General features: G+C 36.4%; 2 protein-coding genes across 8 annotated transcripts in view; both read right to left on the bottom strand.

Moving 5' to 3' along the window:
- Positions 1-7,373: 7,373 nt before the first annotated feature.
- On the bottom strand, positions 7,374-35,847 carry LOC144965032 (solute carrier family 23 member 1-like). 2 transcript variants are annotated; one of them, XM_078899902.1, is made up of 15 exons: positions 35,765-35,847; positions 34,488-34,593; positions 31,526-31,683; positions 30,180-30,277; positions 27,328-27,398; positions 18,827-19,008; positions 17,704-17,800; positions 15,215-15,371; positions 13,354-13,503; positions 11,969-12,072; positions 10,602-10,731; positions 9,969-10,106; positions 9,129-9,224; positions 8,632-8,752; positions 7,374-7,996 (listed from the first exon to the last, which is right to left on the bottom strand). In XM_078899902.1, exons 2-15 carry the CDS (start codon positions 34,575-34,577, stop codon positions 7,765-7,767), a joined length of 1,824 nt encoding a protein of 607 aa, XP_078756028.1. In that variant the 5' UTR covers positions 34,578-34,593; positions 35,765-35,847; the 3' UTR covers positions 7,374-7,764. The 2 variants fall into 2 exon arrangements, with proteins under 2 accessions (XP_078756028.1, XP_078756027.1); XM_078899901.1 differs by having other exon boundaries at positions 35,552-35,792.
- Positions 35,848-45,458: 9,611 nt separating this feature from the next.
- LOC144965033 (solute carrier family 23 member 1-like) overlaps positions 45,459-65,000 on the bottom strand; it is a 38,099-nt gene continuing 18,557 nt past the window's right edge. For all 6 annotated transcript variants that reach the window (XM_078899907.1, XM_078899906.1, XM_078899904.1 and 3 more), the window contains 12 exons: positions 64,094-64,191; positions 61,946-62,016; positions 60,475-60,656; positions 58,988-59,084; positions 56,970-57,126; positions 56,304-56,453; positions 55,433-55,536; positions 53,970-54,099; positions 52,679-52,816; positions 51,933-52,028; positions 51,272-51,392; positions 45,459-47,537 (listed from right to left, as the gene is read on the bottom strand). In XM_078899907.1, the coding sequence (XP_078756033.1) occupies positions 47,303-47,537; positions 51,272-51,392; positions 51,933-52,028; positions 52,679-52,816; positions 53,970-54,099; positions 55,433-55,536; positions 56,304-56,453; positions 56,970-57,126; positions 58,988-59,084; positions 60,475-60,656; positions 61,946-62,016; positions 64,094-64,191 (1,579 nt within the window). In that variant the 3' untranslated portion in view covers positions 45,459-47,302. The remainder of the gene's footprint in view (positions 47,538-51,271; positions 51,393-51,932; positions 52,029-52,678; positions 52,817-53,969; positions 54,100-55,432; positions 55,537-56,303; positions 56,454-56,969; positions 57,127-58,987; positions 59,085-60,474; positions 60,657-61,945; positions 62,017-64,093; positions 64,192-65,000) is intronic.

A 65,000-nucleotide genomic window follows, 5' to 3' on the forward strand; every position in this document is an offset into this window, starting at 1 on the left:
TCTCTCTCACACACACACACAGACACACATGGAGAGGGGTTGAGAGGGAAAGGAAGAAAGATGGAGAGGGAGGTAGAATAATTGTGGTTGAGAGGGAGAAATGGGATGAATGGAAGGAGGAAAGAGAGAGATGGAGAGAGAGAGAGAGAGAGAGAGAGAGAGAGAGAGAGAGAGAGAGCGACAGAGAAAGAGAGAGAGACAAAGAGAGAGAGACAGAGAGAGCGATACATATACATATTTATATTCAATCTCTCTCTCTCTCTCTATCTCTCTCTTTTTATCTCCCTCTCCCTATCTCTCTTTCTCTCTCTCTCTCTCTATCTCTCTCTTTTTATCTCCCTCTCCCTATCTCTCTTTCTCTCTCTCTCTATCTCTCTCTTTTTATCTCCCTCTCCCTATCTCTCTCTCTCTCTCTCTCTCTCTCTCTCTCTCTCTCTCTCTCTCTCTCTCTCTCTCTCTTTCTCCTTACATTTGCTTTCTAGAAAATATTGCAAATTGCAATATTCATCCCCACTGCGATCTTTTTAAAATTTTTTAACATGTTTGTAAATGCATTTGTGAAATCTCGCTCAGAAACTGAGATAACAAGGCAATGGCTATCTCACTGACAAACAAACAAATAATCAGAAAATAACAATAAAGTAAAAGCTAATTAAATTTATAATTAGATATAAATAAATAAATAAATAAATTTATTTGGGGGGCATTCAAAATTTGCAACAAATGATTCCATTTGTTGAACTATTGAATACAACTCACGATTTATTTTCTTTTGCGGCCAAAGACTTGTCTTTTGACGTCATATTTTGGTCAGTCTCATGCTAGACACGTCTATAGGTAAACGATGGCTACGGTTCTATGTTAACGATGGCTCCCGATCGGCCCCGGGTGCAGTCGAATTTTTTCCTGAACCCCCAGCAGTGCTTGGTAGCTGTTCTTTCCGATAGACTGGCGTCTTATCCAAAAGATAGCAAACAATTGCTATTGTTCATTTCACGCTTAAGAGATTGGGATAAGCTCCGGCTCCATGGCACTCGTGACTCTAAAGGACCACCTGTTGTCTTGTCTCGAATTCTCTGTGTCATTTTTACACATTCTACATTTATAACAAATATAATCTATTGTGAGGCCATGTAGTCTAGTGGTATGGCACTCGCTTTCGGATAGGAAAGTCCTGGGTTCGAGCCCTGCTCGGCGCATAGTTAAGTCCTTTGAAAAGGCTCTTTACTCACATTATCTCACCGTAATCATGTGTAAAATGAGTACCTGGCCATTACATCATTGTCTCAGTCCGAATAAACAATGCAATGCCGCCTAACAGGCGTCATGTCCCGTCCTAAGTGTTGCTGTTGGCCATGGACACTTTGTGAAAGCTCTTTGAGAATGTTTAGTGGATATTGCGCCATATAAAATCTCATTTAAAAAAATTCATGTTGAATCTCACGTTTAGCCTCGCTCAATTTGAGGTCACAATTTATGTCAGGGTTGGAAATCTAAATTTTTCATCTCGGCAAAAACTCTCCAAACTTGAACTTGAAAGGTTTTGTTTTTTGTGTTTTTAAGGGTTTTACGGCGCTTGCAACACATTTAGGTTATATCAGCGCCAGTAAAAAGGAAGAAAATGGGATAGTCGAAAGTTCTAGAATTACAATTAAAGCACCCAAGAGAGAGTGAGACAAAGGGGAATTGGGAACAAATAGGGATCAGATGTAGATTCCAAGAGCATACCATCAATGTACTTAGCTTGAGATCACCTATGTCTCATCCGGACACAAGCACAAAATCCAACAAGGAGGAATACACTCAGATGCTTACATTATACATTAAAAATAAATATAATAATACATAACAGAGAGATGATTTACAAGGAAAAAAATATCATCTCTCAAAACAATAACTATGCATTTGACTGTTTCCCTCCCAGCCAGGACTCGGGCCAGGGCCAGGACTCGGGCCAGGGCCAGGACAAAACCAAGTAATCTCATTCCAAGACAAAGACAGAAAGCATGTTGGAAAACAGATATAAGGGGATAGAAGACACAGTATGTACCCCCCCCCCCCCCTGCCCACTATGGGAGGTCAGGATCCCCACCCAGGAACTTGAAAGGCATCAGGTTTGAGATTATTTTGTAATGATGAGGTTCCTTTTAATTAACTCCCTCCTTACCAGCCATTTTCAGATTTTTCCCAAAAAATTAGCACCCATCCAACCCTAAAAAATAGATTTTTCTTACACAACCAGAAAAAAACAACACGTACATTCCATATATAATATTGTTCAACAAAACGATCTACAGAAGAAAGTGTCAATTTTTATAGCTATGCATGACAAACAAATTTTCTTTAAATTTTGTGATGTAGAAAAGACACCAGAATGAGAGAGAGAGAGAGAGAGAGAATTATTGTCTGTATGGTAACGAATATGACGATTGTCATAGGTTGGCATGGATAGGGTTAATTGATGTTTGAAGGACGAGATCTAAGGCCAAACTTTAATATATGCATTTTTTCATAGCACGACATAATACTGTCACCATTGAAAGCCTTTCCATTCTTTCCTTGTATTAAACTGATCTCTTCTTTATTAACTATCATTTAAAAATTATAGATATAGTAATATGTATTGATTAAAACGTATTAATTATTGTAATAATCCCATAGCTTAAATTTGATCTTGTGCATAAATATGTAATGTATGTGCACGAATGATTAAGCATCCATTAGCATAGCTTACCTTGCAATCATTGAAGTATAATATCAATTCAATCAGTCTAATGCTATTTTCACTGCCAGCTGTTGAATAACCAATTACAGTCAGAATTTTTATAAGTGGCGCGTGTTTTTCGTCTTTTTCTCAGTTGTCCCTCAATGCACAGCTGCAAAAAAATTGTATGAACCTCTGAATCAATTTGTATTAATAAAAACGTTTTTTAAAATGAATTTTAAAACAATAGAAAAGGATTTCGCTTATTAAACTTATTACATTCATTCATTCATTAACCGTCTCCTTACCACCTCTAGGAATAATCGTCACATTTTTTACAATGCAACCAACGGTTTTCTTATTCTGATTACATTATGTTATTGTTATAGCTATAAAACCTTGACACTGTGTTGCAGATCTCATTGTTCTGAACAAAATATAGAATATACTCGTTACTATTCTGTTTGAAAAATATATTTATTTGTTGGGTGAGTATGACATTTTGGGTAAAATTCTGAAAATAACTGGTAAGGAGAAATTTAATGGTGGCTTGAGTTTTACTGCCAGAGCAAACACTCCCCATTTATCCGGGTTTGTGACGGGCGTCACAAGGTGCTGGGTTGCACCCGGTAAAGGGGTGTATATATACAGTTATATTAAAATCGATAACATATAAGGATCGGAACTCATAGAAGATTTACATTATCAAAATTACGAATTTTAAGATAATTCATTTTGAAGGAATTAAAATGGAATGTTCGGTTACTTTAAACTTAAACTATATAAATACATTGTCTGAATAAGAAGGAACGATGGCAATCCTTAACTATCAGATATCTATATTTTATAACTTTCTATACATATTACTGATGAAATCAAACGAAAGTAAAGATTACACGCTTTCAACATCATTTTGATTGCAAAATTTTGAGAAACAGCTTATGTATATACCAAAGAGGATTGCATAAATTTAATTCAGACTGGTCAAAAGTAGAAATTCATCACTTTATGATACAGTGTTTCCACAAATATGTACATTGTTAAACAAAAACAAAAAACAACAAAAAACAAAACAGAAAAAAACCAAAAAAAAACGCAAACAAACAAACAAACAAAAAACAAAAACAAAACAACAACAGCAACAACCAAGAAATACTTGACATATCAATCATCACATGCTGATGACGATGATGACGAAAATGAGAAATGGGACGGCTACGGAAAGGTTTCGAGCATCACTCTATCCAATGAAATGTAATTTTCCTCCAGTTTGCGAAGGCTGGAGACTTCCCTTGTTCTATCATTTATTGCCCTGTCGGTGAGATTAAATTTGGTGTTCCTTCTCTCAATCTTTCCCTCTTTCCCTCTACTTAGACCCAATGACCTAGATTGGATTGAGCTCACAGTGAAATGGGGGAAGTTGCGCAACCTCGTGTCAAAACTCCCTGATTAGACCGTCTGCTTTGAAAACTGTTTCTGGTATATTTATTTTTGCTTAGGAGTGCCGCCTGATTGAAACCATGAAATTATATCAGCTTTTATATTTGCCAAAGTTGGAGCCTTGAAGTAACCATGGGCCACCGAATGGTAGCGTTGTTCAACACATTGGTGCTTCGAGGAAGGCAGCAAACGGTATTTAACCAGTCTTCAAAAACCTTTGCAATGATCCCAGAAAGATATTCTCTACCTTCCAGATGATTCACAGTATAAAAAATGGTAATGGCATCCTTTTAAATACCCACTATCTTCACCGCCTCCAAGAATAACAATGACCCTGTCCAGAACCCATGGGCCTTTTTCTGCTCGAATTATCAGCCGTCATATATTCGGATGTATGTTTACGCTCACCCAGCTCCATATATCTTTGGATGATATCCATATCAAAGCTGTCTTGGATCCTTTTCCTGCCACGTCATTCCACACTGGTGATCTCTCTGTCGTATTTTGATAACCATCTTCTCATTGTTGATTGTGAAATTCCAATTCCATAGCCATCATCTTTAATGGCTTATCGATAGATACAAGAATACTTCTTATCGTAGCTTTACGAGAGTGGAGACTCGATATATATTTTGTATTGTTTCGTACGTATCGTTTAAGAGCTAAACATGTTTTAAAAATCTTTAAGGGGCGGTTTGGGTCTAATTATCAGGAAAATCCTTCAAAAATTGAATGTTGAGATATTGGCGGAAAACAGGATTTTATGGTACAAGTAGTAAGAATAGTGGGAAAAACGGAAAGCTATTTTGCTATTTTCTCTGTATGTCATTTTTCTAAGGGTATGGGATATTGTGTCAACATTTTTCCGAATCTATTCAATGAAATTGTCTAAAAATTGCAACAATTATCACGGAGATAATGTATTATGTCGTCATAGAGATATAGTTTTGATAAAGTATGTGCATTTTGAATTATACTCTAAATTATACATTTTTAAACATCAATTTTGTCATAACATTTTAATTCGCCACTTTTTTCATGTTCTAATAAACATTCCATAAGCTAAAGTGTAAAATCTATCTTGGTGACACACTATACTACAATGTTGATAAGAGGGAAGAATATGGAGGTTATCCCTTCATTAGTTTTTGTGGAAAGTTTGCCACAATATTGTTATATTTCTTTTATGCCAGACCCCCAAATCAGGTCGCAAAACGGATATCAACTCTTCACGAAGTCCCATGTTTGAGAGCGTGGTTTGCCCAAGACGATTGTCATTTAAATCGAGCGATATTTGAAGGACGAGTTTTCTGGCCAAATTTTAAAATATGGTTTTTTTCCAGAGCACGGCAGGATGATAGGTCACATGACATACAAAGCTGTAGTCTAAATAGAGCACGTGTTTCTAAGTCATATAGGCCGTCGTTTTATGTACTGATCAATTACTTATATTAATCTGTTTAATATAGATAGGCACAGCTGTTTAACAAATGTAACCCACTGCCATAATAGGGTATTACGTTGGGGTAGATCAGAAGGTAAAAAGAGAATTTATAGTAATTATGAATATTTGGACAATATTTTTGGTTTTATTGAAAATATCAAAGTGATGAATTATGAGGCAGGCACTGGTATCTGATACATATCTGAAATGTATGTATGACAGAGTGCCAGACAAAAATTGTTGTGCGGCTATGTGGTCTAGTGGTATGACACTCGTTTTCGGATCTGAAAGTCCTGGGTTCGAACACCGCTCGGCGCATAGTTGAGTCCTTGGAAAAGGCTATTTAGTCACATTCTCTCACAGTACTCAGGTGCAAAATAAGTACATGGCCGTTAACAGCGTTGTCTCTTTAGGAAAATAAATTGTAATATCGCCTAACAGGCGACATGTCTCGTCCTACATGTTAAGTGTTGATGTTGATATTAAGTGTTGATGTTGTAAAGCACTTTGAATACGTTTAGTGGATATGGCGCTATGTAAAAGCTAATTGTTTTAATTGTGTGACAATTCTGATTCTCTTCAATAAAACATGCTTATTTTATCCGATTTTTACATTCTGAATTAGTGACAAATACCAACGTGACAAATTCAGGAGCAGGACGGGTGTAAGATAGAGATACACACTTGTTCAGGATGGAAGGATGGATGGATGGACGGAAGGTTGGATGGATGGATGGATGGATGGAAGGTAGGAAGGAAGGATGGATGGATGGAAAGAAGGATGGATGGATGGATGGATGGATGGATGGTTGGATGGATGGAGGGATGGATGGATGGATGGATGGATGGAGGGATGGATGATGGAAAGAAGGATGGATGGATGAATGGATGGATGGTTGGATGGATGGAGGGATGGATGGATGGATGGAAGGAGGGATGGGAGGACGAAAAGGTGGATAGATAGAGAGATGGATGAATGGCTGGATGGAAGAGTTCTTAGACGGATGGATGGGTGGATGGATGGATGGATGGACGGGTGCGTGGGTGGGTGGGTGGGTAAGGTGGGTGAATGGATGGAAGGGTGGATGGATGGATGAATGGAAGGGTGGATGGATGGATGGATGTATGGAAGGAATGATGGATGGATGGATGGATAGATGGATGGATGGAAGGAGGGATGGGAGGACGAAAGGGTGGATAGATAGAGGGATGGATGGCAAGAGTTCTTGGACGGATGGATGGGTGGATGGATGGATGGATGGGTTGGTGTGTGGGTGGGTAGGTGGGTGGATGGATGGGTAGATGGGTGGATGGATGGAAGGATGGATAGTTGACTGGTTGTTGGATTGATGGAGGGATGGATGAATGGGTGGATGGATTAGTTGTTGAACGGATGGATGGATGGATAGTTGGATGAAGAGATGGTTGAATAGGTGGATGGATGGGCTGTTGAACGGATGGATGGACAGATGGATGGAGGGATGGATGAATGGGTGGATGGATGGATTGTTGAACCGATGGATAGTTAGACGATGGATGGTGCATTAAGTCAATCGACTCTCACCTTACAATGATTAGGATGGATGAATCGATAGATGGATGGTAGATGGGTTGTTGGATGGATATGTGGATGGATGGATGGATGGATAGGTGGATGGATGGATAAATGGATCGATGGATGGAGGGATGGAGGGATGGAGGGATATAGGGATGGACGTACGGATGGAGAGGTGGATGGAGGGATGGATGGATTTTTTGAAGAGAAGAGGAAGATAACAAAATGCATTGTTCTTGAAGGTCTTTATTCTCATTAACTCAACACAAAGGGGGCACCCCCTGTCCCAAAAATCTCTGTCAGTAGGTAAAATTCTACTAGACAGGAAATTGGCCAATATAACTACCACTAATGAAGAAGGATAACAAAAACGAATCTCCAAATTACAGACATATTACTTTACTGTGTATTTTATAAAAGATATGGAATCCATTCAAAAAATGTTTCTTTCAACGTGTTTTGTTGATCAAGGGGTAAGCCGAAACGCTCACATCATCTGTTGAAATGGGATGTAACGGATACAAACATCCTAACACTCTATGCTTATTATTTCGTTCTTTTCTTGAAGATGTTAAATTCATTCTTGTATATTTTACCTCACATAATATACTGTTTACTCTATTAAAATTCTGTAACAATCTTATTCTTATCGTCTGTGTATCCTTTATTCTCTACTCCATTGAGCTTTGATGGATCGACGCCATTTTCTGACGAAGTCACGTGATCAAGATACGAGTCGTTCCTCTTTGTTTTGTCCTGATAACCAGTGGTCGGTTGGTCGGATGGGAGATAATTCTCGTCAGTGGACTTATCCCGGGTGTCGCCCAAGAAACCGGTGCAAAATGGAATAAACCTGAGGTGAACGAAATGAGGACAGACATTAAAAAAAAAAACAAAACAAAAAAAAACAAAACAAAAAAACAAACAAACAAACAAACAAACAAAAAACAAAAAAAATAAAATTGAGAAAAGAAAACAACAGACAAACTTCAGCTTTTATACAGTGCAATATGCATTAAACTTCCTCAACGCCCTTTACAAGTGTACCTAGGCTTGTGGTCGACTGGCATGGCACTCCCCTTCGGATCGGAAAGTCGTGTGTTCGAGTCGCCCTCTGAGCGGCGCATAGTAGGTCCTTGGAAAAGGCTCTTTACTCAATTTCTATCAAAGTACCTGGAAGTCAACAACGTTGTCTCTGTCAGAAAAAAATGTAATATAGCTTAACAGACGGCATGTGTCTTGTCCCACGTGTTAAAGTGTTGTTGTTGGCTAGAGACCACTTGTAAATTTCTTTGAGCACGTTTAGTGAATATTGCTCTTTATAAAAGGCACACCTTCCTGGGGTCATGCCTTGCCTTCCAGTTGTGGTTGGCTTAGGAACCCTAGCAAATCACATTGAGCACAACCAATGGATATCGCACTTTATAAAATATCAAGATTATTTTCAGATTTTTTTCTCTTTCCTTAAGTCAAAGACGGAAAACTCACCTGACAATTTTAGATTTGTTTAGATATTTTTGAATGACTGGAATTTCATACGTGGACCAGTCTCCGTCACTGTCATCAGATCTCTTCCTCCATAAAAGCATTCCTCTCTCTTCCAAGGTACCTGGGAGAATAAAAAAACAAACCAAAAAAAAAAATATAATAAAAAAAAAACAAAAAAAAAAAACAAAAAACACATACATGACCAGTTAAACTTCATGAATAATTTTTTTATTTATTTATAAAAACTCAAACATTTAAATAATAAATGCTCTCAAAAATGTCGCTGATCATCGACATCATGCTTGACGTGCGTTACCGAGATTAAATCATCATCATTATTATTATCATCATCATCATCGTCATCATCATCATCATCATCATCATCATCATCATCATCATCATCATCATCATCATCATCATCATCATCATCATCATCATCATCATCATCATTTTTATCCTATCTGAAATTAATAAAAATCACAAAAGTCAGAGCTTACCTGGTATAGTGTTATCCAAAATAAAGGCCACCAATCCACCCACCATATTGTTAGTACCACACAATACATTTAACACATCATCTGCTGTGTCATCTCCTAAGTAAAGAAATGTTAATGGTTTGACAATCAAAATTAGACAACCGTCAATATTATAATATAGAGGTTATAGATTTTGAGTTATGTCCCTTGACAATCATTCCACTCACCAAAATGTTTAACACATCATTTGCTGTGTCATCTCCTAAGTAAAGAAATTTAATGGTTTAACCACAATATATCAACATTAGACAACCGTCAATATTCTAATATAGGTTATATATTTTGAGTTATGTCCCTAAGTAATAATTTCACTCAGTAACATGTACACATTTTACACACCATTTTCTGTGTAGGTAATCTCTTGGCAATTAAAGATATTTTAATGGTTTGATAATATAAGGTAGGGTGCTCCATATTCGACACAGAACGAAAGTTCGACACTCTTCGATAGGATGCTTTCAAATCTGTTTTTCATTTAAATTTATATTTTTGGACATAAAAACGTTGATACCTTCTTTACCGCCGATAAATTTGCTTTCGGTTTCATCTACTTGGTTAAACCATTAACCGATTAAAAAACTTGATGGAAAATTTTGTCAGACCCATGTCTGATGTAAACAGGAATCATCCATGTTGTCCAAAGTGAGAAAGCTTGTAATTTATATTCTTGTCCGAGGACAAAAACGAAAATGCCTGAAGCCAGGCTTAAACATGAAACCTTCTGAGTCACAATGTAATGCCTTAACCACTAGACCAACCCCCTCCTTGCTTTCCCCCACCTTCCATCTATTATCTACTTACCAACACTAAAAGGATTGGCGGCAACCCATGTAGGAACGCTGAGACCAAAGAAAATGGCAAAACCAAAGATAAAGAGATTTCGTGTAGAGTTGAGGTCCACGTGCTGGAGGTTGGAGATCCCCACGGCTGTCACCATGCCTGGACGGGTGGAATGATAAAAACAAAACAAAACCGGAAGTAGTAATAGGTTTCTAAAGAATAAGTAAGAATGTTGTCCACGGATTTTTAAAACTTGTATCTACTTTTCTTTCGATGAACGTTGGCCAGGTTTTGGCTTATTTTTCATTATTCAATTGATGAATATGTGAAACCTTGGTGCTCGTAACAATGGTAGTCATTTAGTCAGTTAAGAAACGTATTGTTTTATTAACAATTTGGCTAGAAAACCTGTCCTTTATATATCAATAGGTTTAAATGAACCTCATCTAAGCAGAAACTCTCAAACCTGAGACTTAAATAAAGACTTGTCCGTTGTCCCAGGTTTGAGAGTTTTTGACAAGATGAGAACATTTAAATCGATCGATATTTGAAGAACCAGTTTTCTGGCCAATTTTTTTTTAGAAACGTGCCTTTTTCAGAGTACGACAATTAACTGGCTAATTAGTTATACGTATATATTAACTACTGACTCACCAAAAATGATGAGGAAAATTCCGCCCACAATTGAGTCAGGCAACATGACGAAAAGAGCCCCAAATTTGCCCACACATCCCAGGATAATCATGATTAAGCCAGCGACTTGAACCACTCTTCGACTGCCCACCTGGGAGTAAAAATTCACCGAATATATTATAGAGGATATTGAAAAATGCTGTACAATGATAATACAACTAATGATGATGATGATTGTGATGTTGAAGATGATACTACTACTACTACTACTACTACTACTACTACTACTACTACTACTACTACTACTACTACTACTACTACTACTTCTACTACTACTACATTACTACTACTACTACTACTACTACTACTACTACTACTACTACTACTACTACTACTACTACTACTACTCTACTACTACATATACTACTACTACTACTACTACTACTACTACTACTACTACTACTACTACTACTACTACTACTACTACTATACTACTACTACTACTACTACTATACTATCTACTATAATAATAATAATATATTAATAATAATAATAATAATAATAATAATAATAATAATAATAATAATAATAATAATAATAATAATAATAATAATAATAATAATAATAATAATAATAATAATAATGATGATGAATTTTTAAAAATAATAATGATATTATTATTATTATTATTATTATTATTATTATTATTATTATTATTATTATTATTATTATTATTATAGTATTATTATTATTATTATTATTATTATTATTATTATTATTATTATTATTATTATTATTATTATTATTATTATTATTATTATTATTATTATTATTATTATTATTATAACAATAATAGTTCGAGCAAATTATGTGATATTGCGGGTAAAGTCGTTATTTTTAGACCTCTCCCCCCTCCCCACACCCACCCACGTCTACCCAACAGTGATTTGGTGGCTGGTCGAAGGTATTTTGCAATAGACTAGCGTCCTATCCAAAGGGTAACAAGAAATTTCTATCCGCTGTTTCATGCAATTTAAACCGGGATAAACTCCGGCTCCATGAGCCGAATGGTTCTGAAGGACTACTTTTATTTAGATAGTACCCTATATAAAAGCTCAAGGGATTTTAGTAGACCACTATTGAAAGAAAATGTTTTGTGGCTAAAATTTATTGATGCTATGCCGTTTAGGTCAAATGCTCACAACATCCGCAAGCCGGATATAATGTGCCAAGATCAAAACTGTGTAACGTGACCGGTTTTAATCGGATTGATAAACTTTTTTGAAAACTACTCAAAAAAGCCTCCCTAAAATAATAACAAAGAGGCGAGTGACGCGAATTTCTTTCCTTCTATACAATGTGTATATTCAGGGTGTGGTAAATCCTACCTTAGTGATTCCAATGGCTCCGATGTTGCCACTATAAGAAGTATTTCCGCCTCCACATCCCCAAGCACCGGCCAAGAGACACGTGATCCCTTCCATACCTATACCTGGAAATAGAATCGTTACTTATTCTCAAGAAGATCTCCAGTAAAGTTGACAATTTTGTCCTTCCAACAATGATTGGGTAGCTAGAGTGGCTTTCCAAAACTCCCTGTTTTTTTTTTCAGTTTTGAGATATTGAGGATTCTTTCCCTTAAAATTTCTCATTCGCTCTATTATTTTATCATATACTTTAAAATTATACAAATCTAGGGAAATTTTTTGTGCTGATTGATTCTTAAAATAAATATTACATTTCAAATTATTTTATGGATGGAAAATCTCAAAAAGTAGAAAAAACAACTTAACAAGATTAGGAAAACCAGGCTTCACTTGCTATTGTAGATTTTACGTTATAAAACCGAGATTAACTCCGACTCGATCGCCCTAATGGCTCTGAAGGTCTACTTTATCCTCTGCATTCACGTCATGAATCTTAGGCATGTAATATTACCCTTTTCGATACCTGAAAATAGAGTCATTGGTTATTCTCTATCCTATCGCCTTGATTCTCAGACAGTAATGTCCTCATTCCCTTTACGAAAATAGAGTCATTGGTTATTCTCTGTCCTATCGCCTTGATTCTCAGACAGTAATGTCCTCATTCCCTTTACGAAAATAGAGTCATTGTTTATTCTCTGTGCCATCGCCTTGATTCTCAGACAGTAATGTCCTCATTCCCTGGACCTAAATAAATAACAATGTGAAATTGAATGTAAACTTCAATTTAATTACGAAAACAGATAATATGGACTCTTCGGGTTTCCCCTTTATCAACAAACAGAATGAATGAAACACTACAGATGAATGCGATAATTCCCTACACCTGAAAATAGAGTCATTGGTTATTCTAGTTCGATCACGGGTAAATTTGGGATTTATTTTCCGACTACCTCTCCATCTAGCAGTGATTGGGTAGCTGAGTATGTTGGATTTTTTGGAAAGATCTTTGCGATATATTAAAGTCCCATCCAATGAGTAGCAAGTCATTGCTACTGTTCCTTTCATGCTATAAAAACCAGAATATAACCCATCTCAACGGTCTTAATGGCTCGAAAGGAAATGACTTCTTTATTCCTGTACTATCGAGGTCAGGATAAAGGTAAGCAATGTTTTTATATCTTAATAGTAATTAAACTTAGTAATTCCGTGGTACATTACCGTCCATCTGGACCCATTTCAGCTAAGGAATTCTACAGAATACCGAGGTTTGTCTATCACAGCAAATTCACTAAACTGCTTCAGGTCTTATGGGACAGGCTTAAGACCATTTCAAAATAGACACCAACCTCTACTAACTGCACTTCCTGGAGGGGACGAGACGCCTGTCATCCGTGCGCATGCGTAGTAGTCTCCAACAGATTCAATCATGGAAGCCATGATGGCAGCAAATAATCCAACAACGCCCGCAACAGTGACCTTGGGGGTTCCCCATTGACCTGGTGAACAGAAAAGACTATAGTGTTTAGTTTAGCTTTCAACTTTGTTTTATTCCTTCTGGTTCTTGTTATTCTGCTTCTTATAAAATAACTTTTAAAACAAACACAATAAAATAATGCGAAAAGAAAAAAAAACCCATTAAAAACACACGAAATGTTACGGTCGTAACTTCTTTACTGAGGTTTCAAAGTGTACCATCAATCCCAGTGCTTCTAAAAGTTCTGAAGTGCAACTAGATAAACTTAACTTTTTCAGCGCTGAGGCTATATTCGCATTTCCGTCACGAAATGGCTGACACCTGATTAAGGCAAGATGAGAATAACAAGTTATGACAAAGCAACATTCGAATTAGGCGCAGAATCTCAATTAAAATACCCTTCCCCAGGGCCAATTGAATGTTCTGATGAAAGAAATGATACCATTGGTTCAATTGATAGTACTTTTGTAGAAAATAGGACTGGATTACACTATTATTATTGCCTTTCAAAACCGGCCGCACAGTGCGGCCATTGGCCAGTAGAACAGATTCTGCTCTGGCCGCACAGTCGGCCGATGGCGCTAAAGAGTTAAGAACCGTTTAAATATAAATGCCCTGTGTGTTTTTCTTCAAACTCTCTGACTGGTTGTGGCGACGACTCCCTCCACTCCGTCATTTGGTATCTCTGTCCAAAAGATAAATTTTGTGTCGTTCAAGAGTTGAACATGATGTGATTACATATCGAATCAAATCAAATCAAATGCTTATTTTAGACCATTGGGCAATAGTCATAACATCTCTCTGAACTAATTATTCTAACAATCATAATGATAAAGGGAAGAAGAAGAAGAAGAAGAAGAAGAAGAAGAAGAAGAAGAAGAAGAAGAAGAAGAAGAAGAAGAAGAAGAAGAAGAAGAAGAAGAAGAAGAAGAAGAAGAAGAAGAAGAAGATCAAATCTTCCAACAATGGATCATCGGCTTATCACGAAACCAACAGCTTCTTTGGGATCTCCGCAAACACCTCATCTGTGCAAATATCTGAAGGTCATTAAAAGAAACATTACCACAACAGCCTGCGGAAAGCAGACAATCTTCAGCTGCAAAGACGGATGAATCGCATTCAAGTAGCAAGGAAGCGACTACAGGAGGAACTTGAGGCCCATGAAGAAAAGAAAAAAAAAGAGGGGGGGGGGGGGGGGGGGGTTCTACAATTTTGGTGGATTTTAGCTGTTTTCGTGTGGATTTAGCAGTTTTTGCAAAAGTAGGATTCATTTTATTTCTTTTCTCTAACATTAGAAAAGAAAAACACCAGAAAAAAAATTCACAAAAAGCAGCTTTCTTCCACTGGGGCGCAGACTGATATTTTTTGGGATAGTTTTTCTTCTAGTATTTTCCTCACTGCTTTGTCTGGAACTTCGGGATGGGGGAGGGGGGGGGGGTCCCCGATAGCTCAGTTGATAGAGCTGTCGCTTCACTGGCAAAGGGACCAAGAGCGATCACGGATGCAGTTGAGATTTTTTTTTATGACCTCTCTGTATACCCATATGCGGCGGAAAGTACTTTGTGATAGAATAGCATCCTATCCAAAGAATAACAAGAAATTGCTATTGTCCATTCCACACTATAGAAACCGTGATAAAATCCGACTCCATGGTCGTAGTGGATATTTGTCTGGTACTGCTTGATACACACTTATTTAGATCTAGTAGCGGACAATTTTGGGGGATGATTCACCTGGGTATGGAAATCGAAACCAAGCAGTATTTTCAATGACGTCAGATCGGATATCCGTTCTGGCAAGGTATCCCCAGTCGCCTTTTTTATCTGGGAAAACTCCAGTCTCTGTCAGAATCAAGCAGATGATCCACATCAGTATAATACCCATCAATACCTGGAGAAATAGAGTTAATAATCTAATAGCCTTGTATCATTTATAAACGGTTGGGTTAGTTGAAAAAAAAACAAGCAAACAAGACAAAATGACATGATCAAACACGCCCTTTCGCCTGGCATCGTTAGAAGGAATATAGATAACCCATCCAACAAACCTCTGATGGCAACAGGATTCACTCCTGTTGTCCAAAGTGAGCAAAGTGGGGGTCAAAAGGGACAGCGTTGCTCAGCGGCAAGGTCTTCGCTTCGTACCCGAAAGGTACCGAGTTCGACTACCCGCCGAGCTGTGTGGCCTTGAGCAAGTCACCTAGCTTTAGCTCACTTTGCGGCGCTGCAAAGTGGCTGACGCCTTGGTTATTCCAGTCTTCTCTTGGAATAGACCCTGAAGAAAAAAATTCCTTCAGGGATGAATAAAGTGAATTTAAAAAAAAATTGTTGTTGTTGAAAATCTTACCGAAAAGAAAGAAACAAAACAATACAAAAACAAATACGAAATGCCAAAATGACGTGACTCGTCGCCTTTGTTAACTTGTAGCCAGACACTGACCAAAAAAATGACGTCAAGAGACAAGCCTTTGACCACAAAAGAAAACAAATCGTGAGTGGCATTCAATGCTTCAACCAATGGGATCACTTGTTTCCTAGAGCTCTATTAACCCTCTCCTTACCAACTATAGGAAAATCGTCACATTCGTTAGTTACGATACAACCAACCTTTTTCTTATTCAAATTTCTATTTTACATCATAAAATTTAAAGGAAACGAACAGTGTGTTGTATGATATGTTTTGCTACATAAATTGTGTATCGCAAGAATTTTACTGCTATTATGTCTGAGTGATAACAAATCTATTTTGTGTTAGTTGGGTGTGAAGTTTTGGGGAAAATCTTGAGAATGGCTGGTAAGGAGATGGTTAACGACAACTCAATAGGCGCCGCAAAAAACCTAAAAAATGACGTCAAAATGTAAGTCATTGTGTTTTCTAGTGTCAGGCGAATATTTAACGATGGCTACGAAATTAAAGGAGGTGAGATGTTTTTTTAATTAAGACTGAAACAGAAACATAATGAATAAAAGCATAAAACACACACACACACACACACACACACACACACATATATATATATATATATATATATATATATATAATATATATATATATATATATATATATAAATAAATATACAAATACAACTACAATAAAAGGACGCTAATATCAAATTGATAAAATTATCTATATTTTATATTCAGGAATTTGTTCTATTTGTTCTAGCTAGATCATTCACGATTTATCCGCTCAGTCGATAGAGCACTTAATCCACACTAGGATCAAGGACCAACATTGATCCCGAGTCATATGGAGATTTTTTTTTTCTACTCCCCCCTCACTCAGTATTTACCAAGCGATTGTAAACTTATAACCCACCGCCTCAAAACGGCATTATGTGGTGGTGATTTTAATGTTGAAAATGGGGATGATATAATGTTTGAAATTTCCATGTGCACATGGGCATTGTTGGTCACACTGCAAAATTAATGTGCTCAAAGAGGCCTACACAGTGAAAAGTCTTCTCTGTTTTCGAAATATGAAACACCACAATAGGGCATATACAGTTCAGCTCGACTCATGTGTATGTTTACTGGTTTCATAAAGAAAGCAGTGTGTTTGCATTTATCAAGAAATATCCAATGGTTGGACAGCGCCAGATCATGTGATCAACTCAGGTGGACAAAAATAGGAATACAGGTCACTTCCATTGAATTTATAGTTAAATACACGAGAATTTGGTTACATTAATGGTTTGTTGGAGAAAATTCTAATGTATTTTCATAAAACTGTGAAAACTAAAAATTCTCATTCCCGCCTTTTTGAAATTTAAATTCATTTTTCGGCACCTGAGTTCACCTCGACATGTCACTAGATGGAGACAGTACGTCACATTTATATAAAAACAATTTCCTTCAGGGAACAAGGAGAATATGAGTGAAGAGCCTTTTCCAAAGACTAAACTATAGAGACAGTACGTCACATTTATATAAAAAAAAACAATTTCCTTCAGGAAACAAGGAGAATATGAGTAAAGAGCCTTTTCCAAAGACTAAACTATAGAGACAGTGCGTCACATTTATATAAAAAACAGTTTCCTTCAGGGAACAAGGAGAATATGAGTAGAGAGCCTTTTCCAAAGACTAAACTATAGAGACAGTACGTCAGATTTATATAAAAAACAGTTTCCTTCAGGGAACAAGGAGAATATGAGTAGAGAGCCTTTTCCAAAGACTAAACTATAGAGACAGTGCTTTCTATTTATATAAAACAATTTCCTTACAGGGAACAGAGAGAATATCTTCAGGGTGGTTCCTCCAAAGAATGGAATCTCAATGCTACCTAGGTATTGGGAGAACAACGTGATCAACAGCACCGTCCTGAGGAAAAAAAATAAGATTTTTTTTAACGACAAAAAACAAAAAACGAAACGAAAATAAAACAAAAACACTTACAAAAAAAAAAAAAAAGAGAAAGCGAAATCTTAAAAACCCAAACTTTTCACCGGCCTTGAAATTAATATAACCAACGGATATAAATACCTACAAAATACACACGGATTACTACTTTCTAATCAAAACTGCTTGTTGTAATTATATTAATAGTTAATATTAAAATGTTTAGATTTTTTTTAGTGAGTACGTCCCACGTAGGTGATATACAGCTGTTGTTGACGCTTGATTTTCTTCTTCTAATAATACTTAGTACGCGCAGGTTATAATGGGCGCCATGGAGCATACGATTTTCACCCGTGACGGTCTATGTACAAATAATATGTTTATAATGATGATTTACAATATTTGTGCGCCTAGAGCTGTTTTGTTAACGGGATTGGACGCTATACAAATAAACTTTATTATTATTATTATTATTATTATTATTATTATTATTATTATTATTATTATTATTATTATTATTATTATTATTATTATTATTATTATTAACTATTTTTTTAATACCCAACCAAAGGTGTTCCATAGATGACTAGCGCCTTCCTTGACTGCAGCTTCAGCGACAACACAATATAGTGGTCACACACATAAACTCAAGGACCAACCAAGCACACACACACACACACACACACACACATATATATATATATATATATATATATAGTATGCGCTTGGCTAAGAAGCTCATAACATTGCCATCCGGAAGTATAACGGACCAACACACAAAACTCTGTGTATCCATGAACGTTTATAGTCGGGATAATACAGTTCAGTGAGCATTACTCACAAACGCGGATGGCAAAATATAACAACAAAGGCTTGAGTGACGTCATCTTCAAACTATCTATCTATCTATATATATATATATATATATATGTGTGTGTGTGTGTAAATAAACGCAAACACACACACACACACACACACACACACAGAGAAACGGTATGGACTACTCACCCTAAGGCAATCCACCAATGAGTAGCACATTTATAGGATGAAGTTTCAAACAGCGACAAGCCGATCAGACTGATCGTGGGTGCAATGGTCAAAGGTCCGATAAATCTGATCACTAATCCAATCATTCCACTGAATCCAATCACAATTTGTATCAGGGAAGCGACCATAAGACTTCCGTTTATCTGGAAATATATATATATATATATATATATATATATATATATATATATATATATATATATATATATTGAATCGTGTTTGATACAAATATGGTACGAAAAGTGCTCGACATGTAGTAATGGAGCGAATTATTATTTAAAATATTTACCACAATGTTTGGGGCAGTCTACATCAATGTTTCAGGCTTAATTTGCCATCTTCAGGACTGAGTTGTTTTGTTGACTGTTGTTGTTTCTTGAAGTGGTTCCGGTTTGAAGTTAATTAAGAGGAATTTGCGCCGATGGGGACACTTTCCGTAGATCTCACTTTTCATGTTGAGTGTGGCTTCATGAGGTTGTTTGATTATAGTATATTTTTCTTCCAGGCATAAGCTACATTGTTTTGATGTTGGTGTGTATCCTGTTGCTTTAGATAAAATTTTCCATGAAATGTTGTGGTCTATTTTGTTGTCTTTTAATTTCCAAATATGTTCGCTGAGTTTTGTGGATGTTTTTTTGTTAGTGTTTCTAAATGTTGAGGTGTGGAGGTTGTATCTTGTTTTGAAATTATTTTCTGTTAGTCCTACATATTTTTCTTGCTTGTTTGTTTTAGTTTCTGTGACTGTGGCTTGGTAAATTAAACTTGATTCTAAGCATTGTTTGTTTAGCGGGCAATGTTCTTTATTTCTGCAGTTGCATTTTCTAGTGGGTGGGTTTTGCTCTTGTCGGTGGTTTATTAATATTTTTTTGTTGTGGCTTGAAATTATTTGTTCTATGTTGCGCATACACGAGTAACTTATTTTTATGGTATTCCTGTTGATAATTTTATGTAGCTTGTGGTTTTTTGGAAAGTGTGTATCAATTAACTTCAGGAACTGCTGTCCTATGTTTGTGCTGACGTTTATGTCGAAAGGTGGGTTGAACCAAGTTATGTGTCGTTTTCTTGTTTTACGTTCTTCACTTGTGTGTTGGGGTTTACATGAGAGGGAGGCGTCTGTGTATAAAAATGGTGTGTTGTATCCACTTTTTGTGAGTGCTTCTTTGTAGGGGGTGGCTGCGACGTCGAATCGATATAGCACCAAGAAGAGAAGCGTTCATCACATTAAAAGATCACAAGCCTGACTTCAAAAATAATCCAAAATGTAGACTAATAAATCCATACAAATCTGAAATTGGAAAAATCAGCAAAAAGATATTAGAAAAAATAAATAAAAACGTCAAAGAAGCAACTAAATTCAACCAGTGGAAAAACACCGATGAAGTCATTGAATGGTTCAAAAATATCCAAAACAAAGAAAACTGCACCTTCATCTCTTTCGACATTTGCGATTTTTACCCCTCCATCACTCCAGACTTACTAAACAAAGCATTGAAATTCGCAGCAAAATACACCAACACCACAGAAGAGGAAAAACACATCATCAAACACACCAAGCACAGCACACTATACTACGACAACACACCGTGGACAAAGCGACACAATGATTTCGACGTAACAATGGGTTCGTTCGACGGTGCTGAAACATGCGAACTGGTCGGACTCTACATCCTGTCACAACTACAACATACACACACATACATCGGCCTCTATAGAGATGACGGACTCGCTATAACCAACAAACGACCAAGAGCGAACGAAAACATCAAAAAACAAATCTGTAAAATATTCCAAAACAGTTGACTTCCTCGACATCACATTCGACATAAAATCCAATTCATTCCAACCGTTCAGAAAACCAAACAACACCATTAGCTACATTAATAAAAACAGCAACCACCCCAGTCCCGTCATTGAAAACATACCAAAAAACATAGCACTGAGGGTGAGCAAACTTTCGGAAAACAGAGAGATATTCAACGTCGCAGCCACCCCCTACAAAGAAGCACTCACAAAAAGTGGATACAACACACCATTTTTATACACAGACGCCTCCCTCTCATGTAAACCCCAACACACAAGTGAAGAACGTAAAACAAGAAAACGACACATAACTTGGTTCAACCCACCTTTCGACATAAACGTCAGCACAAACATAGGACAGCAGTTCCTGAAGTTAATTGATACACACTTTCCAAAAAACCACAAGCTACATAAAATTATCAACAGGAATACCATAAAAATAAGTTACTCGTGTATGCGCAACATAGAACAAATAATTTCAAGCCACAACAAAAAAATATTAATAAACCACCGACAAGAGCAAAACCCACCCACTAGAAAATGCAACTGCAGAAATAAAGAACATTGCCCGCTAAACAAACAATGCTTAGAATCAAGTTTAATTTACCAAGCCACAGTCACAGAAACTAAAACAAACAAGCAAGAAAAATATGTAGGACTAACAGAACATAATTTCAAAACAAGATACAACCTCCACACCTCAACATTTAGAAACACTAACAAAAAAAACATCCACAAAACTCAGCGAACATATTTGGAAATTAAAAGACAACAAAATAGACCACAACATTTCATGGAAAATTTTATCTAAAGCAACAGGATACACACCAACATCAAAACAATGTAGCTTATGCCTGGAAGAAAAATATACTATAATCAAACAACCTCATGAAGCCACACTCAACATGAAAAGTGAGATCTACGGAAAGTGTCCCCATCGGCGCAAATTCCTCTTAATTAACTTCAAACCGGAACCACTTCAAGAAACAACAACAGTCAACAAAACAACTCAGTCCTGAAGATGGCAAATTAAGCCTGAAACATTGATGTAGACTGCCCCAAACATTGTGGTAAATATTTTAAATAATAATTCGCTCCATTACTACATGTCGAGCACTTTTCGTACCATATTTGTATCAAACACGATTCAATACACAGCTCCGCACCGTTGAGCACTCTTAGACACAAAATGGATACTACGCCACAACTTAGACCTACTACTTTCCCATATTCTACAAAGAATATCCCTACCTGCAACAGAAAATCTTACATTAAATCACTAATAGCAAGAACAGAAACATTTGTCAAGAATCTACGATGGAGAACATTCTTTTTTCTGAACCCACATTTAGAAACCACCCACAAAAAAACGTACGGCTTCAACTCTACAAATTCACCCCCCCCCCAATACCTGAATTAAAAAAATTAGAAGACGGACTTTTAGATCTCATTCAAAGTGTGCAGTTCAAAAACAAAAATAACAACTTTCAAAACCAACTGACTAACGATGTGAAGAAAATAAACAAAGAAAAACAACTTCTGATACCAGCCGACAAATCCAACAACTATTATAAAATGACACCTGAGGAATATGATAAAATGACACACAAACAAATCAACAAAGACTATAAGAAAGACAGAACACATAGAACCGAAGAGATCACAAAAGAAGATAAGAATATAGCGAACAGACTTGACCTTAGCGATCGAATCGATATAGCACCAAGAAGAGAAGCGTTCATCACATTAAAAGATCACAAGCCTGACTTCAAAAATAATCCAAAATGTAGACTAATAAATCCATACAAATCTGAAATTGGAAAAATCAGCAAAAAGATATTAGAAAAAATAAATAAAAACGTCAAAGAAGCAACTAAATTCAACCAGTGGAAAAACACCGATGAAGTCATTGAATGGTTCAAAAATATCCAAAACAAAGAAAACTGCACCTTCATCTCTTTCGACATTTGCGATTTTTACCCCTCCATCACTCCATACTTACTAAACAAAGCATTGAAATTCGCAGCAAAATACACCAACATCACAGAAGAGGAAAAACACATCATCAAACACACCAAGCACAGCACACTATACTACGACAACACACCGTGGACAAAGCGACACAATGATTTCGACGTAACAATGGGTTCGTTCGACGGTGCTGAAACATGCGAACTGGTCGGACTCTACATCCTGTCACAACTACAACATACACACACACATACATCGGCCTCTATAGAGATGACGGACTCGCTATAACCAACAGACGACCAAGAGCGAACGAAAACATCAAAAAACAAATCTGTAAAATATTCCAAAACAACAATTTGAAAATCACGATAGAAGCAAACAAAAAAACAGTTGACTTCCTCGACATCACATTCGACATAAAATCCAATTCATTCCAACCGTTCAGAAAACCAAACAACACCATTAGCTACATTAATAAAAACAGCAACCACCCCCGTCCCGTCATTGAAAACATACCAAAAAACATAGCACTGAGGGTGAGCAAACTTTCGGAAAACAGAGAGATATTCAACGTCGCAGCCACCCCCTACAAAGAAGCACTCACAAAAAGTGGATACAACACACCATTTTTATACACAGACGCCTCCCTCTCATGTAAACCCCAACACACAAGTGAAGAACGTAAAACAAGAAAACGACACATAACTTGGTTCAACCCACCTTTCGACATAAACGTCAGCACAAACATAGGACAGCAGTTCCTGAAGTTAATTGATACACACTTTCCAAAAAACCACAAGCTACATAAAATTATCAACAGGAATACCATAAAAATAAGTTACTCGTGTATGCGCAACATAGAACAAATAATTTCAAGCCACAACAAAAAAATATTAATAAACCACCGACAAGAGCAAAACCCACCCACTAGAAAATGCAACTGCAGAAATAAAGAACATTGCCCGCTAAACAAACAATGCTTAGAATCAAGTTTAATTTACCAAGCCACAGTCACAGAAACTAAAACAAACAAGCAAGAAAAATATGTAGGACTAACAGAAAATAATTTCAAAACAAGATACAACCTCCACACCTCAACATTTAGAAACACTAACAAAAAAACATCCACAAAACTCAGCGAACATATTTGGAAATTAAAAGACAACAAAATAGACCACAACATTTCATGGAAAATTTTATCTAAAGCAACAGGATACACACCAACATCAAAACAATGTAGCTTATGCCTGGAAGAAAAATATACTATAATCAAACAACCTCATGAAGCCACACTCAACATGAAAAGTGAGATCTACGGAAAGTGTCCCCATCGGCGCAAATTCCTCTTAATTAACTTCAAACCGGAACCACTTCAAGAAACAACAACAGTCAACAAAACAACTCAGTCCTGAAGATGGCAAATTAAGCCTGAAACATTGATGTAGACTGCCCCAAACATTGTGGTAAATATTTTAAATAATATATATATATATATATATAATATATATATATATATATATATATATAATATATATATATATATATATATATATATATATATATAATATATATATATATATATATATATATATATATATATAATATATATATATATATATATTTATGAGTGTTGGTGGGTACTTGTAGGTACGAAAGTGCTCGATAATGGTGGTTAGAGCTAATATATTATGCCACCATGATAGAACAACGGCTAAACAACCTCTCTTCAAATGAAAACATATTCAACGAAACAAAACAAGACTACGAAATGACACTCAAACAGAGCGGACACACCTCAACACTGAAATACAAAAATTTAACACACGCTACAACACCAAAACAAAACAGAAAAAGGAATATAATATGGTTCAACCCGCCGTTCAACAACGCAATCACTTCAAATATCGGCAAGCAGTTCCTTGCACTCATCGATAAACACTTCCCGAAGAACCACCGTCTGCACAAAATAATCAACAGAAACAACGTCAAGATAAGCTACAGCTGTGCACAAAACATGAAACAGATCATTACCAACCACAACAGACAAATCATATCCGAACCCAGCAACACCAATACAAATAAAGACAACTGTAACTGCTGAAAGAAAGACAATTGCCCTCTTAAAGGAAACTGCCAAAAAAAACGCCATAGTCTACAAAGCCACCATAACCACTGATAACACCGCAGCACAATACATCGGCAGCACAGAACCCCCATTCAAAACACGATACAACAACCACAAAGCCTCCATAACACATGAAAGCAAAGCAAAAAGCACCAAATTAGCAATGCACTATTGGGAACAAATAAACACACAAAAAACACCAACAATAACCTGGGAGGTCGTCAAGCAAAGCAGCCCCTACAGATGCGGTGCTAGAAAATGCAATTTATGCCTAACAGAGAAACTGGAGATTTTACTACACAACTACAGAAACAATAGCACCTTGAACAAAAGATCTGAACTGATGACAATGTGCAGACACTCTAACAAATTCAAGCTCAAAACGCAAAAGGCCAAATAACCCCCCCCCCCCCCCCTTTCCTTCCCCCCCCCCCTTTCCCACCTCCCTACCCCATTATACCCCTCCCCCTCTTCCCTCCCTCCCCCCCCCCCCCCGCCCCCCGACACCACAATAATATCACACACACATGTACACACAACACACAACACACCTACGCGCATACACACACATACACACACACAAACTCATGATATAAACACGAGAGCACATCACAATACATATCAACACTAATCACCACTACACAACGAAACAACTTTAGTTTGGAGTAAGAACTTTTCTACGGACATTACAATGGACTACGCCGACTGAAGAAGTGTAAAAAACACAGAAACGAGTCGTCTCGGCCAAAAAAATGTGAGTGAAAATTTGCATTATATATATATATATATATATATATATATATATATATATATATATATATATATATATATATATATATTATATATATATATATATATATATATATATATATATATATATATATATATATATATATATATATATATATATAATGTAAATTTTCACTCACATTTTTTGCCGAGACGACTCGATTCTGTGTGTTTCTCACACTTCCTCAGCCGACTGAGGAAGTGTGAGAAACACACAGAAACGAGTCGTCTCGGCAAAAAATGTGAGTGAAAATTTACATTATATACTAGCTCTAACCACCATTATCGAGCACTTTCGTACCTACAAGTACCCACCAACACTCATAAATATATATATATATATATATATATATATATATATATATATATATATATATAAATATAATATATATATATGTATCATGCCCTGTAGTCTTTTGCCGTCTGTCCGGATTTAGATAAATGTATAAACATGTTTAATGTATTTTTGCTATTGAATGAAAAATTTGAGCTTTTATATAGCGCAATATCCACTAAACGTGCGCAAAGCGTTTTACAAGGCGTCCCTGACCAACAGCAACACTTAACATGTAGGACGAGACATGACGCCTGTTTGGCGGTATTACAATTTTTTCGGACAAAGTCAACGCTGAAGTTGGTAAGGAGAGGGTTCAGTCTGCGTGACACACGGCAGAATGTTAAAACACATGTAGATATAACAAGCGTGTAGTCTCACGTTACCATAGAACGACTTTAAGTCTCTGTGGGAAACTAGCTAATAGCTAAAGGCGACTATGATTTGTTTATTTTCAAACCTGTTGTGAGGCTATCTTGTGTTGACAACCCCTCTCGGTCGTCCTATGAATACCACTCACCATGATATATAAACCAGTGGCAGGCCGCAAATCGTCGCTATTCTAGTTCACACAATGCAGGGCTGGTCGTATGAGTAACGTTCGGGGCCGGGATATAGCAAGGCATAGAGCAGGTGAATCTGACGTTTGAACGAATGACCACCAAATCATAGTATAGATAGAATGCGCTTGGCCAAGGAGTTCACAACATTGCCATCCGGAAGTATAACGGACCAACACACAAACTCTGTGTAACCATGAACTTTTATAGTTTGGTTAATACAGTTTAGTGAGAACAACTCACAAACGCGGATGGCAAAAACAATAACAAAGGCCAGAGTGACGTCATCTGCATACTATCTATAGAAAAGACTGATCTGTACTGTGTAAATCCGCAAACGGGTGACCAAAAATTAAGTCATAGGTTAGTGGAGGCCGATCTATGTAATGTTAGGCCGATCAAAGAGTGATCATTAAAATCATAGAACCTTGCCTTAAAACGTGTTTGGTCAAATCTCTATCCAGACACAAATAGTGTGCGTGAAGTACTTTGGAGAAGCACTTTTGATCTCAATATATGCTTTATCTGGGTCGTGTTCGGTCGAGAGTACTACACATATTCTTTAAGAAGCCAGACCAACGCCGCTACAAGAAAACAGAGGAGCAAACCTGAGACAACAAGAAGACTAGATTTGTTTGTGTGCATTATATTGTCTTTGCGTGTTATCAAATAAATAGGTACGTTTTATTGTCAAACCCTTTTACTATAAAATTTTACATTTTCTTATAATTAAAATAAAGTCATAATTTAATTAAATCAGCAGACTTGTTTAGTATTTTAAAGCTTACTTTTGTGGGGACCTTTTTCAATATTATTAATCCCATTGTGGTTGGAAATTTCTTTCTACCTCAATGTCATAAAACTAATGGGATGTAGTACACACCTCGTTCATGTTGGATTGCCATATGTCTCTGTGTTGATCTGACCCAGGCTCAAATGGAAGCGTCCCATTGGCTGTGTGGATATAAAAAAAATAAGACGATCAAAATTTTAATATTCACATTTCAAAATGACTTATCATGCTTGGAACTGGTGTTGCGTAATTCTGAAGAAAAAAAAACACGCGCTAGTGAAGATAGTGGCAATAAATCTCGTCCTTCAAAAGTCAAACGATTAAAATGACTCTCATCTGGGAAAAAAAAACATAAAACCCGCGACTTCTCATGAGTTTGATATTTTTTTGGTGACTCCTTGCATCAAAAAACGATAATATGTCGGGGAGAATGGCGGGGCAAAAATGTTTTTAAAAAAAATATAAATGAGAGAAAATGTGAAATTTTATGCTGTTTATGCTATAATGATTTTACGGTGCTTGAGACACATTAAGGTCAATTCAGCACCACTACAGATGAAGAAAATGGGATAGTTAATAGATAATATAGATTTACAACACGTGAAAAAATAAGATAAATGGGAATGGTACAATGGTACAAATAGAGTACATATATTCTGTACCCAGGAGCATACCATCAGTCTACCAGAGATGACCTGAATGTCTGATCCGGACACAAGCATAGGATCCCCGGAGGAGAAATACACACAAATTCTTACATTAAACATTAAAAATAACAATACATACCAGAGTCACAACGGAAAATGATCATCTCCCAAAACTAGAACTATACCATTGACTGTTTCCTCCACAGCCAAAGATTCTGACTAGAGAAAGGACAAAACCAAATAATCTCATTCCAAGACAAAGACAGAAATCAAGTTGGAAAACAGATATTATAGAGGGTTAGAAAAGACAGAAGGTAATCTCCCTACCCACTATAAAAGGTCAGGAACCTCACCCAAATGGATTTTTAGATATTTCTCTTTTAAACACACCATCTTTATTCTCCCCAATAAAACATAAAAACGTAACCCAAGACACTTATTTTATTTCTACAATGTGAAATTTTATTATCAATATCATCCCGACAAGATATCGTTTTGAGACGTTCAGCAGATCACATTTCTTCAATATTTAATGGCTTGTATTTGCCAAAAGCCCAATGGGTTCATCCGTGCAAATAGTAAACAGTCACAGATTACTTTGACGAGCAAATGCATTCAAAACTGTTTTAATTTTTTTTAAAGCATTCATTTGATACTTATTTCAGTGACCAAAGAGAAGCTGAGGTCGTGACGTCACACATTCCTCACTTACGGTTCAAAACTCCTTGGAAGTTTGTAACCAGTCCTCTTCTGGAATATGTTACATATTGAATCATAAGGTGGCATGACTATTTTAGTAGTAGGATGTATAGGCAGATTCTAGTGATTCTCTGTTGTAAAAGAAAGATCGAGGATGGATGGTCTTTGTTGTCAACGAGCCTTTATTTACGCTAGAAAACAAGATGCCATCAATCTGAAACCAGAGGATCAGTTGCACAAGGTACGTATCCAGTCCTCCAGAGGTCTGGTTTTACACTTCCAACGAGATTGGAACCAGTATTTTGATATGAGACAATTTATTATATTAATAAATACAAAGACCCAATCTCAAGGTCGTGATTTTGAAATATTTTTTGGTCGGAATAAAATGCCTTCATTGAGAAAAGTGAGCATCTTTCTAAAAACTAAGCGGGAAATAAACTTCACTTCACTAAGGACCGATGTCGGTCCCTTCGCCTGTGAAGCTAGTGCTCTACCAACTGAGCTATCAGAACCCCCCCCCCCCCCCTCGGCCACCCCATATCAAAAGCTTTTTTTACGTTTCAATTTAAAACATTTAATTTACTCCAACATAACACCGTTCTGAGATAATAGGTCACACATAATATGACACCCACCGTGTCAAAGCAGTTATGTATGATGATGTTGATGAAGTAAGTGTCGGGGCAGCGTGACTTAGCGAGTATGGTTTTTGCCCTTTTGCTTAATACCCGTTTTTTGTTCGACCGCCCGCCACGCTGTGTGTTTGGCTTTGAGCAAGTCACCCTGCCCTGGCTCACTTTGCTCAACTGCGGATGGCGCTTGGGTTATTCCGGTCTTCCCTTGGAATATACCAGAAACACAAATTTTCACTTAGGGATGAATAAAGAGAATTTATTATTATTCTTTTATTACATTAAATTTATAGACACAGATTTGAAACTTGGGGTTACTTTTACACGTGGAGAAAAAAACCCTTTTTTTTTTTACATTGCAAAAGTCTTGAAGATTACAATTTTTCATCTTTCTGTTTCTCAATTCATTTATTTGAGTTCCATTCATCATCATCATCATCATCATCATCATCATCATCATCATCATCATCATCATCATCATCATCATCATCATCATCATCATCATCATCATCATCATCATCATCATCAGCCTTTTTCACCCTGGGTCAGGGTATAGGCCACAGACAAACAGTTTCCATCCTTCTCTATCCTGAACTTAGTTTTTATAAATATCGTCCCATGTTTTATCACTTCTCTGTATATCAGCTTCCCTTCATAAATTATGTCATTACAGAAAGTCTTCGGTCGCCCAAGCTTAAAAGAAAAAGATTTAATTTGTCTGCCTGTGTTTCTGTAACAATTTCAGTTTTACGGAAGGGGAGTAAACACTTCGACAACCCCCAACCTGGAGGACCAGGTGACTCAAAAAAGGGGAGTCACAAACCTTTAGTCGTCTTTTACGACACGCTGGCTTGGCGTTGGGCTATTATTGCACCTTCTCTGTTGAGAACCCCGGACACCATCACAAAAAATAATAGATATCTTTTATAATATCGTTATGAGACACATATTATGGCCTTACCTGTTTCTATAAATGCTGGGCATTTGTCTTTGTTCTTGACCATCAGTACAAACACTGGCGTAATGAACGCATAACTGGCACCCTGGATAATGGGGAGTCTGAAATGGCAAAAGAAATGAAATCTTATATTGCAAGAGAAATAAAATGAGATCCCATAATGCAAATGAAAGGAAATGAAGTCCCATGATGCAAGTGGAAGGGAAATGAAATCCCGTGATGCAAGTGATGACGGTAGAACATTTATTTGTGACCCATCAACGCCATCAGCCTCTAACACCTCCAAAGACTTTATCTTGTTTGTATTTTTTTTTGAAAGCGCTTAAAATCGGATTACTCAATCGTTTGTCGATTCCACCTCACTATCTTAGGTGCTGTAGGTCAGTGTGATGTTCTGATTAGGGTCATTAATCCTCTATATATTGTAATGCTTCTTAACAAAATAAGTGTTCGGATCAGGAAACAAGCAGATTACACTGTACAAGGAAAAATCCGTCCTAAGGATAATTGAGACATTCGGATTGTGGAGTTCCGGTTTAGTGAGACCTGACTGTATTTTGTAATTGAGGTGTGTTCCAAAAGTTCGGTTTTGTAAATTTCGACACAAGAGGTCATTAATATTATAGAAATTAATAACCAAAAATAAATATAACATCTTCAAAAAAGAACAAAACACCAAATATGGGACGTTTCGGGCTTAAAACCCGTCTTCAGCCACAAATAAAAACGATACAACTATAGATACATTACTTAAATAACCAGATATTTGGATTATGTTTCTATTGTATTATTCTTTCTTTATTTGTCTAGCACTGTTTCATACATAAGTTTTCAGATCTTTGTTTTACATGGGTGCCTGGTTCATAATTTGTCACTTAGTAAGTTGGAGTTCCTTTGGGAAATACTCTTTATTCACAATCTCTTATCGCACAAAGGTATAGATAGTAGGAAGTTGACGTCACTCAGGTCTTTGTTATTGTTTTTTTTTGATTTTGTTTATTGCCATCCGCGTTTACTAGTGATTCTCAATAAACTGTATTAACCAGACAATAAACTTTCAAGGTTACGTATAGTTTTGTGTGTTGGTCCGTTATACTTCCGGATGGCAATGTTGTGAGAGCTTCTTAGCCAAGCCAATTCTACCTATAGAATGAGTAGGCAAACCTGGCCGGAAATAGCATTGTCTCTCCTAAAGAGAAAATATTGTCACCGCCTAATAGGCGTCATATCTTGCCTTCATGTTAAGTAGTGCTAATGGCTTGGTAACCACGAGCAAACGGATTTGAACACATTTAGTGGATACTGCATTATATAAAAAAGGTCACGTTTTAAGCTTTCTTTAGGATTACCTGACTCCAAAGGTAGACTGTAGAATGCTGGAGAGTCCAACAACAAATACTATGGTGTTGATGATCTCACTGGTCCCTACGTCATCATTGGTCAGACAAATAGCGCTTGCTATGAGGAAGGGGTAAGAAAACAAGGACCCGAAACACGTCAGGAATTGCTAGCAATGGGACAGGGAGAAAAAAGAAAAAAAAAATAAGAAGAAACAATATTTGTAAATACTAAGTAGCGAAATAGTAAGCCTGGGATTGGAACAAATGTGACCCTTTGCCTCAAAACGGTATTAAGTCGGGTTCGTAGAGATGTTGAAAATCGAATTTATAGCCAGAAATATCAGACTTGTGTTGAGTTTATACGATTTATTGAGGAGAATGGATACCTTATTTTACGGTGCTAATGCCAACAGTTTTGTATTTTTAACCAGTTTAAAATTAAATTCGGCTTTTAAGCATCTGGTTTGTTCCGACATAATACCGTTTTGAGACGATGGGTCACAAATGTCATAAGAGCGTTAAATGAAGACCCCAAAATGTACACAAAAAACCCAATTAAAAATTACGTTTAAATCGTGTTAATGTTTTACGTTGTTAGAAGAAGGGTTTCGAGTCCGAAGCGTTCTGTGTAAAATATTTTGTAGTTTTAGTAGTCGCCATATGGCAGTAGAAGTGGTAGTAGTGGTAGTATATAGCAGCGTCAGCAGCAGCAGCAGTAATAGTAGTAGTAGTAGTCGTAGTAGTGGTAATAGTTCTAGTTTTAGTAGTAGTAGTAGTAGTAGTAGTAGTAGTAGTAGTAGTAGTAGTAGTTGTAGTGGTAGAAGTAATAGAAGTAGTAGTAGTAGTAGTTGTTGTTGTTGTTGTTGTTGTTGTTGTTGTTGTAGTTGTTTTAGTAATAGTAGTAGTAGTAGTAGTAGTAGTAGTAGTAGTAGTAGTAGTAGTAGTAGTAGTAGTAGTAGTTGTTGTAGTAATAGTTGTAGTAGTAGTAGTGGTAGTAGTAGTAGTATTAGTATTAGTAGTAGTAGTAGTAGTAGTAGTAGTAGTAGTAGTAGTAGTAGTAGTAGTAGTAGTAGTAGTAGTGGTAGTCGTAGTAGTAGTAGTAGTAGTAGTAGTGGTAGTCGTAGTAGTAGCTGTACTAATAATAAGAGCAATAATAATAATAATAATAATAATAATAATAATAATAATAATAATAATAATGATAATAATAATAATAATAATAATAATAATAATAATAATAATAATAATAATAATAATAACAATAATAATAATAATAATAATAATAATAATAATAATAATAACAATAATAATAATAATAATAATAATAATAATAATAATAATAATAATAATAATAATAATAATAATAATAATAATAATAATAATAATAATAATAATAGTAATAATAACAACAACAACAAGGATAATATACGACACTTGTTGAGCGCCATCAATGAACCAAACATCTCATAGCGCTTTATAGATAATGAATTACGTTATGAACAGAGTCAAAATTAAACATGGAAAAAATATTACTAAAGAAATAGTATACAAACAACAACAACAACAACAACAACAACAACAACAACAACAACAACTACAGTCCACTCCAGATAATCGTAGCTTGGTTTATCGCAACTTTTGGTTAATCGCAACATTTCATAAGAAACGAAATTAATTCTATGTAAAAGTCATATGTTAATCGCATCAAATATTCGAGATTAAAAAGTGGCAAATTCAAGAAATCGACAAACAAAAGCTCATGATTAGTTTTCATCATCGGCAAAATTATGACAGTTTAAGAATAGATTGTGCTACAACAACAATAACTACTACTACTACTACTACTACTACTACTACTACTACTACTACTACTACTACTACTACTACTACTATTACTACTACTACTACTACTACTACTACTACTACTACTACTACTACTACTACTACTACTACCACCACAACAACTGCAACAACAACAACAACAACAACAACTAGTACTTCTACTTTTTCTATTACTGGTAATACTACTACTACTACTACTACTACTACTACTACTACTACTACTACTACTACTACTACTACTACTACTACTACTACTACTACTACTACTACTACTACTACTACTACTACTACTACTACTACTACTACTACTACTATTACTACTATTACTACTACTGCTACGACTACTACTACTACTACTACTACTACTACTACTACTACTACTACTACTACTACTACTACTACTACTACTACTACCACAACAACAACTGCAACAACAACAACAACAACAACAACTAGTACTTCTAATTTTACTATTAGTGGTAATACTACTACTACTACTACTACTACTACTACTACTACTACTACTACTACTACTACTACTACTACTACTACTACTACTAGTACTACTACTACTACTACTACTACTACTACTACTACTACTACTACTGCCACCACCACCACCATTACTACTACTTCTACTACTACTACTACTACTACTACTACTACTACTACTACTACTACTACTACTACTACTACTACTACTACTACTACCACTACTACTACTACTACTACTACTACTACTACTACTACTACTACTACTACTGCCACCACCACCACCATTACTACTACTTCTTCTACTACTACTACTACTACTACTACTACTACTACTACTACTACTACTACTACTACTACTACTAATACTAATACTACTACTACTGACACAACTAGTATCGTCACAAATTACCTTCTACTTCTACTTTTACTATTAGTGGTAATACTACTACTACTACTACCACTAACTACTACTACTACTACTACTACTACTACTACTACTACTACTACTACTACTACTACTACTACTACTACTACTATTACTACTACTACTACTACTACTACTACTACTACTACTACTACTACTACTACTACTACTACTACTACTACTGACACAACTAGTATCGTCACAAATTACCTGAAAGGCAAGCGGAATCAACAGGTAAACAGGAGGCGTCTCATCCACCCCATACAGTAACGATTCCCTTTTCTTTCTGTTTTCTTGCATTTTTAATCGATATTCTCTGAAAAGATAAATTATAACAACAGCCAATAATATGTATGAAGTTGACGTCACCCGGCTGTTTGTTATACACATTGTGATAATGAAGATGATGAGAAGGAGAAATGGAAGGACTACGGAAAGATTCCATCACTCTATTCAATGAAATGTAATTTTCCTCCAGATTGCGCAGGTTAGAGGATGCCTTTTCCCCAGTCTTCCCTTGTTATATCATTTATTGCCTCGTCGGTGAGAGTAAATTTTGTGTTTTTCCTCTCATTCATCCCCTCTACTGTTTTGGCCCAAATGAGCTCGATTGGATTGCGCTCATAAGGGGAAGTCGTACAACCTCTTGTGAAAACTCCCTGACTAGACAGTCTGGTTTGAAAACTGTTTCTAGTATATTTCTTTTTACTAAGGAATAAAGTTAGCCCTTTGATAAACGGTCATAATATGTAGTACTGGCTGATTGAAACCATGAAATCATGTCAGCTTTTATATTTGCCAAAGTTGGAGCCTGAAAGTAATCATGGGCCACCGAATAGTAGTGTTGTCCAATACAACACAGCTGGGTGCTTCGAGGGAAGACTGACTGGCTGCAAACGCTATTTTGCCAGTCTTCAAACAGATTTGCATTGACCACAGCATTTATATTCTCTACTTCCAGATGATACAGAGAAGAAACAATGGAATGGCATCGTTCTAAATATCCAGTATCTTCACCACCTGTCCAGAACCCATGGGCTTTATTCTACCCGAATTATCAGACTTCAATTCCTTTGTCGGATGTAATAATAATAATAATAATAATAATAATAATAATAATAATAATAATAATAATAATAATAATAATAATATTAATAATAATAATAATAATAATAATAATAATAATAATAATAATAATAATAATAATAATAATAATAATAATAATAATAATAATAATAATAATAATAATAATAATAATAATAATAATAACATACTTTATTCATCCACAGAATGGAAATTCGTTTACAGCATGCATGAAAACGTATAAACACAAAGTTGTGAATCTATGGCTACAATTTGTACACATGTATTTATATATGCAAATGCACAAAAATGTAAAAATATACAGCCAAGAACCAATAGCAACACTTTATATATTAAATTGATATATGCAAATGATGTATGTTTACGTTCACCAAGCTCCATACATCTTTCGATGATATCCATATCAAAGTTGTCTTGGATCCTTTTCATATCACGTCGTTCCACACTGGTGACCTCTCTGTCGTATTTCGATAACCATCTTCTCTTTGTTGATTGTGAAATTCCAATTCCATAGCCGTCATCTTTATAGGCGTATCGATAGATACAAGAAGACTTCTTTTCGCAGCTTTACTAGAGTGGAACCGATAGAGATTTCGTATTGTTTCGTATCGTATCGTTTAAGAGCCTAATATGTTTTAAAAACATTTAAATGCTCTGTGAAACGTTCAAGCATAGATAAAAATTTTCAAATTGAATTTATACAAACAGCATTTAATGCTGATTTGACAATATTGAGTGTACAATCCTTATTTCAAATGATTTAAATCTAGAGATTTCGTATCAGTCTTTTGTGATTGGATTCAATAGTCTGATGTCACGTCGCCCAGCAACGGCGGCCATCGTGGTTCTAAACAAAGAAAATCGGTACTTTTTATTCTTCATGCTGGTTAGAACTTTTCATATGTCTTGTGATCAGAATGTCTAAAAGTCAAAACAAGATCAGATTTATAATGCTTTTTTCCCTCTGAATACGCTTTTATTCTCGTCAGAGAAATATTTCATAAAGGCGTCCGCCAATGTTCCGATAGTTTAGAGCCAGTTACTAAGTTACCATGCGTCATTACAAGGGAAGTGACGAGTGTTGAAGAGAATTTCAACATGAAGTAGAGAGATGCCATGAATAATAAATTCGATAAGTGGTAAGTTTATAACAGTTAAAGCAAATTGTTTTTATTCGGAAACAAGTGTGACATGAACTCATAATCACAAGTTGGAACTAGCGTGTCAGCACGAGATTTTTTTTGATAAACCTTGATTCATCTCATGTGGTGCGTAACTTGTTTACATATTTAACAGTGTACAATTTCTAATTCTATGACAGCGGTTTTATAATAGATCTAGTTTTTTTATTATTTGTCGTTAAGAAGAAAACTTTTTAATATCTACATTCATTAAGACAAATTGATTCAGAGGTTGACATCGTTTTTTACAACTTTTGATAGAAGGAAGCTGAGAAAAAATCGTATATTCTATTATACTCAGTAGAATAGATAGTATGCGCTTGGCTAAGAAGCTCACAACATTGCCATCCAGAAATATAACAGACAAACACACAAAACTAATTGTAACCATGAACTATTATAGTCTGGTTAATACAGTTAAGTGAGAGTTACTCATAAACGTGGATGGCAAAAAACAATGACAAAGACATGAGTGACGTCAACTTCATTCTATCTATAGATTATTGTGACACTCTTTTGTCCCGATTGACTGCAAAAGACACAAATGGGCACGATCTATATTAACTTTCCATGTGTTCGAGGTCATTGGTCACATTGCAAATTGTGTTCAAAATGACCCACTTAGTGAAAAGAGTTCACAGCTTATTAAATGTCTAACATCACGATTGGTCATTTGGTGCAGCATGACACATGGATATGTTTATAACATTTGTAAGCAAAGCAGCGTGTTTACATTTGTTAAGAAATATCCAATCGTTGGACAGCAACAAATCATGTGATTAATGACCTGGTTGGACGAAAACATGAATATAGATCGTTCCCATTAAGGCAGCCAGACTTGTTACTCTCAAAAACTCGAGAGAGCACATTACTTCTACTTTACATGACCGTCACTGGCTTCCTGCTCACCATAGATAGAACGAAGATGACGTCACTCGGGTCTTTGTTATTGTTTTTTGCCATCCGCGGTTATGAGTAATTCTCACTAAACTGTATTAAAAAGGCTATAAAAGATCATGATTACACATAGTTTTGTGTGTTGGTCCGTTATACTTCCGGATGGCAATGGTATGAGTTTCTTCGCCAAGCGCATACTATATATAGAATAGAGTACAACATTATTTGATAGATAGTGTGCGCTTGGCTAAGAAATTCACAACATTGCCATCCGGAAGTATAACGGACCAACACACAAAACTATGCGTAACCTTAAACGTTTATGGTCTGGTTAATACAGTTAAGTGAGAATTACTCATAAACATGGATGGCAAAAAACAATAACATAGACCTGAGTGACGTCAACTTTGAACTATCTATACGTTTATAAATGTTTTACTAATGTAGGTCCTTCTTACTTACAAGACGTTATTGAAGTCTTAATACTCTCCTTACCAACCATAGGAAAATCGTTACGATCCAACGAGCACTTTTATCATCCTGATTTCTTTTGTAAATCACACAATTCAAAGAAAAATGTTTATATAGCTATAAAAACGTGACACTGTTTTGAAGAGTTTATTTTGTTGATCAATATTATGCATAGAACGTATCGATTGCTTTTCTGTTTGATTACGAAAAAAACTTTTTTTTTTTTTTGAGTGGGCCTTAAATTTTGAGTAAAACTTTGAAAATGGCTGGTAAGGAAAGGGTTAAGTTCATCAAAATATCTGTTAATAAAAGACATAAACTGAGTTAATAATTTTCACCAAAAAGCTTTTAGCCCTCTCCTTACCACCTACAGCAAATCGTCACATTTGTTACGACACAATATACATATTTTCTTATTCAGATTTATTTTGTACATCACAATGATCTTTGTTTAATTAATAAGAACATAAAGTTGTTTTGTTTGAGTTTTTAAAAATCAATTTCTTTGCTGGGTAAGCTTACATTTTGTGAAAAAAATGAAAATGGTCGGTTAGGAGAGAGTTAAACTGTACAGCTCCACGTCTGTGGAACTCTCTCGGTTTTAGAACAACATCTGCTCCTTGTGTTCTAAGATTTTAGAAGCACCTTAAGACTGAATCATTTTACAGGGCATTTTATGGTTGATGGCTTTTTGTTTTTGCTGTTTTTATAAACAATATATATACATATGTGTGAGCCTGTGTGTGTGTGTGTGTGTTTCTCTCTCTCTCTCTCTCTCTCTCTCTCTCTCTCTCTTTCTCTCTCTCTCTCTCTCTCTCTCTCTCTCTCTCTCTCTCTGTGTGTGTGTGTGTGTATTTGTGAATGTGTGTGTTGGTATGTGATGGTGGATGGTGGACGTTTGAGTTAATTGTAAAGCGCTGCAGAGCACTTTTAGGTGGACGCTTAGGCGCTATAAAAATATATTGTTATTATTATTTATTATTATATCTACTTATCGTGCACAAAGCGATTTACAAAGGGTCTTTGACGAACAGCAACACTTAACATGAAGAATGATACATGACGCCTGTTAGACGATATTACAATTTTTCCCCGACAGATACAACGCTGTAAACGGTTCGGTATTCATTTTACACCTGAGTACATTGAATGAGAGAACGTGAGTAAAGAGCATTTTCTAAGGACTCAACTATGCGGTAAACAAGGCTCGAACCCAGGGCCTTATGATCCGAAAGCGAGTGTCATACCACAAAACCACATAGCCGCATAATCCAGTATCCAAATTCTATTTTTAATACAAATTCATCTTTTACAACTTTAATCCATCTTGAGATGAAAACCCTTTTTCAACAGGTAGACCACATATATTACCTTGATTTTTACTTACAGATAGCAATTGAAATAAATACCAAACTAAACAGTGAATATATTCAACACTTTTTAGATATCAGAATAGAATTAATATCCACAATTCATTCAAACAAGAGACTGTATTAAATGGTGTCATTTAGGTATCCAATGTGGATAGTAAAAATAAAAGTCAGACAATTGAACTTGGGCTGCCAGATGGCCAGAGTTCAACATGGCAAATTTTGACTTAAAAAGTGGCCAGATTTATGCTCTGCATTAACTCCCCCCCCCCCCCCCCCCCCCCCCGAAAAAAAGAAAAAAAAAAAACAAAAGCAAAAACAAAAAAACAAACAACAAAAAAAAAAAAAACAGTTTACAGCCTTATGATGTCAAATTTACAATGATAATTTGTGACGTCAGATTATCAAGTATTAAATTAGATTCTTTAAAAGGAAGTATCTATCATTTAAGTGTTTTTGAACATGTCTATTGTCCAAAGGTGATTAAATCGGAATTAATTGTGGGGTAGAATAAAAGACTTTTCACAACCAATTAAAAAATGAAATTTTCATATAGGCAAGACCATTTTTTTAATTGTCAATCTAAAAACATTTTGTGCCAGTTGTTTTAATTCTTTAAAAGTCAAAAATAAGGAAAGACAAAATGCGAAACTTGATTTTTCCACTTGTCTGAAAAATAATCCACAAAAATACAAAACTAACAAAACATACAAACACATACACAACACACACACACACACACACAAACATACACACACACACACACACACACACACATCACATGCATGTTTAAAGAAACAAAAATAAACTAAAAATGCAAGCACGAAAAAAAACGAGAAAAATAAACAGATCAAAACAAACGCCAACTTTTAAAAAATTGAGATAGAAACAGATAACTGGCAATCCGAATATATGTCATATAATATATATATATATATATATATATATATATATATATATATATATATATATATATATATATATATATATATATATATATATATAATATCTTAAATCTCCGTACTCGTTCGTGCGGGGAAAAACTCCACCATCATTGCTTTGTTATCATAAAATTTCATTGAACAACAACTGGCTTTATTATCCTAATCATATAATACTAATATTAATAATAATCTTCGTTCATCCTTTTCGGAAATTGTACAACAGACGTGGCCAAGAAAAGAGATGGATTAAAGTATTGACATTAAAAATCTGGCCAGTACCAGCGTTGTTCTTGTGGAAACAGAAAGTTTTCATAAATCCTTGCAGGCGCCATGTCTTGTCCTGTATGTGAATTACTGGTGTTGACTTGGTACACCCTGTAAAGCGCTTTGAGCACAAGCTCACGTATATATATATATATATATATATATATATATATATATATAATATATATATATATATATATATATATGAGTGTTGGTGGGTACCTACTTTTAGATACTTGAACGCTCGATTACATCAACTAGAGCGTGTAAATGTAAAATAATGAAGACACTCACATTGTATTATATATCAAGACAATCGTTTCAGTGCTTGTAGCACCTCTTCGGCTGACTTCATCCGTAGTTCGTTGCGTCCCTATTTCTTGTTCCGGTGTTTTTGTTATTAAATGGGTGGTGATTGGTATTGTTATGAGGTGACAAGATGTAGTGTGTTCTCATTGTATGTTTGTTTGTGTGTGTGTGTGTGTGTGTGTGTGTGTGTGTGTGGGTGGGTGTTTGATGTTGTGTTGTTGAATATAGTTCCATGGAGAATAAAAAAACGAAGGGGTGGGGGGGCGGGGGTAGGGAAGCGGTAGTGATAGGTAAAAAATAGTACCATTACTAATAAAAATAATATTGATGATGATGATGATAATAATAATAATAATAATAATATAATAATAATAATAATAATAATGATAATAATAATAATAATAATAATAATAATAATAATAATAATAATAATAATATAATAATAATAATAATATAATAATAATAATAATAATAATAATAATAATAATAATAATAATAAGATAATAATGATAATAATAATAATAATAATAATAATAATAATAATAATAATAATAATAATAATAATAATAATAATAATAATAATGATAATAATAATAATATTAATAATAATAATAATAATAATAATAATAATAATAATAATAATAATAATAATAATAATAATAATAATAATAATAATAATAATAATAATAATAATAATAATTTGAAGTGTCTGCGTTGTTGAATGGCGGGTTGAACGAAATTACGCTCATTTTTCTGTTGTGCTTATGCGCTATGGCATGTGTCCCATTTTTGGTATTTCAGTGTTATGGTGTGGCCGCCATGTATCCTGTGCGGCTATGTGGTCTGTGAGGTTATGTATTCTTGTGGTATGACACTCACTTTCGGATCGGAAGGTCCTGGTTTCGAGCCTAGCTCGGCGCCTAGATAAATCCTTGGAAAATGCTTTTTATTCACATTATCTCACCATACCCAGGTGTAAAATGTCCGTCAACAGAGTTGTCTCTATCTAAAAGTAAGTGTAATATCGCCTAAACAGGCGTCATGTCTCGTTCTACATGCTACGTGTTGCTGTTGGCCAGGGACCCCTTATAAAAGATCACGTTTTTAAAAATTTGTAATTTTTGGGAAGAGATCCTTAAACAATTGTATTGTTTTTTTCATTCATTCTCTCTACAGTAGATTTTGTTGTTGTGTTATATATATACTTGCGATCAAAAGAAAGTATACACATTTAAAATCGTCGTTACTTTTTTATCCGTTGGCGAAGGCTAATGATTTTCCACTGAGTTGTTTACCATTGGCCTCTCTGTGTACCGATAGTTGATGTTTTTGTTTTTGACCTAAAATGACCTTTTAGCCCCTTACTCTGGACAGGAAGTGTGTAGATTAATTTTTTTGCCATCCGTGTCTTCTTGAAACATTTTCAAGGCAGGAAACACAATGCAAAATATCATCCATTAATCTACGCGACGTCACGACTTAGTTAAGAACAACATGCACATGCCATTGGTCATCTTTAAGCTGGACAGTCTGTGACCAATGTCGGTGAATGCTTAATATCACAAGCAGATAGTCGTTAGCCCCTTACCGTTTGTGTCGTTTCAAATCGATCCAATATATATATATATATATATATATATATATATATATATATATATATATATATATATATATATAGTATGCAGATGACGTCACTCAGGCCTTTGTTATTGTTTTTGCCATCCGCGTTTGTGAGTTGTTCTCACTAAACTGTATTAACCAGACTATAAAAGTTCATGGTTACACAGAGTTTGTGTGTTGGTCCGTTATACTTCCGGATGGCAATGTTGTGAACTCCTTGGCCAAGCGCATTCTATATATATACATAAATACATACGTACGTACATTTTTTAAAAGAATCTGTCCCCAGACAACATGTTCGGATAAAGAAATTTTAATTTGTGATTATCGGATTAGAGAGACGCCGCGGTATATTTCACATACCAGTTTATTTACGGCAATGGCCATATTTTCAATTATAATTACTTTTGGATTTCTTTGTGACAAAATAATGTTTTCTCAACATATCTACCACCAAAAAAACAAAAACAAAACAAAAACAAACAAACAAAAACGAACAAACCAATAAGCCTTACCAATGCTCAACTCACGATTATTTCTCATCGTGTACAGACAGAATGAAGTTAACGTCACTCGGGTCTTTGTTATTGTTGTTTTGCCATCCGCGTTTATGAGTAATTCTCACTTAATTATATTATCCAGACTATAAAAATTCATGGTTACACAGAGTTTTGTGTGTTGATCCGTTAATCTTCCGGATGGCAATGTCGTGAGCTTCTTAGCCAAGCGAATACTATCTAGCACAGATAACATGCCGTCCCGGAGCGGTGTGATGTTTAGGTCTGGGAAATTCCATTCACAGCTCCATATATAGATAGTATGCAGATGACGTCACTCAGGCCTTTGTTATTGTTTTTGCCATCCGCGTTTGTGAGTTGTTCTCACTAAACTGTATTAACCAGACTATAAAAGTTCATGGTTAACAGAGTTTGTGTGTTTGTCCGTTATACTTCCGGATGGCAATGTTGTGAACTCCTTGGCCAAGCGCATTCTATCTATATCACACCTTGGGTTTATAACTTTTGTTATCGTGGAGTACGACCCTGGGGTGGTGCAATTGAAGAGTGGTTTTCCAAAACTCCCTAAGTCCGTTTTTCCCCATTTGAGATATTGAGGATTATTTCTCTCATAATATCTCATTCGGTCTACACTTGTGTCATAATATTTAAACTCCAAATTCTCACAAGTCTAAGGAAATTCTTGTGTCAATTGATGCATATAACATAATTTACATTTATAATTTATAATTGAGCTTTTATATAGCGCAATATCCACTAAAATGTGCTCAAAGAAAGCGCTTAACAAGGAGTCCCTGGTCAACAGCAACATTTAACATGTAGGACGGGACATGACGCCTGTCAGGCGATATTACATATTTTCGGACAAAGACAACACTGTTAACGGCCAGGTACTCGTTTTACACCTGAGTACGGAGAGAATGTGAGTAAAGAGCCTTTTCCAAGGACTCAACTATGCGCCGAGAGAGGCTCGAACCCAGAACCTTCCGATCCGAAACAGAGTGTCATACCACGAGACCACACATTTCAATTCATTTCATGGATGGAACATCTCAGAAAGTAGAATAATCGACTTAACGGGTTTTGAAAAACCAGCCTTCAGTTATAGATAGAATGCGCTTGGCCAAGGAGTTCACAACATTGCCATCCGGAAGTATAACGGACCAACACACAAACTCTGTGTAACCATGAAGTTTTATAGTCTGGTTAAGACAGTTTAGTGAGAACAACTCACAAACGCGGATGGCAAAAACAATAACAAAGGCCTGAGTGACGTCATCTTCGAACTATCTATATATAAGGTATTATAGTCTTCAAAAAAGCATGTGAGCTTTTATATAGCGCAATATCAACTAAACGTACTCAAAGCGGGCTCCCTGGCCAACAGCAACACGTAACATGTAGAGCAATATATGACGCCTGTCAGGCGATATTACACAACGCTGTTAACGGCCAGGTAATCATTTTATACCAAAGTACGTTGAGTAAAAAAAACTTTTTTCAAGGGACTCAACTTTGCGTCGAGCGAGGTTCGAAACCTGGACCTTCATATCCGAAAGCGAGTGTCATACCACAAGACCACATAGCCGCACAAGATGCGGAAAAGCTAATGGTTAAAAGAAGGAAAACTTGCATGCTTTGGACATCTGCTCAGACATGACAGCTTGTGCAAGACAGTCGTGCAAGGTACGATGGAAGAAAGTCAAAGAAGAGGAGGAAGACAGTGGAACATGTGGAAAAGGGATGTTGTATGAGCTGACAGAAAAAGTAATGACTGAGATGTGTGGCACTGTGCTGTGAAAACTGCATCCCGGAAGTTCCCCCCCCCCCCCCCCACGACCATCTGGTCGTTCGTGTTTGTGAGTAATTCTCACTAAACTGTATTATCCAGACTATAAATGTTCAAGGTTACACATAGTTTTGTGTGTTGGTCAATTATACTTCCAGATGGCATGTTGTGAGCTTCTTAGCCAAGCGCATACTATGTATAGATAGTATGCGGTTGGCTGAGAAACTCACAACTCTCGGAGGTATAACGGACAATACACAAAACTATGTGTAATCTTGACCGTTTATAGTCTGGTTAATACAGTTTAGTGAGAATTACTCATAAACGCGGATGGCAACAAACAATAACAAAGACTCTAGTGACGTCATCTTTGTTCTATCTTTTGGGTTTTTTTTCTCATCATCTGTAAATTCACTTTTAGGGATCAATACCGTTTTGTGACGGTCGGCCGCATGATTGATTGATGAAGTAATTTCATCCCAAGACAAAGGCAGAAAGCATATTGGAAAGAAGATAAAGGGGGTAGAAGACACAGTAAGTGCCTCCCGGCCCACTATGGGAGGTCAGGAACCCCACCCAGACATGTTTCATTGTTCTGATTCGTTCTGGTAAGATTCTGGCATAAACAATAGGTGAAAAAACGGGCTCTAGCAATGCTGTAGAAATGGTTCCGTCTCGAGGGAGTATTTGAAGATAAATCAATGGAAGTCATTACCGTATAAATGATATTTATTGTATTTCAACTGTGAAATAAGTGAAACTTATTTATATTATCATAAATAAAGAAAATCTAAGACAATACAAATGAAATAACAATACATACAATAATGAAGAATGGTTTTACAGCGCTTGCAACACATTTAGGTCATATCAGCACCAGTAAAAAGGAATGAAATGGGATAGTTAAAAGTTCTGGAATTACAATTAAAGCACACAAGAAAAGGTAAGACAAAGGGGATTGTGTTCAAATAGGAAACAGATGTAGATCCCAAGGGAACACTATCAAAGTACTTAGTTTGAGATCACCTAAACGTCTCATCCAGACACAAACACAGATCCCCACTAAGAGGAAATACACTCAAATGTTTACAAATCATAATACAATACATAACAGAGAGATAATTTACAAGAAAAAAAATATCATCTCCCAAAACTAACCATACATTTGACTGTTTCCCTCCCAGCCAGGGTATCCGACCAGGGCCAGGAAAAAACCAAGCGATCTCATTCCAAGACAAAGACAGAAAGAAACTTGGAAAACAGATATTGGCATGGGGATAGAAGACACAGTAAGTACTTCCCTGTCCACTGCGGGCCGGGGGTGGTCAGGAACCCTACCCAGGACGCGTATTTCTGAGTAAAGCAGATTTTAAATTAAGTATTTACACCACCAGTAAAAGGGAGACAACAGATGATAATGAAAAATGTCCATCAAACAAAAAATACTCAGGCGAAGAAAGAATGTTCTCGCTCACACATTATGACCTCGCTCATCCTCCTGATTTGGAATTCATGTCACCCCCCCCCCCCCCCTCCTCCCTTATCTTCCTCTTACCCACAAACACACACACACACACACAAACAAACAAACAAAAAAAAAAACATGTACACACTTTCGCGAACGCATAAACATAACCACACGTTCACACACAGTCACTCTCAAATAATAGGTCCGTAAACACACAAACACACACACACACACGCACACACAGTCACTCTCACATAATATGTCCGCAAGCACACACACGTACACACACAGACAGACATACAAATACAAAACGCATAATCATATATTATTTTGAATGTTTGAAATGTACAAGTAACGTTGAAATGGAATGTATCGAATTCATATATTATAACTCTCGATATATACAAACTATATATAACAGGTATCGATTAAATGCAAGTACTCCCACCTCATTGTCATACTCGCTAACCGGAAGGTTGACACACAACACATGTAATAAAAATGATAACGTCCGCTCCCATTGGGATTTGACGAAACAAATTTGACTATTCAGTAAAATCATCACGATGACTAATCAATCTCATAACACACGCAAACCATTTTCATGTCAATTGTAAACACCATGCGATATTTGGTGACGATTGGTCCAGTGGTTTTGGAGTATTAAAAATAAAATAAAATTTGCCGAATATAATATATAATAAGATATACTCGGGCGCTTTTCGTCTACACCTAAAATCCCTTTTTATCGACTAGTCTTCACGGACATAACGCAGCTGTGAATCGGCGTGCCATATATTCTCTATCGAAGTGATTTTGAGCTGCCAGAAGCTGTGGATTGTAAAAAATAATTTAAAACAAAATGGAATAGAACAGCTTCAAAAATGAATTTTTTTTGTCAATATCCCAAACACGAAAATTTCTCAGTCGTCGACCGGCTTTTTTTTGTTGTAATGTATGTTTTTTTTTCTATTTGTTTGACGGCTGAAGAAGGGTTTTGAGGTCGAAACGTTCTGTGTTTGGTATTTCGTTCTTTTCTTGAAGCTATTATATTTATTCTTGTATATTTTACATCAGATAATACACTGTATTAAAATTCTGTAACAGTCTTATTCTTATCGTCTGTGTATCCTTTATTCTCTACTCCACTGGGCTTTGATGGATTGACACCATTTTCTGATGAAGTCACGTGATCAAGATATGAGTCGTTCCCCTCTGTTTTGTCCTCATTACCAGTGGTCGGTTGGTCGGATGGGAGATAGTTCTCGTTACTGGAGCTGTCGTGCCGGGTGTCGCCGAAGAAACCGGGGCAGAATGGAATAAACCTGAGGGGAACGAAATAAGGACAGGCATTAAAAGAAAAGAATTAAAAAATATAAACAAAAAAGCATGAGCTTTCATAATATACAGCAATATCCACTAAACGTAATCAAATCGTTTTACAAGGGGTCCCTAGCCAACAGCAGCACTAAACATTTAAAGCCCCCCCATAGACGCCGACATCCGCTGGTAGCGGGACGGATGACCTATCGCTTTGACCCCATCCCTGCGTTTATCGCAGATGATTTTTGCCCACATACGGGGAGATATTTTTTTTAGGCGATCGGCGATCGGGGGCGTGGCAGTATAAAAAAGTGGACAATTTTTTTCGGATTTTCGCTGTTTTCACGTCGGATTCGTGATCAGCGTCAAATTTACAATAGGTTTGATACTAAGAACTGTGTGTTTACTCCAAAAATTGGTGAAATTAGAAATAAATTTTAATTAATAGTGAGGCTATGTGGCCGACAGAACCGATCCCAGTTACTGTCTGTTATTCTATCTTTCGTCTTGCCACAATAGTGATTACTTCTCACTAAATTATATCAATTAGACTGTTGAAGGAACGAAATTGACATCATTCCACTCTTTGTTATTGTATTAAGGCAGTCATTTTGGTAATTAGTTCTCACTAAATTATATCAATCAGACTTTTAACGTTCAAGGTTACTCGTAGTTTTGTATGACGGTACGTTATTTCCGACTGGTGGATGTTGCGAGCATTTTACCTAAACTCATAGCATCAATAACCGTCCAAGATATTCGCATCATATGTAGCAATAGCTATAATAATCTAACATGTCGAGAGAGAGAGAGAGAGAGAGAGAGAGAGAGAGAGAGAGAGAGAGAGAGAGAGAGAGAGAGAGAGAGAGAGGGAGAGAGAGAAAGAGAAAGAGAGAAAAATTTACTTGCGCTATATATACCGCTATATTCAATAAAGGTGCTCAAATCACTTTATAAGGGTCTTTGGCCAACATAAAAACATGTTAGACGAGACATGACTGTTAAGCGATATTGCAATGTTTCCCGACAGAGACGACGCTGTAAACAGCGAGGTACTCATTTTAACAGTGAACAAGGTGAGAGAATGCGAGTAAAGAGCCTTTTCCAAGGACTCAATTATGCGCCACTCAGAGCGGGACTCGAATCCAGTACCGTCCGATCCAAAGGCGAGTGTCATTTCACAAGATCACATGCATAGCCGCACAAAAAAGTGATGAGAGAATAGATTCATATGTATTGAAGGAGGAGAGAGCGGATGGAGTGAGTAAAGTTCTTGGATATTTATAGAAGGAACCAAATTGACGTCACTCATCTCATTGTTATTGTTTTTTGACACCCATTTTTATGATTAGTTCTCATTAAAATATATCAGACTATAACGTTCAAGGTTCCATGGAGATCTTTGGGTTGGAGTGATATTTCTGGCTGGCGGACTTTGTGAGTATTTTAATTTAACACAGAGCATCAATAGAAGGAATGAATTTGACGTTAGTCAACCCGTTGTTATTGCTTTTAGACAGCATTTTATAATTAACTTATCACTAAGTTATATCAATCAGACAATGAACGTTCGCGTTTGCAGTTTTGTGTGTTAATATGTTATACCCCGATGGAGATGTCGTGAGTATTTTTCCAATACGCATAACATCAATACATTTGCAATCCGATTTAAGTTTAAAAGCAACGTAGACCACGGAAATTTTTCCATTTTGTGGACAATAAAGATTTTTTATTTATCGTCATTATTATTATTATTATTATTATTATTATTATTATTATTATTATTATTATTATTATTATTATTATTATTATTATTATTATTATTATTATTTATAAAACAAATCGACAGTGTTCCCGTGGCAGGTTAAACGGGTACTCCTCGGGACTACTCGCATTCGCACCCCCCCCCCCAACCACCACCACCACCACCACCACACACGCACACAGCTCTTTTCTTTTTTTTTTTGGGGGGGGGGGGGGGGGGGGGGGGGGGGGGGCGTTGTTTGTAGATTATAATTCAAGGTTACAATGCCCACCCCTGTCATCACGTAGTCAAGGCTTTTTGGCATCTGCCAATCCCAAATGTCTGTGTCAAGGTCGACCGTCATGTCGCGTCAACGGGTGAGGAGGGAAAAAAAAATAAAAGAACTGGCATATTATTATATCATTACATTGAAAATTATGAAAACTATTTTTTATTTTGTATGAAATCCTTTATAAGTTTTACGATGAACAAGAACGAAACTTTTGCCATCTACCTCTTCCTGGCGCAACATTTATAAAAATATTATTAAAAAAAAATAATAACACAGCATTTATTTGGCGCAATATCCACGTGCTCAAAGCGCTTTACAAGGGGTCCCAAGGCAACAGCAATATTAGACTTGAAAGACGAGACATGACGCCTGTCAGGCGATGTGACATTTTTTCCCAACAAAGACAACGAACGGCCATGTTCTCATTTTACACCTGAGTACGGTGAGAGAATGTGAGTAAAGAGCCTTTTTCAAGGACTCAACCCTGCGCCACTCAGAGCGGGTCTCGAAACCTGAACCTTCCGATCCGAAAGCGAGAGTCATACCACTTGATCCATCACAAAACAGGGAGGGGCACTTTTCTGTCGGCCACATAGCCTCAATATTAATTAAAATTTATTTCTAATTTCATCAATTTTTGGAGTAAAAACATAGTTCTTGGTATCAAACCTATTGTAAATTCGACGCTGATCACGAATCTGATGTCAAAACAGCGAAAATCCGAAAAAATTGTCCAATTTTTTATACTGCCACGCCCCCGATCGCCTCGAAAAATATTAAGCAAAGCGGGCTTTGCGGGCGATCGACCGTACCTAGGTTTATCGGCCAGGTATTTGGCCACACACATTGCGTTTTCATCCCGGTTTGCCTGATCGGGGTCTGGACCAGGATCATATCCGGGCGTGTATGGAGCCTTTAAGACAAGACATGACGTCTGTTAGGCGATATAAAAGTTGGATTTTTTTTCGATTCGAACGGGACAGCGCTGCTAACGCCTAGGCACTCATATTACACCCGAGTACGTTGAGAAGAAGTGAGTAAACAGCCTTTTTCGAGCATTCGACTATGCTTCGAACCGAGGACCTTCTGATCCGAAAGCGAGTGTCATACCACAAGACCACATAGTCGCACAAATTTAATTCGTAGCTATAATAGATTTAGACAAAAAGACGATATTCAACCACCATCAACCAGCGTCTTTTTCCGAGGCACGATCAAGATAACAAATATGGCCCACTGTTTCTATATGCGGCTTTGTGGTCTAGTGGTATGACACTCACCTTCATATCGGAAGATCATGGGTTTGAGTCTTGGTCTGAGCACCGCATAGTTGGAAAAGGCCCTTTACTCACATTCTCTCACCGTACTCGGTGTGTAAAATGTGGACGTTGACAAAGTTGTCTCTGTCGGGAAAAAAAATGTAATATCTCCTAATAGGCGTCATATCTTGTCCCACGTGTTACTGTTAAGTGTAGCTGTTGGCTAGGGGCTTCCTGTAAAGCGCTTTGGTCACGTTATCGGATATTGCGCTATATATAAGCTGCACCTTCCTGAAGTCATTTTTGTGCTACCAGTTGCCGTTGGCTTAAGACGCCTAGTAAAGCACTTTGAGCAAATCCAATGGATATCACACTTTATAAAATATCAATATTATTTTCATATTTTTGTCTCTTTCACTAAGTCAAAGACGGAAAACTCACTTGACAATTTTAGATCTGTTTAGATATTTTTGAATGACTGGAATTTCATACGTGGACCAGTCTACGTCACTGTCATCAGATCTCTTCCTCCATAAAAGCATTCCTCTCTCTTCCAAGGTACCTGGGAGAAAAAACATATGATCAGTTTAATTAATTCATTAATCTAATAATTAAATAATTAATTTATTCATTTATGCATTCAATTATCTATTTATTTATTTATTTATTCGTTCATCCATTCATTCATTCAGTCGTTTATTCATTTATTTATTTATCTATTCATTTATTTATTTATTTATGTATTTATCCAAACAAATATTTAACCAATAAATGCTTTCAAAATGATTCTGATAATTAATGCTATATATATATATATATATATATATATATATATATATATATATAATATATATATATATATATATATATATATATATATATATATATATATATATTCCTTGACGTTCTTAAACGATATATTATCATCATCATCATCATTATCGTCATCATCATCATCATCATCATCATCATCATCAATATCATCATCATCAATATCACCATCATCACCATCATCATCACCATCATCATCATCATCATCATCATCACTACCACCACCACCATCCTATAACATATATATAACAATCTAAAAGTCAGCGCTTACCTGGTATAGTGTTATCCAAGATAAAGGCCACCACTCCACCCACGAGCATGTTTGTACCACACAATACATTTAACACATCATTTGCTGTGTCATCCCCTGGGGATTCAATACATTTTTATGGTTTCATAACATATTAAAGATAGACAATCGTTAATAATCTACGATAAGTTATCTATTTTGAGGTGTGTCCCTTTGCAATCAAGTCGACCACTTTTATCTTTGTAGTACATACCACAGTTAACCATGTTGTTTTCTGTGTCATCTCCTGGGCCCATTCTTGTAGAAAAAGTTACGTCTATCACCACTTATCATTAGGTACCGCCGCCTAGGCATTCCATGAAGGAATATAGATAGAACGATATTGGCGTCACACACCTCTTTGTTATTGTTTTTAACCAGCCATTTTTATGAGTAGTTTTCACTAAATTCTATCACTTTGACTATAAACGTTTGAGATTACACATAGTTATCGTGTGTTGGTACGTTATATCCGGCTGGCGAATGTTGTGAGCTTTGTGGATAAACGCAAAGCATCAATAGGTAATCCATCAAAAAAGCTGTCTGATTTCAACAGGAATCACCCATGCTATTCAAAGTGAGCAAGTTGGGGGTTAATAATCTTGCTCAAGGAAAAACAAAACATAAGATAAGTGCCTAAAGTCGGGATCGAACATGGGACGCTCCGGGTCACAGTACAATGCCTTAACCGTGTATGTAACCAGTCCTTCCATCTATTATCTACTTACCAAGACTAAAAGGATTGGCGGCAACCCATGTAGGAACGCTGAGACCAAAGAAGGTGGCAAAACCAAAGACAAAGAGATTTCGTGTAGAGTTGAGGTCCACGTACTGGAGGTTTGAGATACCCACGGCTGTCACCATGCCTGGACGGGTGGAATAAGAAAACAAACAAACCCTGAAGTTGTTATAAAAATACATTAAAAATTGAGCTTTTATATAGAGCAATAAATATCCACTAAACGTGCGCACAGCGCTCAACAGTAACGCTTAACATGTAGTACGAGACATGACGCCTGTTAGGCCATATTGTATTTTTTTTTCGGACAGGGACAACGCTGTTAACGGCCAGGTACTCATTTTACACCTGATTACGGTGAAAGAATGTGAGTAAAGAGCCTTTTCCAAAGACTCAACTATGCGCCGAGCGAGGCTCGAATCCAGGACCTTCCGATCCAAAAGCGAGCGTCATCCTTCAAGACCAGATGGTTGCACTTTTTAAAGAGTCGAAAACTTGTCGACAAAATATCGACTTTGTCAAAAAAAAATTAACCTTTGAGAAAGTATATCTGCTCTCTAATGGTGATAGTTCCCTAGATTCTGGTTTATTTTTCATTATTCAACGGATAAATAGAGAAACTATTGTTATTTTAGTAATGACAATAATCAAACATGGCAGATAAGTTGTGGGTTACACCTTCTACTCTTCCGGTTCCAAACTCATTGGTGTGTGTATGTAACCAGTCCTTCGGTGAGTATAGGTTATCTATGAAATCATACGATGGCATAACTATTTCCGTTGCAGGATGTAGGCTACAGGCAGATTCTTACCCTTCTCCTAACTAGCCATAGGAAAATCGTCACATTCGTTACATACGACTAATCAGCACTTTTATCATTCAGATTTCTTTTGCAAATCACAAAATTTAAAGAAAAATGTTTATTTATAGCTATAAAAACGTGACACTGTGTAGTAGAATTCATTTTGCTGATCAATATTATGCTTAGAATGTATTTGTTGCTTTTCTGTTTGAGTAAGAAAAAAACTATTTTTGTGTTGGGTGGGTGTGAACTTTTGGGGAACATTCTGAAAATGGCTGGTAAGGAATAGGTTAAGGTTAGATGCTAATTATTGACGACCAGCATTTATTTTTTAGACTAGAATATAAGATACCATCACTCTGAAAACAGGAGAACAATTACAAAAGATATATATCCTGTCCTCTAGAAGAGTAGTTTTACATTTCTATTGAGATTGGAACCAGTTTTTTTGACATCACATGTCAAGCACAAACTCACCAAACATGACGAGGAAAAGTCCACCCACAACTGGGTCAGGCAACATGACGAAAAGAGCCCCGAATTTGCCCACACATCCCAGGACAATCATGATGACGCCAGCGACTTGGACTACTCTTCGACTGCCCACCTGGGAGTAAAAATTTCAAACTTGTATATAGACCAATAAAAAATATACCATGCTTTACAATAATAATACAAATCCTAATGATGATGATGATGATGATGATGATGATGATGATGATGATAATGATGATGATGATTATAATGATAATAATAATAACAACAACAACAACAACAACAACAATAATAATAATAATAATAATAATAATAATAATAATAATAATAATAATAATAATAATAATAATAATAATAATAATATAATAATAATAATAGTAATAATAATAATGATAACAATAATAATAATAATAATAATAATATAATAATAATAATAATAATAATAATAATAATATATAATAATAATAATAATAATGATAAATAATAATAATAATAATAATAATAATAATAATAATAATAATAATAATAATAATAATAATAATAATAATAATAATAAATAATAATAATAATAATAATAATAATAATAATAATAATAATAATATATAATAATAATAAAAATAATAATAAAAATAAATATAATAATAATAATAATAATAAAATAATAATAATAAGAGGTACTTTGAGCACATTATGTGGACATTGCGGGTAGAGTCGAGCTTTTTTTTTAGACACCCCCTCCCCCCTTGCCATCCCAACAGTGATTGGAAAGCTGGGTCTCTTTCATCTGATTGAAAGTACTTTGCAATAGGCTAGCGTTTTATCAAAGGAGTAGCAATAAATGTCTAATTTTCAATTCATACTATAAAAAATCTGGGATATACTCCGGCTCCAAGAGCCTAATGGCTTCGAAGGACTACATTTATTAGGGTATTACGTTGTATAAAAGCTCAAAGATGAAGCCCGGATTGTTCTCACTCCCTCTGACCACGTAGCAATAATTGGATAGCTCTGTTACGCCTGACGGAGTACTTTGCGGTTGACTAGCATCCTATCAAATTGGTAGCAAGCAATGTTACTCTCCGTTTAACGCTAGATACACCGGGGTAAACTCCGGCTCCATGGGCCTAATGGCTCCACATTTATGTGGATATTGCGCTAAATAAAAGCTCAAGTGTTTTTAATGGATCGATATTGGACTTAAACGTTATGAAAGCCAAATGCATTGATGCTTTGCGTTTAGGTTAAATACTCACACCATCTGCAAGCCGGATGTAACGTACAAAGACACAAAACTGTGTATAACCGTAAATGTTTTAAGTCTGATTGACAGAATTTAGTGAGAACTAATCATTAAAATGGCTGTCTGAAGACAATAAACAAAGAGCCGAGTGACGTCATCTTCGTTCCGTCTATACAATGTTTTGTAAGAGTGTGGTAAATCCTACCTTAGTGATTCCAATGGCTCCGATGTTCTCACTGTAAGAAGTATTTCCGCCTCCACATCCCCAAGCACCGGCCAAGAGACACGTGATCCCTTCCATACCTATACCTGAATACCAGGAAACAGAGAAATTTGATATTTTCGCGCTATAGCAATACAAGTCGAAATATTTGTCCATCACAAAAGTGATTGGGGAGCTGGGTCAGTTAAATCTGGCGAGAAGTACATAATTGCGATTGACAAACGTCTTATAAAAAAGGTAGCAAGTATATGCTATTTTCCGTTTCATGCGATAAAAACCGGAAAAAAATCCGGCTCTATGGTTCTAATGGCTCTGAAGGGACTAGTTTCTGTTCTTAGGCATGTAATATTCCTTTTCCCTGAAAATAGAGTCATTGGTTATTCTCTGTACTATCGCCTTGATTCTCAGGCAATTAATGACCTCATTCCCTACACCTGAACATCAGTCATTGGTTATTCTCGATCGATCTCGTGTGAATCATTTATTTATTCTTCCAACCCCCCCCCCTATTCATCCAGCAGTGATTAGGTAGCTGACTCCGTTAGATCTTGTGGAAAGTATATTAGAGACCTATACAAAGAGAAGTAAGAAATTGCTATCGTCCATTTCTAGCTACAGAAACCGGGATAAACACCTGCGTCAATGGTCTAATGGATAATGGTCTTATCCTCTTGACCATGAGGCATGTAATATCACCCTTCTGGTCCCGAAGTTGTGACCTTTGGCAAGGCTTGTAGAGAGTAAATTTCTACAAATTCATTTATATTATATTGTTTGCTTAGTCTCCCCGATAACCTAACATGCCTTCGGTTTTATGGAACGGACTAAACAACCTTTCAACTTTGACACCAACCTCTGCCAATGGCACTTCCTGGAGGGGAAGAGACTCCTGCAAGTCTTGCGCATGCGTAGTAGTCTCCAACAGATTCAATCATGGAAGCGATAGTGCCAGCAAATAATCCAAAAACGCCTCCAACGGTGACCTTGGGGGTTCCCCATTGACCTGGAGAATAGGAAAGATTATAATGTTTAGTCAAGCTTTCTTCTTCATGAATTTTTCCTTCTTGTGCCTGTTTTTCTGCTTCTTATAATAGTATCCAAAAAGAGGGAGAGATATTATGGTAATTTCTTTAGAGTTTTTTATGAATTTTAAAACACACACAAAAAAATTTGAGCTTTTATGATATAGCGCAATCTCCACTAAACGTGCTGAAAGCGCTTTACAAAGGGTCCCTGACTAACAGCAACACGAAACATATAGGAGACATGACGCCTGTTAGGCGATATTACAATTTTTATCGACAGAAACAACGCTATTAACAGCAAGGTACTCATTTCACACCTGAAAACGGTGAGAGGATGTGAGTAAAGAGCCTTTTCTAAGGACTCAACTATGCGCCAACGACGCTCGAACCCAAGACTTTCCGATCCGAAAGCGTGTGTCAAACCACAAGGCCACATGGCCACGCCTACATAACACCGTATTAAAGTGGTGTGTCACATTTATTTTCATATTCACCTGGGTATGGAAATCGAAACCAGGCGGCATTTTCAATGGCGTCAGACCGGATATCCGTTCTGGCAAGGTATCCCCAGTCGCCCTCTTTATCTGGGAAAACTCCAGTCTCTGTCAGAATCAAGCAGATGAGCCAGGCCAGTATAATACCCATCAATACCTGGAGAAAGAGAGTAAATTATTGCCTCGTGCAATGCAATGTATAAATGTTTTGCATAATTTTTCAAAAAGAAAAAATTTTAAATAATTAATTACGCCATTCCGTAGGGCATTGTTACATACCATTGTCATACCTTCTCCTGAAGAAGATAGGTACTTCATCAAACAAATGTCTGATGTCAACATGAATCACTCTTGTTGTTCAAAGTGAGCAAATTAGGGGTTAATAATCCTGCCCAAGGAAAAATAACGAAAGTTCCTGAATCGGGGCTCCACCCCAGGGCCTTCCAGGTCAAAGCGCAATGCCTTAACTGCCCGGCCACTTCGCTTCCTCTCCCCCCCCCCCCCCTACCCAGATGAAATAAAAAGCTGTGAAATAGTTTTAAAGTATACAGGACCAAAATGTAAACAATATGACCGAATAAATAACGAATAATAATGAAAAAAAGCATCATAAAAAGAACATCAAGGGTTGGTCGGGGATGCATCTCCACCAATACACAAGATGCGCCCAAGACCTTGACTGCTGGAGGTCCATCTGCGTCAAACCCTGGATCAGTGACGGAGCACGGAATGGATATCCACCAATACACAAGACTCTCTCAAGACCTTAACTGCTGGAGGTTCATCTCTAGTAAACCCCTGGATCAGGGACGGAGCACGGAATGGATCTCCACCGATACACAAGACGCGCCCAAGACCTTGACTGCTAGAGGTCCGTCCATCTCTCGTCAAACCTCGGGATCAGGGACGGGGCACGGAATGGATCTCCACCAATACACAAGACGCGCCCAAGGCCGTAACTGTTGGAGGTCCATCTATCGTCAACCCCTGGACCAGGGACATCACACATGATGGTGATGATGATGATGATGATGATGATGATGATGATGATGATGATGATGATGATGATGATATCAAATTTATAAAATAACCTATTTTTTATATTAGGAAGGAGTTTATTCTAATTGTTCTAGCTAGACGAGATACGATTTATAAATAGCACTTCCTTATAGGGATCAGGAGGTCGCGATGGCTCAGTTGATAGAGCTAGGATCAAGGACCAAGGATCGATCGGGATTTATTTGCTTCCATCTCATCCTATGATTCAAGTATTTGTTGAATTGTAACCCATCGCCGCAGAACGTTATTATGTTGGGGTGAATTAGGTGCTGAAAAGTGAATTTATTGTCACGTTGGTGAATTTTGTATAATTTGATGAAGATAAGTCTAATATATCTTCATTTTAAAAATGATTTAATAAAATTGAGATTTTATATAGCGCAATATTCACTTAACGTGCTCAAAGCCATTTACACCAACAGCAACATTTAACCATAAAGGACGAGACATGACGCGATAGTAAACATTTGCTCTGGCAGACAAGGCTGTTAAGAGCAGGGTACTCGTTTGAGAACAGTGAGAGAATGTGAGTAAAGAGCCTGTTACAATGTAGGACTCAACTTGGCGCCGCTGGGAGCGGGATTCGAATCCAGTACCTTCCGATCCGAAGGCGATTGTCATACCACATAACCGGACAAATATAAATATGAGAAATTGGTTATGATTATATCTTTTGTTACGAAAAATGAGTCTAAATTCTTAAAATGACAGAAATTTTTTTTTTCACATTTATGGTTATTTTCGCTCTAAAATCCCTCTTTGACCTCTACCCCGACATGATACCGTTTCGGGCGATGAGCCACCTATTATATGTTGTTGGAGACATTTCTCATGTATTATCTTAAACGAATGAAAACTAAAATTCCACATTTCTGTCATTTTAATATTAAATTCATTTTTCGGCACCAGAATACAAGAAAAAGACAATGCGTCACATAATATAACTACGACTTCCTTACAGGGAACAGGGAGAATATCTTCAGGGTGGTTCCTCCAAAGAATGGAATCTCAATGTCACGTAGGTATTGGGAGAACAACGTGATCAATAGCACCGTCCTGTGGAAGAAAAATAAGATATTTTAAAAGTAAAACAAAAAGAACCCCATATCTCACCCCCGACCCCATCCAAAGAAATAAAACCAACAAAAGTAAGACAGACAAGCAACAACAAAAAACTCCTTTAAAATTGAGATTGCAAAGCCGACTTAAGCGTATTTGTAGGCCTTTAGCATTAAGATTTCTTTTAATATAGCGCAATATCTACTCGTAAAACGCTTTGAGCACGTTTAGCGGATATTGCGCTATATAAAAAGCTCAAGTTTTTAAACATACTCAAAGCGTTTAAAAGGGTCCCTGACCAATAGCAGTGCGTAATATGTAGAATGAGACATGAATGGCGCCTATTAGACAATATTTTTTCCCCCGACAGAGACAACGCTGTTAACGGCCATATTCTTATTTGACATCTGAGTACTGCGAGAGAATGTGAGTTAAGAGCCTATAGCAAGGACTCAACTATGCGCCGAGCGAGGCTCGATCGAACCCAGGACCTTCCGATCCAAAGGCGAGTGTCATACCACAAGACCACATAGCCGCGCGCACATATGCTGACAACCCAAATTGTTATCATCTCACTGTTAGAATGGAAATGCTCTGAAACTGTCGCAGTGAATAACAATGTGAAATTGAATGTAAGCTTCGATTTAGTAAACGAAAACAGATAATGTGGACGTTTCGGTTTTGCCCTTTATCAACAAAACAGGAATAACAATGTGAAATTGAATGTAAGCTTCAATTTAGTAAACGAAAACAGATAATGTGGACGTTTCGGTTTTGCCCTTTATCAACAAAACAGGATGAAGGAAACACTAAAGACGAATTAGTAAAGTGATCAAGACATTATCTCATTAGTCTGCAGTGTTTCATTCATCCTGTTTTGTTGATAAAGGGGAAACCCGAAAGGTCTAGACGAATGAGAGAATGTGATCACATAATCTCATTAGTCTGTAGCATTTCATTCATACTGTTTTGTTGATATAGGGGAAACCCGAATGGTCCACATTATCTGTTTTCGTTTATTAAATTGAAGCTTACATGAATCCCATGATGTGAGGGCCTTTTACATTTTACTTCTTTTTATTTTTTTGAAGGGACAAAGCTGTTATCGGCAAGGTAGTCATTTTACACCCGAGTGTTACTTAAATAAGAGGCTTTATATAGGATTGGACACACAAAAACACCCACACACACTCACACACACATACACACACATACACACACACCAACACACACACGGACACACACACAACACACACACAAACACACACAAAACAAACAAAACACACACATACACACACAAACACACTCACACACATACACACATACACACACACACATACACACACACATTCCCGCACACACAGAGACAACGGTAAAGAGGACTCACCCAAACGTAATCCACCAATGACTGGCACCTTTATTGGCTGCAGCTTCAAAGAGCGACAGCCCGATCAGACTGATCGTGGGTGCAATGGTCAAAGGTCCGATGAATCTGACCAGTAATCCAATCAGTCCACTAAATCCAACAACAATTTGGATCAGAGCAGCGATCATGAGACCTCCGCTTATCTGAGAAAAACAAATATAACATGAGGCTATGTGGCCTTGAGGAATGACACTCGCTTTCGGATCGGAATGTCCTGGGTTCGAACCCCGTTCGGTGCATAGTTGAGTCCTTTGGAGAAGGCTCTTTACTCACATTCTCTCACCGTGCTCAGGTGTAAAATGAGTACCTGACCGTTAACAGCGTTGTCTCTGTCCGAAAAAAAGTGTAATATCGCCTAACAGGCGTCTTCTACCGTCCCACAGGTTAAATGTTGCTGTTGGCCAGGGACCCTTTGTAAAGCGCTTTGAGCAAGTTAAGTGGATATTGCGCTATATAAAAGCTCAATTAAAAAAAGAATTAGCTTTAATATGACGTGTGTTATAATCTTTTACACGACTGTTCGTATTCAAACAGATGTATGAGCGTTTTTACTGTTTCTTCTTCTTTTTTTCTTTCTTTTTTTGCTTTTGGCTGAAGAAGGATTGTGAACCCAAAATATTCCATGTTTTGTATTTCATTAAGAGACAGTAATAATGTAGATTTCATTTTTAAATAAAACATCTTATGACATTTCTTTTTCATATGTACTGTAGAATTATATTGCTTTGTTTAATATTGCATGTTTGGGTGGTTGTATGTTTTAGTGAAAGTTGCCACGTTACTGTTAAGCGCCTTGAGCTTGTTGATATACGTGGTAAGGAGCTATATAAAGACCATATTATTATTATTATTATTATTATTATTATTATTATTTTTATTATTATTATTATTATTATTATTATTATTATTATTATTATTATTATTATTATTATTATTATTATTACTCTACTACATGGGCTGGATTCTATGCCCATTGACGAAATTGTGACTCTAGCCAGGAACAGACGTGCTTGGTCCCAATATGTGAATTCCCTGTGACCGTGACACTTTTATGCTGATGTAGCATAGCACCTTATAGGTGCCGTACTAATGTACAATGCAACTCATTAATACATACCAAAGCTGTTATATTCATTCTTGTACATTACTTTTCACAGTCCACAGCATTTATTAGCTTCGTGTCGCCATGAAAAAAAGGGAGGTTATTTCTTTAACCTCTTCCCCCCCTCCCCCTCCCCCCCCCACCCTCCCCCCACCTCTTTTCCCAATCTAGTGACAGAAATAATATGTCATTTAGAGTCCATGCTTGATTTAGTTCATCGAGAACATTCCGCTATAATACTTCATAAAGGGGGTGGGTCACATATTAAGTCTGTGCTACACAATACAGGAAGTGAAACACGTGTAAGTACACCAAGTGTGTAGTACACACCTCACTCATGTTGGATTGCCATATGTCTCTGTGCTGATCTGAACCAGGCTCAAATGGAAGCGTCCCATTTGCTGTGTGGATATAAAGAAATTAAGACAATCAAAATTTTAATATTCATATGATTTCAGAATTTCAAAATGACGTATCATGCGAGGATCTGGCGTTACATAATTCTGAAAAAAAACACGCGCTGAAGATAGTGGTCATAAAACTCGTCCTTCAAAAGTCAAACGAATAAAATGACCCTCATCTTGGCAAACACTCTAAAACCCGGGACTTCTCATGTCCTAGGTTTGCATGAAACTGACACAGTCACGTGGTGAGGAGGAGGAAGATGCAGATCATATACTGCAGCCATGCAGAAAATACACGACCCACAGAGAAAAAATATGGCCCTCTGCAACCTCTTTACAAAAAAAAAAAAAAAAAAAAAAACAAAAAAAAAAAAAAAACTTTTCGGCCCGCTAGAAGAACTAAAAAAAAGACGAGTACCCCAATCTCTGAAACGGGACTCCTGATATAAAGGCATACGAAAAGAAGAAGAAGAAGAAGAAGAAGAAGAAGAAGAAGAAGAAGAAGAAGAAGAAGAAGAAGAAGAAGAAGAAGAAGAAGAAGAAGAAGAAGGAGAAGGGGGTTTTGGGGGGGGGGGGGCGGTTGTCAAGATGAGGTTCATTTTAATCCATCGATATTTGAAGGACGAGTTTTCTGGCCAAATCTTTAAATACTTGCTTTTTCAAAGTATGGCAATGGAGGTAATGTCCATTTCAAATGGGTCGAGTCAGCTAATATATTGTAGATTTTTGTGAGACCCCATAATATACCGAAAGTTTAGTAAATACTATGTCATGCGGCAAACAATCAAATGATTTAAATAAGTCCATCAGGATCGTACATATTGGTTATTGTCTAACGCCTTTTCTAATCCTTAAAACATTAAATATCTGGGTTTTTCCCCAATGTATGACAACACAGGTTATGTACCTTTCCAAAGATTATCCCCTTGTATCAAATAACTTAAGTTAGAACCTATTGATAAAATGCATTCATGACCCAGTCCATCAAACCGATAATATGTCGGGAAGAGTGTGTGTTTGGAGGGGGTGGGGGGGGGGGGGGGTAATACCATGGCAAAAAGGTTTTTAAAAAGTTATAATGAAAGAAAATGTCAATTTTTTATGTTTTAATGGTTTTACGGAGCTTGCACACATGTAAATATCACCATAAAAATGAAGAAAATGGGATGGTTTAAAGAAATCCAAAAAATATAGATTTACAATTATAACCACACGAGAAAAAGTAAGACAAAGGGGAATTGTACAAATAGGGAACAGATGTAGATTCCAAGAGCTTACTATCAGTGTACTTAGAGATCACCTCAAAGTTTCATCCAGACACGGGCACAGGAACCCAAAGGAGGAATACACTTAAATGATTACAATATATAGATATTAAAGACAACACTTATAACCAGTCCTGCTTATAACAAGACTTATCACAGAGCAAGTATCCAAGGGAAAAATATCATTTCTCCAAACTAGAGCTATACATTTGATAGTTGATTGCTCAAAAACATTCATCTCAATCTATGTTCATTTCCACAAAAGAGTAGTGTAATAATTGATATAGATGAGTGCCTGTTCGCGAGAGCTTATATTTCCCTAAAAACACCCTGGATTCTCCACCAGTATCATAAAATATTATGTAATCCTCCAGAGCCATTAGGCCCATGGAACACGGACACACCCATTCACACCACAGTGCGCCTTACGCGTCTTCACGCATCACAAAATACTTTAAATGAACACCATCACCACGGATCTACCATCAAGCAAAGACGATCGCACAACTGAAGAGACCCGACGCCTCTTGTGTCGAAACGCTGTATTGGACGAAATGTGAGTTGATTTTACTCATTATGTAATGCTCTGAATGGTTAATTTATTGAGCACTGTCATAACTACAGGGCATCTATCATTAATATAAATACACACACACACACACACACATTTATATATATATATATATATATATATATATATATATATATATATATATATATATATATATATATATATATATATATATATATAAAACGATTCATCTCGATAATAATATAATTTCGTTTTCAGACATATATTATGATCTTACCTGTCTCTATGAATGCTGGGCATTTGTCTTTGTTCTTGACCATCAGTACAAACACTGGCGTAATGAACGCATAACTGGCACCTTGGATAATGGGGAGTCTGAAGTGGTAAAGGAAAGGAAATCCCTTGATAAAGGTGATGACGAAAATGTAATCCCATGATGCAAGTGAAAGGAAATGAAATCCCATGATGCAAGTGATAGGAAATGAAATATCATGATGCAAGTGATAGGAAATGAAATATCATGATGCAAGTGATAGGAAATGAAATATCATGATGCAAGTGATAGGAAATGAAATATCATGATGTAAGTGATAGGAAATGAAATCAATGATGCAAGTGAAAGGAAATGAAATCCCGTGATGCAAGTGGTGACGGAGGTACATTTATTTGTGACTCGACGCCTTCACCAGCTTCTAAGACCACCAAAGACTATACCTTGATTGATGTGACATTTAAAATCGGATTATGTTCCAAACGTTTTGCCAGTTGCATTGGACTAGAGTAGGAAGACAAGCGATGTCGGCCAGTACGGCGTTTGAATCATAGGGTCATAAATAATCTGTAAAGGGTCACTTCCCAAGACAGCCCTGGACAGCAGATGGGAAGAGAAAACGGGGAAGACCCAAAGAGACCCGGCAAAGGATCATGGAGAAAGAATTAAAGGAACCAGACCTGTCCTGGACTACAACCACCGCAAAAGCAGCTGACCGCAAAAAAAAAAAAAAAAAAAAAATGGGGATGTCTGATGTGCTTCGAGGCCCGAAGAGGATTAAGTAAGTAAATCGTTTATATAGTGTAATGAATTGTGCCCAAAATAAGGGTTCGGATTCGGAAAGAAGAATAGCAACACGCAACATTTAGAACGGGACATGTCATGACGCATATTGGAAGATAATACAATTCTT

The sequence above is a fragment of the Berghia stephanieae genome, chromosome 2 (genome assembly GCF_034508935.2).
Source record: "Berghia stephanieae isolate SIO BIC M18660-M18661 chromosome 2, UCSD_Bste_1.3, whole genome shotgun sequence".
Classification (NCBI taxonomy): Eukaryota; Metazoa; Mollusca; class Gastropoda; order Nudibranchia; family Aeolidiidae; genus Berghia; species Berghia stephanieae.

Excerpts from the sequence above, each read along its gene's own strand:
- LOC144965032 (XM_078899902.1), bottom strand. The coding sequence starts at position 34,577 with ATGCAAGAAAACAGAAAGAAAAGGGAATCGTTACTGTATGGGGTGGAT. Across the intron at positions 19,009-27,327 it reads GGCAATCCAACATGAACGAG|ATAAACGGAAGTCTTATGGT; the intron begins GTGTGTACTACA and ends ATATATTTCCAG. Across the intron at positions 8,753-9,128 it reads TTTGGATAACACTATACCAG|GTACCTTGGAAGAGAGAGGA; the intron begins GTAAGCTCTGAC and ends TTATTCTCCCAG.